The following is a 72,089-nucleotide window of genomic DNA, read 5'->3' as shown; positions in this document are numbered from 1 at the left end:
CTGCACTTCCCTTAGAATTCTACCTAAGCCTGCTCCATCTTCACCTAGGAGCCATTTATTTGTTTTTATATTAAGAATTTTATTACGGGCTTTGGTTTATATTCATTATGATTTACAAAGTCCTGCCATCTAGTGGCCAAATTAATAACACATCTCTGAACACGCCAATATTTGCCCAGGACTCAAATATCGGATCCTTGAAATGATTTTTTAAACAATGCCTAATGTAGGTGAAAACAAAGTCTTGGTGAGGTGCTGCCATTTCATCCGTCCTCGGTCTCTGCGCCTTTCGCAGAGCTTCCAGCAGCGCTATGTGGAGCCAGAGCATCCGGAGGTTCACAACCTCTGTGTTCTGTAGGAGCCACTATGAGGAGGGCCCTGGGAAGAATTTGCCATTTTCAGTGGAAAACAAGTGGTGGTTACTAGCTAAGATGTGTTTGTACTTTGGATCTGCATTTGCTACACCCTTCCTTATAGCAAGACACCAACTGCTTAAAACATAAGGATGTTTCAGTTCATCCATTTAACAGATATGAAGAGTATTTTAAGAGGTGCAGCCTCTGGAAATGGATCAAACTCGAACTCATATGGCATACTAGATATGTTTGTCAATAAACTTATGACATGAAGAAAAAAATTAAAAAGTGAACAATGCCTAATGTAGAGCCAATACTCAGAAATATTTAATGCAAAAGTGAAATGTAGTTCAACCAACAGTTTCAAGATATGGTATATGACATACAAAGAAATGAAAGAAAGCAGACATCCTACGATATTTATAGCTAAGCTCTATTGTCAGTGTGTTATAATCCAGTAGGGATCTCTCCAAAGAGAAATCTCAGAAGGGCCAAGTATGGTGAATTATTCTATGTACACTCATGATCTTCATCATCATGGTCATCATCATTATCATTACACAGACAAAAGGGGCCAACAATAGGCTTACCTTGAGAGAAGGGGAGAAATGGACTACAGCAGAGTTTCCCAAATTTGTCTGCATATTTATAATCACCTGGAGATCATTTAGATTCCAAAGCCCAGACCACATTGCATGCCAGTTAAATCACAATCCCTGGGAGTGGCCCAGGCATCAGTATTTTTGAAGCTCCCAGATTCAAATACACAGTCATGTATGGGGATCATGGGACTATGAGTATCTAGCATTTACATCCGTGCAATGATATCTTACGTGAGCAGTTTACAAGAGCATTTTGGCCTAGATTAACTCATCTAATCCTTGTGCATTAGGATTATAAGTAAGAATAATCCCTGTGCGATAAATAAAATAATTTCCCTGGTGGCTCCTAAATTTCCAGAAAGGTTGGGAAGTCATCTGGGAGCTACATTGGCGCAGCAAGCCTGCCCTCTTCCCTATATTATATGGTTGCTTGAGGTGACTGGGGTGGGGAAGCTGATCAAGAGTATGGGGGACTAAAGCCCCATTCCCCACACAGTGCCCCCACTGATTAATTACCTCTGCTTTCTAAAGGCAGAGACAGAGGCTCTCGTTTCCTTAAAGCGGCACAGCTGTGCACAGCAGAGGCCGCACTGCGCCCTCTGCTGGAGGATCTGAGTGGGCTCTTGGGTATGCAGTGGCAACAGCAGCGCCCTCCGCGTGTGCTTTCCACTCACAGAGCTGGGATCCATGCACTGCAATGCCCTTCATGCAAATTGAATGTAGACATATCCAAATTTTTCTAATATATTTCTATATAAAACGATTATTTACTTCGTGGAAGCCTTTTTTTTGAGGCAAGGGCTCACTCTGTCACCCAGGTGAAAGTACAGTGGCGCAATTACGGCTCATTGCAGCCTCTGTCCCTAGGCTCAAGAGATCCTCCCGCTTCATTTATTGATTTTTTGTAGAGACCCCATATCTACTATTTTTGTAGGTCCCATGTTACCCAGGCTGGTCTCGAGCTCCTGGGCTCAAGTGATCCACTTGCCTTGGCCTCCCAAAGTGTGGGGATTACAGGCGTGAGCCGCTGCGTCCAGCAAGGCTTCCTTTCTCTAAGAAAAGAATCACCATAGAATTTCTGAAGATAACCAACCCATTTTCTATATTTTACATTATTCCATTTAAAAATTCAATTCTATATTCATCTTCTTCAGCAATCGTTTTTGGGTCGAAGCTAAGCACACTGAAATACTTATCCAACCCATTGGTTTTACATTTTTATACTTGCCCATCCAGCAGACAATAAAACAGAAAGAGAAACTTTTCAAAACCCAAAGAGATGCCCCTCTCTCAGGGCTGCTGTGTACAGGTACACAGGTTGTGCACTGTACAACTTCAGGAGGCACACACCATGTGGACAGTAACGTGAATCATAGCCCTTCATTTATGCAACAAGGTGGGACTGCTCTGGTGCTAGGTGTGGCAGAAGAAATAGAGATGCCTACCTTCACTTGTGTTTCTAACATGAGTGCTGGTGACCCATCAGCTCTGTTGTGAAACACCCCACAGCCAAACCTAACGGTTATCACTTCAAAGCCAGTGCTGTTTCTCCTGGGATAGCTTTGTGCTGGTTCTAGGTCATTTTTCAAGTCATATAAAATTCATATCTTTCTTTTGTTTTTAAAAATACTTTGAGAACAGTTTTTAAAAAGATTTGTTTTTTAAAAAACTCATCCGTACTCAAGAGAACTTCATGTCTTGTACCCTAAACTTGAAAAAACTCAGCTAACAGAAAGAACGTCATGTTTGTGTTTACTCCATGACCCTTTATGAACCTTCAGTATCATACTTGCCTTTATTCTTCTGAGCAAATGCTGATTCTGCTTGTATTCACATTCATGTTTGACCTCTTCTGAAATATCTGACCAGTATTGTGTTTCAAATCGCCTTCAAAGTGTATTTACTTGCGAGTACAAGCCTCTCCTCAGCTGGGGATCACATGCAGCTCCTTGGGAGAGAAGGGGGTCTTGGTCCAGTTGGATTGCTTACCTTCATATAGAATAGAGAATTCATAAAAATGGATACGTGAGGAAGAGAGGTGCTAAACTCATCATGGCCGGTAGTCCTTACATTTCCTACTGCAACTAGCTCTTCAGCAAATGCTAAAAGCCATCTTTCAAAATCCTGAGTCTGGCCAGGTGCAGTGGCTCATACCTGTAACCCCAGCACTTTGGGAGGCTGAGACCGGCAGTTCAAAACCAACCTGACCAACATGGTGAAACCCTGTCTCTGCTAAAAATACCAAATAATAATAATAATAATTAAATTAAAAAAAAAAATCCCGAGTCTGTCTGTATCCCCCTACACCACCACCGCCACTGGGTATCACAGAGATTACTTTTTCCTTCTCTGCTTCTCTTGGCTGCCTAGAACATCGGCACTCTGGGGTTTCAAACGTTCACTTCTAACTTGGCGTTTGTTTCTTTTTTGAGACGGAGTTTCACTCTTGTTACCCAGGCTGGAGTGCAATGGCGTGATCTTGATTCACTGCAACGTCCGCCTCCTGGGTTCAAGCGATACTCCTGCCTCAACCTCCCAAGTAGCTGGGATTACAGGTGTGCACCGCCACGCCCGGCTAATTTTGTATTTTTAGTAGAGATGGGGTTTCTCCGTGTTGGTCAGGCTGATCGCAAACTCCTGACCTCAAGTGATCCACCCGCCTCAGCCTCCTAAAGTGCTGAGATTACAGGCGTGAGCCACCGTGCCTGGCCCTAACTTGACTTTCTAATGTAATTATTTTAAAGCCACCTGGTCTTTTTAATCTTGTGTTAGTATGTCCAGTTTGCTTGTTTCTGTGTTTTTTATCTTCAAGCTGGCCCAAATCCCTTTAGGAAGGGAAATAAAAAACACACAAATTGGAAAATATGTAGTTGCAACTCCAAGCCTTTGAAATCTGGTCAGGCCATGGGTGCTAGAGAAACCAGAGGCCGGGAAACCCCCGAATCCTGCTTCCTGCTCACGGCAACAGCAGGGGTGGCTGAAGCCAGAGAGACAGTTTTACTCTCCTATTTCTTATCACATAGGAATCACAGGACATAACACCATAGCAATCAGCAGGGGCACTGTGTGCAATAGTTCAGTTGACACGCTTGAAAGATCATACACACCTAAGTTCAAATCCCAGCTCTGCCACTTAGCAGCTATCGATCAACTTGCTTATTCTCTCTGCCCTTCAGTTTATTCATCTGTAACATGGGGATAGTAATTCATACTTTTTCAGCTTTTGTAACGATTAATTGAATTAATAAATGTGAATACTTAGCACAGTGCTTGGGGAATGAACAATATGGGTGCAAAACACATTAGAGCCAAATATGATAAGTATAGTTTTATAATTTTTTTCCCAGAAGAAAGCTGGATCATAATATATGACTGGCCAGTGGGAGGGAGAGCATCAGGATTGAAAGCTAATGCATACGGGGCTTAATACCTAGGTGATGGGTTGATAGGTGCAGCAAACCACTTTGGCACACATTTACTTATGTAACAAACCTGCACATTCTGCACATGTATCTCGGAACATAAAATAAAATAAAATAATACGTATATACATATATACACATATATATGAGACTGGCTATTTTATCATCTTTCTAAATAACAGGCACAATTCAAATTGCTCTCTTTTATTAAAAGGTTTGGGGTTATGGAAAGAAAATCTTGTAGAAAACACCTTATTTCTCTCTTCAAACTTTTTCCCAATTATTTTCTTTTGATTTTTATATATTTGAAATGTAATTGCCCTCAAACACTAACTTATTAATAGTTGAACATTTGATTTGCATACAGTCATCTTTCATTCAAAACTGCAAAATTGTTTTGGAAGTCTTTTTCCAAAAATAAAAATTACCAATACAGATTCTCAGCACACACTCAATAAACTGATCAAGAAGAAATATGTTCTTAAATTTCCTTCACTTTTAGAAAGACAAGTTCTCTGGAAGTTGCTCTGTTTCAAAAGGTTAAAATAGTAAGTTCTAGTTCTTTCCATTCTAGATGCTTTGCCATGAGACCGATACACTTCCCATACTTTAATTTTTCCAAAATATAGGAAAAATGCACAATAGGTTGGACGCTGTGGCACACACCTGTAATCCCAGCACTTCGGAAGGCCAAGGTGGGTGAATGGCTTTAAGCTCATGAGTTTGAGACCAGCCTGGGCAACATGGTGAAATCCCATCTCTACAAAAAAAAATACTAAAATTAGCCAGGTGTAGTGATGTGTGCCTGTGGTTCCAGCTACTCGGGAGTCTAAGGCTGGAGAATCACTTGAACCTGGGAGACAGAGGCTGCAGTGAGCTGAGGTCGTACCACCATACTCTAGCCTGGGTAATAGAGTGAGACCCTGTCTCAAAAAATAAAATAAGACGTTATTTTTTAAAAATGCACAATAAAAATTAGAATAATACCAAAACAATGATGATACAATAAAAACCTTTCTCCAGAAGAAAATGGAAATATAAACATATTTCTAAAATAAGTATCATTTGGGAGGTTAAGCTAAACCAGCAAATCTCAAGCCACATGTGGTTACAATTTATATGAAAAAGAAAATTTCCAACCAACAGCATCTGAAACATAAATCTAGAGTTAGACAATTCTACTGTTACTTGTTTTCTTAGGGCTGCATTATTCATTTTAAAATTGTAAATTTCTTTAATTTTCTAAAATACAAGGCAAGAAGCAGATACTTTGCCATGTGGAAGAGTACAAATCCTTTGACTACCTGGGTCTCTATCCCTGACCTCGACGCTGCCGGCCATGCTCTGTTGAGCCTAGTTCAGGATCAAGAGCTTCAGAATAGCCTCCATCTTAAGGCAACATTTATACAGACCTACTTGATATGCTCTTTGGTTTTTTCTCTTCAACAGTAAAAGCACATTCCCTCTCCAGGAGGATAATTACATTTCTCCAGCCCCATGCACGTCCTGATCTGCATTGTAGGCCCAGGTTAATTGGAGACAGGCAGCTATTTGCCCTCTAATTTAAATGAGTCCTAAGGCTGAGAGGCATATAAGCAAAATCAGACACCTAGAAGAGCCAACAGAACAAATGGAAAGGTGTGCTTAGGGCATGGTCTAACAGCAAACACAAGCACAGTCTTGAGGATAGGGCAATCGACGTTTGGCTTCCATGGGCAGAAAATAGAGACCACTGGGGCAGATGGCAGAGAGGAGAATGTTGCCCCAGGAAAAGGGGGCAGCCTCTACCCAGAGGCAGACAACTATGGCTACATGTGCAGGCAGGATCTATGTTGCCAGATCTTCTGGTTTTTCAAGAGATGTCAAAGATTTGGTGTTTATATGGAGTTTTCTATATTTTAAAAGTTAAGGCCGGGCGCCGTGGCTCAAGCCTGTAATCCCAGCGCTTTGGGAGGCCGAGACGGGTGGATCACTTGAGGTCAAGAGTTTGAAACCAGCCTGGCCAACGTAGTAAAATCCTGTCTCTACTAAAAATACAAAAAAAAAAAAAAAATTAGTCGGGTGTGGTGGTGTATGCCTGTAATCCTAGCTACTCAGGAGGCTGAGGCAGGATAATTGCTTGAACCTGGGGGGCAGAGGTTGCAGTGAGCCGAGATTGCGCCACTGCACTCCAGCCTGGGCGACAGAGCGAGACTCCGTCTCAAAAAAATGAAACAAAAACACACATTAAGCAAGTTCTCTGTGAACATCACTATAGTAAGTATAGTAAGTTTACAGTAACTAAAGAAGAATGCACAACTAGGTTCAGGCATGGAATTGGGGACAGAACAGCGGGGAGTAAAAATGCCAGAAAGAATAAGATACCTTAAGGCAATTGGTAAACCTATGTGAGCAAGTCAGAGGGTATAGAAGGGGAGGATTTAGGTGAAAATCTGAAAGAAAAGGAGAGCAAACTGTTACAAACCTGAATTTCATGTAGAGAGAGTAGACAATGACATTACTCATTTATTTTCTCTTTACTTAAATGTTGTTGTAAAATCAATCACAGTAAGGTTTCTTTACTCGTCTATGGTGTACTATTTTCCCAGCTGCTAATTTTAAATTAGCCTCCCTTCAGCTGAGGATCACAGTTAACAAAATACAAGGTATTTACAAGCAAAAGTTAAGCACAAATAAAGGTCTACATGAAAATGAAAGGGAGAGAACTCTAAACCACAATGATACATATACACATGTGGCCATTTAGTCTGTACAATTTGCCTATAGCAGAGCTTCCCAACCTTGGTGCTATTGGCATCTAGGGCTGAATCATCCTTTGTTGTGGGAACTGTTCTATCCATTGTAGGATGTCTTAGCAGCACCCTGACCTCTTCCCACTAAATGCCAGTAACATTCCCAAGCTGTGACAAACAGAAATGTCTCCAGACATTGTCACATGTCCCTTGGCAGACAAAATTGCCCCTTGGCTGGGAACCACTGGCCAAGAAGAGAAAAGTATAATTGTCTAAATCAGAGTATATTCCACAGGTATAACCCAGTACTGCCACTCAAGTTGTTAGAACTATCTGGTGGGACCATATGAAACTACTGAAAAACAGTAGTTTTTCAATAGTTTACAAAAAGTAGGTTAAAAATGGTTGAACATCAGTGATTTTATAAGTTTCAGCCTGAAATGTATATATTTCTATATGAATCAGTAAATAGTAAAATAGCAATTGTTACTAGTGGTACAACTTATAATTTGCATTATAATATGAACTTGTTAGTTTAAGGTAATTGCCATGTCACTGAATGTCATGATGACCAATGATGATATATGATCTTCTGGTAGCTGTGTGACTCAGAAAATTATAAAAATATTAAATATATTAACATACCAGCTAGGAAAATTGGCAGGAAAATGTTTTTTATTAATTTGTTGTTGGTTCATCAGAAACTGAAAGTAAATTCAGCACTGAAAATAGTATTGTTACTCTTAACATATATTCTCTGCTGATTAGATAAGATGTTACCTCTGACTGCATCAAAGGCGGGCCGTGGGACATGGCACAGGTCATGGGATATGGTCCTCTAACAGCTTCAAAGGTGGGTCATGGGACATGGGGGTGGTGCCAATGTAGGGGGCCTAGCGCTGGTATTCGGAAGGGGGCAACAGAGCAGGCTGGATCAGGGGACATTGGTGGCCCCATGGTTTGCAGAGCCATAGTTCTGGAGTCCATGCCATGTAGAAAGCTCTCATATCCAAAGGCTCAGCCAGCTGAGACCTGGGTACTCATCCTGTTGGCCCGTGAGCAGCAACAAATCCAAGAGCTGGCATTGGGGCCCTAATGACAGTCCATTTAAGGGGGACATCATTGGATGAGTTGGATTTGGCACCTTGCATCAAATCATGGCTCAGACAGAGGCATCATTCATCTGGTCATAGCTGTGTCAAACAAAACAGAGCAGCAACAATTTCTAAAAATCAAGAAACGATTTAGAAATTATTAGAATATTCGATGAGCAATATGTTACAACTTAGATTACTTGGTAAGCAGTTTTGGATTGGTATAGCTCAGTTTAGAGAATAAGAGGGAGGACGTTTATAATTTTATATGTGTATTGATTTTTATGTTAATTTTACTCCCATTCCAGTTGTAAATATATTTATTGTCACCCGTGGTCTATCATCAGATGTCTAGAAACCCACTGGTTCCCTAGGGACAGTTCTCCCTATCCCATAGAGAAGAGTGAGCAATTATCTTCTGTGTTTCAATATGAAAAATCAAACTTATAAACAGAAAACAGAGAGTTTGGATCCTTGCGCACCTCTTACTTGCTAGGTAACCTTGGATGCATCACTGTCCAGGAGCCTCAGTTTCCTTATCTGTACTAGTGGAACACTATCTGACAGGGTTATTGTGGGAATGAAAGGTGAATCTATGACAAGGAGCTTGGCACACAGTAGGGACTCATGTTCCCTTCTTGGGATCCCATCAATTGTTGAATAAACAAGCAACCTTTTTCTATATTAAACTGATACAATTTATATTTATTTGTATTTCACACAATATGGATGTTTATTAAATGTATCTCATTGGCTTCCTTTAAGGTATCTGGAAATGAGGGTCTAAATAGTAGAGAGAAGTGTGCTTGAACTTAAATTCCTGATGGTGGCTGGCACAGTCCTCTTATCTATGACGGAGTGACCTTGAAGGAATGCCAGGGAAGTTAATCATTTACTAAGTGTGGCTTTTTCCCCAAAGACACTTGAGCTGAGGCTTTTTCAAGCCTGAATAAGGTCACATAATTCTTCTTTTAAAAGATCAAGAAAATTATGTCATGCTTTTGAGAACGGATGTGTAGATAGTTGTTATGGTAAGTTGGCATTCATGGAAAAGAACTTTTTTTGGTTAAAAATCTATGGTCATCAATCAGATTCTTATATATGATAAGCCATCAGAAAGTACGTGCCAAACTCTTTCACCTCCTTTAGAGGTCTGTTTTCAAAGAAAAAAAATATGTTTTCAAAAATTATTCATTTTCTCTTTTTTAAAAAAAAAAACACTAGCTTTTGAAATAAACAGTTTTTTAAAAAAATAAACACCAAGAAAATATTGATTTCAACGTTTCTCTACTACCTTGGCTAAATTAATTAGGTAGAATAAGCAATTTGTATTTTTTTAGCTGACACCTCTGATCCCTGGGGAGCAAAAGATACTGAAGGTGGGAGAATAAAGAGAAACAATGTTCCCATGACAGTCCTAAAGACATGATGATGGTGGGAACAGAGAATGGAGGTAAAGATCTAAGTCAAGAATAAGAAGACTAAGAACACATATATGCAAACACTATTCTCTGGTTTACTACCAGTTTCTCGAAGGAAAAGTGCCTCAGTATTCTCAGGGAAGAGAAGAAAAAGGTTGAGATCATTCAGAATCCAGAGAACAAAAAAACCAATGGTAGAATTGAAAAAGTTAGCTCTGTGTGTGTGTGTGTGTGTGTGTGCATGTGTGTGTGTACCTTATTATACAATGAACAGAAAGGCATGCTTTGTTAGAGTTATTCCTTATTACTCTAAAAAGTTTCTGAGAGTCACTGAATACTAATTCCTTTCCATATCTGGGTTATTTATGAGAGTGACTTTGTCTGTACAACATAAAGAGAAGTGGGTGTTTAGGAAGATGCCAGATATTAATGAACTCTTGGTTGGTATCTGCATGGATCATGTTGATTTCTAATATAAGGAGAATCAGTTGGAGAATATTTCTAATTTTGAAGTTCTTGCTTGCATGCCTTCTTTATTTAAAAAAATTATGAGACTCTGCCAAGCAATATGCTAGATAAGGGATTGACAAACTACTTAAGGCCAAATCCCAGCAGCTTTGTTTCTATACAACTTTCAAGCGAATAATGGTTTTTACATTTTTGAATGGCTGGGGGAAAAAAACCAAAAGAATATTTCATGGCACATTAAGATTAAATGAAATTTAAATTTCATGTCTATAAACAAAGTTTTATTGGAACACACCACACCCGATCATTTACTTGGGCTACCATTGAAGACTTGTGTAGTTGTAACAAAGATCCTATAGCTGACCCACAAAGCTGCATGTATTTGTTGTCTGGCTAGCCCTGTGCTAGACTCTGAGGATAAAGCTATGACCAGGACTGATCCAGTCCCTGACCTAACGTTATTTATGTTCTAGTCACCAGTGGCAAAGATATTCAACATTCAATTAAAGGCAGCAAATTGATCATTACAGATGAAGATAAATACTATGAGGGCAATCAACAGACAGAGTAATGAGATCAAGAAAACTGAGCTGGGGGTTGGGGGAGGACAGAGAATTGTTGTGTAGAGGGAAGTTAAAGAAGTGACCTTTGTAAACTGAGACCAAAAGATTAAATGAACCAAGCCTGTGATAGAGAAGCCATCTTGAGCTTTCTGAGAGAGCAAGGTGCATGTGCAAAGTTCCCATGGCCAGACAGGTTCTGTGCATCTTAGAAAGGAGAGGAGAGAAGCTGAAGGTCAGTGGGGGAAGGTGATATGAACTCGGAGTGTTAAGCACGGCCAATTGATGAGTATTATGGGAGGCCATCTACAGGTTTTAAGGAGAGGAGTAATTCATTAGCTTTGATTTAAAAAAAAAAAAAAAGTCACACTGGGCACGTTGGCTCATGCTTGTAATCCCAGCACTTTGGGAGGCTGAGGCGGGTGGATCACCTGAGGTCAGGAGTTTGAGACAAGCCTGGATAACATGGCAAAACCCCGTCTCTACTAAAAATACAAAAATTAGCTGGACATGGTGGCAGGCACCTGTAATTCCAGCTACTTGGGAGGCTGAGGCAGGAGAATGGCTTCATTCCAGGAGGCGGAGGTTGCAGTGAGCCAAGATCGCACCACTGCACTCCAGCCTGGGTGACAGAGTGAGACTCCATCTCCAAGAAAATAAAAAAATAAAATAAAATAATAAAGATTTTAAAAAATCATTCTGATTGTGGTGTAGAAAGGGATTGGAGGGAGACAAAGATCTTTAGAAGAGAGCCCTCTTTGAGGGTTCAAGGAGGTTGATGCAGGGGCTGCCTGGTGGCCATGGCGATGGAGAGAAGGGCAGATTTGGCAAACAGAATCAACAGTCTTAGGATGAGAGGGTGGCGGGAAAGACAGAATCGAGGGTGATTCACACATTTTGCCTCTGATTAACTGAGTGGTTGGAGATGCCATGTACTCAGGGAAGAGCAGGCTGGACCAAGAGCATGAAGACTTCCCATTGGAGAAGAGCAGTGTTTTCTCTAAAGGTTCAAATACTCAATATTTAGACTTTGAAGGCCATGGAGTCTCTACCACAACCCCTCAACTCTGTCCTAGTCACACAAGAGCAGCCACAGACAATATGTAGATGAATGAATGTGTAAATATGTAAAACTCAATTTACAAGAATGGGTTATAGACAGGATTTGGCCCATGGGCCATAACTTGCCAACCCCTGTTGTAGAGTTGTATGTTCAAGTTGGACCTCAAGTGTGAGGTCTGAGCTGAAGATACAAACATGAAAGTCATCAAGATTAAGTCATGGGCCTGGATGACATGAAGGAGAGTTCGTAGAAAGAATAAAGACAAGAAAGCCCAGGGTCATGCTTGGAGGCATCCCAATATTTCTTGGCAAGGTGGGATAATCCTTATCAAGACTGTGTTACCGGGATTATTTAGAAGTAGAAAACATTATCACAAGGAAGGAGAAGGACTCTTTATACACTACGTTTATCTCTAATTGAAAGCCTTCTTCAACTGCTCACACTTACATGGGAGAGTGAAGTGGGGAGCAGGAGAGAGTAGTGGTAAAGAGCTGCTTGGCTCCACTATGTAGCTGTGTGGCCTTGGGCAAGTTATCTAACTTCTCTGTTTCTCAGTTTCTCTACCTGTGAAATGGGGATGAGAGTAATAAGACTGAACTCATAGGGTTGCTGCAAAGCCCTGCCATAGTAAGTGCTATATACGTGCACAATATTGTTGTTTCTTCTCTTAATTGCTACCTTATTCCAGAAAGGATTTGAGACAACTCGCTTTTATTGACCGTTGCTTAGTTTAGACACTCACACCGAAGTTAAGCTCAGCCTAATTTCAATTACTTCATGTACATCAGAATATTATCCCGCCTCCTCCCCCGCAATGCAAATCCTTTACCCCCTTTAAGAATCTTCCATGTCCATTATTACAAAACTTCCTTCCTCTTCCATCTGCATCCTGGGTGTGGATTCCTGTGCTTCTTATCTGGCCTTGACCCCTCCTCTGCTTGAATTACCTATGCAGTATCCAGCTATCTTAAGCTGACTGAAGGCACCAGATTTTTGATCTTATTTCTAGAAGTGACTGATACAACCTGTATGAAAGGGACATTCCCCTTGGCAGCATCAGATTACATGGAATTACCAAGAGAAATCAGTGTAATTACATCTTCACCTTGCCTCTGAAGAAAGCTTTAATGACCAATTTTCACAGAAAGAAGCTAGTTTAATATTCATCTTCACTGAATTCAAGCGAGTTTTGTTTTTGTTCAGGTTTTCATTTTGTTGAGTATCACTACGGACTCACTGATTTTTACATATTTGGTACATTTCAAGCAACTAAAGTCGCATTAATTTTTGATGTTCACACTGTCCTACCTTTAATCAATAGTAGCCACTTTTTAATTAATTAATTTTGCTTTTGAGAGACGGGAGTCTCACTATGTTGCCCAGGCTGACCTCAAACTCCTGGGCTCAAGTGATCCTTCTGTGTTAGCCTCCGAGTCACCAGGTTTATAGATATGCTACTATGTCTGGCAATAGTAATCATTTTAAACTGGCACCTTTATCCTTCTGACGTACTCCCCATCATCTTTGCTATATCTGAGACAAGATGTTCTGTTTCACTGCGTCCGTTCCTGATCCAGACCTTGAATTGGTCAAATCGCAAGAATACTTGGTTCCTTTCCATGGAAAACAGTGTTCAAAAACCAAACTTCTGTTTCTGGAAAGTGGTAATGAAAGGGAAGAAAATTTAACTTTTCTCTTGCTTCTCTAGTACAAACCTTATTTTAGGGTACTCAAGCAGCCCAGAAGACGAAAGGAAGCTCTTCTGTACTGAAGAATTCCGGCTAATATTGTACACAGCAAAGATTAATAGAATTAGAAAGTTTGCATTTTACAAGGCTAAAATGCAGGCTTATAATGGAGGCTTACAAGGCTGTCAGCACCTTAAACCAGTGATCTATCTCAGTATTATATCAAGACAACCTGACATGTTAGTATGTTAGATGTGATCATGGTCTTGGAATCATAAAGAAAAATGTCTTTATCTCTCTTTTTAAGAGCTTTATTGAGATTCAATTTATATACCATATAATCCACCCACTTAAAGTGTAAAATTCAATGACTTTTAGTATGTTCACAGAGTTGTGCATTCATCATAACAATTTTAAAACATTTTTATTACCACCCCAAAGAAATCCCACACCCTTTTGCTTTTAGCCCTGCCATCCCTCCATCTTCCCATCCCCCTAACTAACCCTAGGCAAACCCTGATTTACTTTCTGTATACAGATTTTCCTATTCTGAACATTTCATGTAAATGGAATCATGCACTCTATGGTCTTTTGTGTCTGTATTCTTCACTTAGCATAATGTTTTCAAAGCTTCTGTAGCACATATCAGAATTTCATTCTTTTTAAAAGCTAAATAATATTTCATTGTACAGATGACCACATTTCGTTTATCCACTCATCAGCTGATGGACATCTGGGTTGATTTCATCTTTCGGCTATTGCAAATAGTGCTGCTGATAACATTCATGTAAACTATTCATTTGAATGCCTGTTTTCAACTCTCTTGAGTATATACCTAAGAGTGGAATTCCCAGCTCATATGGTCACTCTGACCATTTGGAATTCCCATCAACAGTGTCTGAGGATTCCAATTTCTCCACATTTTCACCAACATTTGTCATCATTATCTGTCTTTTTTATCATAGCCAACATAGTGGGTATGAAGTGGCATCTCCTTGTGGTTTTCACTGGCATTTCTCTGATGGCTAATTATGATGACTTTTTTTTTTTTTTTTTTTTTTGGAGGCAGAGTCTCACTCTGTCTTCCAGGCTGGAGTGCAGTGGCGCAGTCCTGGCTCACTGCAAACTCCGCCTCATGGGTTCAAGCAATTGTCCTGCCTCAGCCTCCCAAGTAGCTGAGATTACAGATGCCTGCCACCATGGCCAGCTAATTTTTTATTTTTAGTAGAGACAAGGTTTCTCCATGTTGACCAGGCTTGTCTCAAACTCCTGACCTCAGGTGATCCACTCACCTTGGCCTCCCAAAGTGTTGGGATTTACAGGCGTGAGCCACGGCGCTGGCATCTTTTCAAGTGTCTATTAGCCATCTGGATATCTCTTTTGGAGAAATGTCTACCGGATCTTTTGCCCACATATTTTTCATTTTTTAAGAGATTAAATTTTTTAGAGCAGTTTTAAGTTCACAGTAAATTAAGTGAAAAGTACAGAGAACTCCCATATACTCTCGGCCCACACACATGCACAGCCTCTCCTACTAACTAAAATCAATGTAGGTATATTGACACGTCATTATCACCTAAAGTCCATAGTTTACATCAAGGTCCACTCTTGGTGTTGTACACTCTATGAGTTTTGACAGATATGTAATGACATGCATCCAACATAGTAGTATCATAGAGTAGTTTCACTGCCCTAAAAATTCTCTGTGCCCCACCAATTCATCCATCCTTCCCCTCTTGCCACTGACAACCACTGATCTTTTCACCATCTCTGCAGTTTTGCTTTTACTAGAATGTCATACAGGTGGAATACTACCGTCTGTAGCCTTTTCAGATTGGTTTATTTCACTTAGCAATATGCATTTAGGCTTCCTCCGTGTCTTTTTATGACATAATAGCTCATTTATTTATAGTGCTGAATAGCTTTCCATTGTCTGGATGTGTCACAGTTTATCTATTCACCTACTAAAGGACATCTTGGTTGCTCTGAAGTTTTAACAATTATGAATAAAGCTGCTATAAACATTCATGTGCAGTCTCCTTTGATCATTTTAAAATTTGGTTGTCTTTTTATTATTGAGTTGTGGTCATTTTTTATATATCCTAGATACAAGACCCTCATCAGATACATGATTTGCAAACATTTTCTCCCATTCTTTGGGTTGTCTTTCACTTTCTTTCTTTCTTTTTTTTTTTGTATGAGAAGGAGTCTTGCTCTGTCACCCAGGCTGGAGTGCAGTGGTGCAACCTCGGCTCATTGCAACCTCCGCCTCCTTGGTTCAAGTGATTCCCCTGCTTCAGCTTCCTGAGTAGCTGGGATTACAGGTGCGTGCTACCACGCCCGGCTAATTTCTTTTGTATTTTTAATAGAGACGGGGTTTCACCATGTTGGTCAGGCTGGTCTCAAACTCCTGATCTCGTGATCTGCCCACCTCAGCTTCCCAAAGTGCTGGGATTACACGCGGGAGCCACCATGCCTGGACCTCTTTCACTTTCTTGATGGTATCCTTTGAAGCATAAGTTTTTCATTTTGATGTCCAGTTTATATATTTTTGTTGGTGGTGCTTGTGCTTTTGATGTCATATTAAAGAAATATTTGCCTAATCCAAAGTCATGAAAATTCATACCTATGTTTTCTTTTAAGGATTCCATAGTTTTAGGCTGGGTGCGGTGGCTCATGCCTATAATCCCAGCACTTTGGGAGGCCAAGGAGGGTGGATTACTTGAGCATGAGAGTTTGAGACCAGCCTGGGCAATATTTTTGTATTTTTTATAGAGATGCCATTTCTACAAAAAATACAAAAATTAATTTGGTATGATGGCATGCACCTGTAGTCCCAGCTACTCGGGAGGCTGAGGCAAGAGGATCACTTGAGCCCCGGAGGTCGAGACTGCAGTGAGCCGTGATCACACCACTGCACTCCAGCCTGGGCAATAGAGTGAGATTCTGCTTAAAGAAAAGAAAAAAAAAAGAAAAAAAAGAAAAAGAGTTTTATAGTTTTAGCTCTTGCATTTAGGTCTTTGATGGATTTTAAATTAATGTTTGCATATGGTGATATGTCTTTATCTTTTTACAGATATATGCAGGCTAAATAATTTAGATGTGAATATATAACATCTGTAATTTACTTTAAAATACTTTAGATAAAAATAGATAAAGCAAACATGGGAAAATTTTGACAGCTACAAAATCTAGGTGGTGGGTATATGGGTGTTCATTATATTTTCATCTCTGTTTTTGAGTTTTTCTTTAAACAATAGAAGTAAAAGGTAAAGTTTTAGAAATAAAAATTGGAAAAAATACTTGATTATGAGTGAAAATGTTATTAATACAGAATTAAAGTTGAATCTATTTTAACTTATTTTTAAAGTAAATTGTTTGTAAATGTTAGCATTTCATAATAAGCTATAAATTATTTGCCACACCCCTAATAAAAACATACAAGAGAAAGGTTATGTCAGAGTGTCTTGGCATTGCTCTTAGGAACTAGTGTTCTAGAACTTCTTGTTCTAATACAGCAACTATCAGCCACATGTGACTGATGAGAACTTCAGATATGGCAAGTCCAAATTAAGATGTGCTCTAAGTGTAAAATCTATATTGGATTTTGAAGACTTGATACAAAAAATGCAAAAAAGCTCATTAATATGTTTTATGTTGATTACATGTTGGAATGATAATATTTTGGATATTGGGTTAAAGGTATTATTAAAATTACCTTCACTTGTTTTTTATATTCTTTTAAAATACAGCTACTAAAGTATAAATTACATATGTGGCTTGCATTATATTTCTTTAAAAAAAAGTTTAAAATTTTTTCATAGCAACATATAGGAAACAATCATTACATTTCTTTTGGACAGTACCATTCTAGAGAGAAAAGGACTGGGCTAGAAGATCCACATTCTAATTTCTTTGCTGCTTTCAACTAGCCATGTGAGTTTGGGCCATTTCTTCCATTTCTCAGCCCTAAAATAGTCAGGGATAAATTCACTCAGCAAATACTTAGACTTCTTACTATGTACAAAGAACTTGGCTAGATGACATAGGAAATAGAAGACGTGAAACAGTTCATAAATTCAAATCATTGTTTTACCATTAATCTCTATCCACGAGTCAATGAAGATAGAAATCAACAATGGAAAATATCTCATCATTTTTATTTTTTAAACTAACATTTCATCTTAAGATAATGTATATTTTATAAACGTCTGAGACCTGGATCACATATGCACAGAGTATATGTTCTTTTTCTCTTCTAAGTCTTGGGTCTTTGAACAAGTGTTCCTCTTTTCCAGAGGTTCTCCAACTTCAAATGTTGTTCAAGAAGTGCGCTGTGGTAGACAGTTGGTGGACAGTACTCTTGCCCTTTTGTTGTCCCATACCATGTTGACGGCTGGTCTTGGCCATGTAACTTGCTTTGGTCAATGAGACATTAGCAAGCAAGATAAAAGCAGAGGCTTGATAAGCACTTGCTCATTGAGACTTACCTTCTTGGAACACTCCTTGGAACCTTGCAGCCATGCTGTAAGGAAGCCCAAGCAACCACGAGGAAAGGCCCACATGGAGGAGAGAAGGGCCAGGGATTCATTCAGACTAGTGATTCTCAACCTGTGGTGATTTTGCCCCTTGTAGGACATTTGACAATGTCTGGGGACACTTTTGGTTGTCACAGTGGTGGACAGGTGCTACTGGCATCCAATGGGTAGAGGCAAGGGAGGTTGCTAAACATCCTGCAATGCACAGGACAGTCCCACAACAAAGAATTACCCAGCCTAAATATCAGTTGTGCTGAGGTTCAGAAACCTGCTCTAGACCAACGTTCTCCACAACCTGGCTCCTATGGATCAAGTATAAAAGCACTTGGGAGAGAAAGTGTTCACACTTAAATAAAATCATCTGTAGCTACTCATTTACAAGTGACAGCTTTCTGAACAGTCTGTGACTCATGATGATTTTTCAATGATTCCCATTATCATTCTCATCAACCCCAATGGCACATTTCACCTTGTTTACATTCAGCATTTAAGCAGAGCAACTCCTCAAACTATTGAACCAACAATCATTGTATTAGATGCCCCAACTGAGATACTGTTTCTCCTTGGTGCTATCAAGGCCGTGGTTTGTCACAATTCAATCCAAGCTTCCAAATCTGCAGCCATTTACTCACCCAAAGGCCAGGGGCTTTAACTTTTACTGTTTTATAGTCCATAAGCTTTGGTTCTGTGTTACCAAAGAACCACAGCGCCATCATGCTAAGAGGATGCCACTTTCCCTTTGAGAAGAGCATGTATATATTTAGAGGAATCGATTATTAGTCAGTTTTATTTATGAGAGAAATTTTAAGAATATAAAAATTATAGTAATTTGCTGATAGTAAATTTTATTAGAAGAGTTTAAATATAACTACATTAGCAGACTCACTCAATAAAAATTTTAAACATAGTGGTCAAGTATAAATCTCATTCTTATGGTAATTAACTGTGAAATACATAGATAATAAACCATTGCAGATAGGGGTTTTTGTTTGTTTTCTCATATAATAGGGCACATACGCATCTCTAGGCGGAATGAAAAAGGGCCAGAAATGTTGATAAAGTTGTTAGTTTAAATAACTTTTTGATAGGTTGGCAGATACAAAAGTTTACAAGAAACACTTGATGTGCAAAGTAATCTCCTTGCAAAGTACAAGGACCAGATGAAAAATCCCAATGATACGAATCACCCCAGCAATCTCCCAAATCCCATTATGAAGTCTGATTAGTGTAGGCTACAACCCAATTACAAGTGGGCTTTGCTGTTGATGGAGAGCCAGTTCTTGGCAAACATTAGTAAAACTAAGCCATTTATCTACCCGATTGAATCAGCCTTTGTTGAGGAGTGTGAAACTGTGACCAGCATCACCAACCAGCCCTCTATAGACAGGGACTGGCTTCCTTTCTCCTACACTTGGTTTGCGCCCTGAAGTTGGCTCTGGTACTGCATTGGCATCTTGAGAAAACCTTTTTGCTGGTTTCTAGCAGGAAAGAGGGGAAGGAGGCCCTGACTCCAGGGATGTGGAGGGACTGAGCTGGACTGTCTAGGGAGATCTGTGTTCCTGGGATCAGGCCCTTGAGCATCTGACAGGCAGAAGGTTGTGAAGTGGCCCAAGGACCATCACATCTACCGAAAAATGATGAATCTGGGGGACTTGGTTTGATCCAGTGAGCCATCAAGAGCAACACTTCCCCTCAGCCTGTGATGAGGACTCACATAGTGGCTGGATTTTTTAAGGACACATGGTGCAGGGGCAACTCTGTAGTTCAGGGGTCATCAAGTTTGAACTATGAAGGATCACATGGCCAATATTTACGTTTTGCAGACCAAGCAACAAAAGGGAAGATATTACGTAGGAACTTACATAACAAGAGAGAAAAAAAACCGTCACAATGTTTTTATTGATATAATCCAAAATACAATAATATTTGAATACAATTATTTGCAGGCCACATCTATTAATGAGAGAAAAGGAATTCTTTTGCCGGGGGGATATTTCTCTTCATTGGAGTTCAAAGGCGGTGTCTGCTATCATCCCGTAAAGTGCAAATGTTCATGTATGAAAACGATGCTTAGCTCTCTGGTACAAACACAGTGAGCTCTCGCGATCTGGCCCATAGGCTGTAGTTTGCAGACCCTTGCCATAGTTGAACACCAGTCGCCCACACTGGATTTGCGGTGTTCAGGGGTGGGAAGTCGCTCCGGGCTGCGAAGCACCTAGAGGGATCCCTCCAGCCCCCCGCCCCGTCCCGAACTCTCCCTCTGAGCCCAGCTATCCGCGGTTCATTAGCTGTCCCCGCGAGGCAGATCTGGAAGGTCAAGAATGAGGCTCCGAGCTCTCTCGCGGAGCAAGGACACCTTCGGGCTTCAGGACCACCCAGGGCGTCCAAAACTGCTGCCAGGGCTGTGCCCCCGCCCCCTGGCACTTTCCAGCTCCCCCTCCAAGGCCGCTCTTCCTCCCTCTGGGCCCCCTCCAGCTCCTCCTCTGGCTCCTCCCCCTCCGCTCCTCCCCTTCCCTACATCTAGCCGCCGCGCTTTCCCGCTCCCGCAGCAGCAGCCCCCCGCGTCGCTGTCGCTGTCGCCTCCGCCACCTCCTCTGCCGCCGCGCGCCCCTCGGAGTCCCGCGCCCCACCATGCCCAACATCGTGCTGTTCAGCGGCAGCTCGCATCAGGACCTGTCCCAGCGCGTGGCCGACCGTCTGGGCCTGGAGCTGGGCAAGGTGGTCACCAAGAAGTTCAGCAACCAGGAGACCAGGTGGGGGCCACGCCGGCGGCCGGGCTAGGGAGAGCGCTGGGCACGCGGCTGCGGGGCCGGGTTGGGGGCCGGCGCCTGCCCGGGCCACCTCCGCGGCCGCCGCGCTCCCCCTTCCGGGGCGGGACGGTGGCAATGCGGCCTCCGCGCCCCCGCGCCATCGCCTGCGAAGAAGCCGAGGCGGGGCGCCGCGCGTCCCGGTGCGCGTCCCGGCTGTACCCCCGGCGGCAGGGCCTCGGGTCCTGGGACCGCGGCGATCCCGCGGTCCGGAGCCGCTCTCGGCCTCCCAGCGGCGCCGCCCGGCCTGGCGTCCCCATCCCGGAAGGGAGACGTCTGGGCGGTCACAGACCGTCGGGGAGAGAGTGGGCGAAGCGGGCGGGAACCGCATCGGGTCAGCGCGCGGTGGAGGGACGTCCTGGGTTGGCTGGTCCCAGTTTCCGCGTCCCTGCAAAGCTGAACCTCAGACCAGTGCGTGCGACTAAAGGTTTCTCCCGTCCCCAACTCCGGTTGCACAGTGGGTTTACCTGGGGACGGTCTGAACGCTGCCTCCCCCGACCTGCCCCCAAGGGTTTGATCTAACGGGCGGAGGATCAGCGATTTTACAGCTTCCCAGTTGACTCTCCTGAGCAGCCAGAGCGCAGACCACTGCGTTATCCAGAGCGTGGAGTTGTGCCAAGGTTTGAAAGACTGTGAGAACCCCAGGGCGCACGTGCTGGGCTCCCCTCTGCTCCCACTACTCTTGCTGCTTCAAAGACGATGGACTTTCAGCTTCCTTCTTGTTCTGGGACTCTGCTGTGTACAGCAACAATGCTGTGATTCGACTGTAACTTACACCCATTTCTCAAGCCCAGGTCGCCTCTGCCTGTGGGTCAGGTGGTGGCCATCCTCGGAAGCTGACCTGGGGGACTCCTTTGTCCACCTGCCTGAGTCCACACAGCTCCTTGACTCGTTTCAAATTGGTCTCATTTTTCCCCCTTCTTCCTCCAATATCTAGTACCGTTAACTGTCCACAGTTACTGATAATTTTTATATCTTTGGCAAAGATCCAATTTAACCAGCATTTTCTAGAAATGGTGCTGGAACAGTTGGACACCCATATGCCCAAAAAATATGAAATTCCATCCATACTTTTCACTATTTGTAAAAATTAACTTTGAAGTGGATCACAGACCTAAAGGTAAAATCTAGAACTATAAAATTTCTAGGAGAAAATCTTGATGACTTAGGGTCAGACAAAAATTTCTTAATGAGGAGTTATGTTAATACTGATGGGAAAGGTACTATTTTTTGGCAAGTCGGCTTTTTAGGATATGTGAATCTTATGTGACTTCTTCCAGGTGGCAAATTCCAGTTATGGCTCCGATGATAATATAAGTGAAGAAACATTGTGATTGAGTGGCAGGTGGACTTTGGCTAAAGAATTCCACTCTGCAGTGTTTAATGCAGAAGTCTGAGAGGATGGTCTAGGGCTCTGGAGAAGGATAGAGCTAGGTTTGAGTGTTGCAATATTTTGCCAGTCTTGTTCAAGTTTCAGTCGCTTTAGGAACACAAGAAGAATAGTTTTTGTTCAGAAGGTGTCGTCATATAAGTAAAGGAGAAATTTCTTGATGAAGTAAATTTTGAAAGCAAGTATGTTGCCCTTCCATGTACTCAGTGCAGCACGATCTTTTGCTAAGGAGCATGGTTAATCTAGATCAGTTCACTGCTAAGTCAGTGTTGAGTTTCTCCTAAGAATACCGCATGTGCCCTTGGGCAAAACTCACTCAGACATTGAGGTATGATTGTTTATACATTTGGTTCAAATATAAAGCAGACTCACTTTTATTTCGTTTTTGGTGTTTTATAACCATCACTTGATAATTAGAAATCGTGGGGCCCTCAAAAACCACTCAGCATGAAGTTTGGGAATTGCCTATATAGCTACATTTTATGTTTTTAATATGTAGAATATAAAAGGTTCACTGCCTGATTTTTCTCTTTTCCATGAACTGTACAAGTACAGAGCTTAATTTTTATATACAGCCCTCTCTGGACTGGGTACTGTGCTAGGAATCCAGCTTTTAACTGTGTGATTGTAGAGAGGAGAAACTGAAGGGCAAAAGGAAGACAAAATTCTTTCAGTTCATTTAAGGGCCCCTTCTTGAATCTGTCACTGAACTAGGATCAGAAATCTGGTTTGCTATCTCCTGGCCATCAATCCTCCCATTTTGCATTTTTTATACGCTACTTAACTGAACATAGAGCCTTCTAATTTTACCTTCTCATCCCTATATCATTTCAGATATGCAGGGAGAGGTCTGCTCCAGCTTCACTATAGACCATGGAAATTCCATGGTGACATCTTAGGACAGCAGGTGTCTAGATGTCTCTGTTGTAACATTTTACCCTGGTCAGTTAACCTGCTGGCAGAATCTTAAGCTATACTGTGAGACTAGGTTATACAAAGTTATACGAGGTTATCGGTTACCATGTAATAAATAAAAAGTTTAATGGCTTAAAACAGTAATTGTTGATTTGGCTTACAAATCTGCAATTTGGGAAGGGCTCAGTGAAGAAAACTTGTTTTTGCCCCATATGGTCACAGCTGAGGTGGCTAACTGGGGCTGGAGGGTTCTTGAAGATGGCTCACATGACTGGTAAAAACTGGTAGCAAAAGTTGTTACTAGCTTTTGCCCAGGAGCTTGGTTAGGAACCTCAGCTCCTCTTCCTGTAGACCTCTCCATGGGGCTGCTTGAGCTTCCTTACAGCATGGAAGCTGGGTTCTAAGAGCGCATGTTCCAAAAGACAGGACGTTGAAGCCACCAGTCCATTAAGGACAGGGCTTGAAAGTTGGTGTATCGTAACTTCTGTCATATGCTGTTGGGCAAGTACAGAGCCCTCCCAGATTCAAGAGCAGGAGACTAGACCCTGCTCCTTGCTGGGAAAAGTGTTAAGAGTCTGTGGCTATCTTTTAGTTACCATGCCAGTTTATTGTTGAGTCAGTGATGCTTTTCAGCCTTTTTATTTGGGGGTCAATAAAGATCCTCTGGCGGAACAGCAAATAGATGCTGCCTTCTGGCCACAGTTTTTTGGTTTTTTTTGTTTTTTTTTTGTTTTTTTGTTTTTTTGTTTTTTTGTTTTTTTTTTTTTGAGACAGAGTCTCGCTCTGTCGCCCAGGCTGGAGTGCAGTGACCGAATCTCAGCTCCCTCCAAACTCCGCCTCCCGGGTTCACGCCATTCTCCTGGCTCAGCCTCCCGAGTAGCTGGGACTACAGGCGCCTGCCACCTCGCCCGGCTAGTTTTTTGTATTTTTTTAGTAGAGATGGGGTTTCACCTGTTAGCCAGGATGGTCTCGATCTCCTGACCTCGTGATCCACCCGTCTCCCAAAGTGCTGGGATTACAGGCTTGAGCCACCGCGCCTGGCCTCTGGCCACAGTTTTTTAAAAGACCTAGAATAAAGGTAGTCATGATCATCTTTTTGAGTAGAAGCAGGACTAGCTTTAGGGGAAAAGTTGCCATGGTGATGATATTCTCTGTCCTCCCCTGGACTGCTAGTCATATGAGAATTGAGGTTCCTGAGGAAAAACAGGCCAAAGAATCTAATCTTGTGGGATAAACGTCATAAGACCAGGAGTTGGCAAAGTTTTTCTGTAAAGGGCCAAATCGTAAATATTTTAGGCAGTGCTAGCACACGTAGTCTCTGTTGCTGCTGTATCTTACAGTTCTGTAAATCCCCTTGCCTCAGTAATGTCTGTCACAGGTTAGCAGGGCTGCATTCTCTTCTGAAGCTCTAAGGGAGAATCTGTTCCCGTGCCTTTTCCAGTTTCTAGAGGTAGCCCACATTCCTTCACTATTGGCCTCTTCCACCTTCAATGTCAGCAACAAAATGTTGCTCTGACCCTGCTTCTGCTGTCTCCCTCTTGCATTTTTAAGGGCCCTGTGATTACAATGGGCCAATTTAAATAATCCAGGATAATTTCCCCATGTTAAGGTCAGCTGGTGAGCAACCTGAATGCCATCTGCAAACTTATTTCCCCTTTGCCATATAAACTCACATATTCAAAGGATTAGGATGTAGACATCTTTAGGGGGCCATTATTCTGCCCACCATGCCATTCTTAACTCACAGGCCATAGAAAAATGGCCTGTGCGCTGTGTTTTGTCGACCTCCCAGCTATGGAATACTGTACTTGATTTCTGCTGTAGTTCATTTTGTGCTGCTATAACAGAATACCGGAGACTGGCTAATTTATAAACAAAAGAAATTTATTTCTCACAGGTCTGGAGGCTGGGAAGTCCAATATTGAGGGGCTGGCGTCTGGCAAAGGCATTCTTGCTGCATCATCCCATGGCAGAAGGGTGGAAGGGCAAGAGAGCACACTTGAGAGACAGCAAGAGAGGGCCAAACTTGCTAATATAATAAACCCATTCTCAAGATAATGAGCACACTGTAGCAATGATGACGTTAATCCATTTGTGAGGACAGAGCCCTCATGACCTGATCACCTCTTAAAGGTCTCACCTGTCAATACTCCTATACTGGGGATTAAGCTTTCAACACATGAACTTTAGGGAACACATTTAAACCACAGCAATTTCCAAATTAAGTTCATCTCATAGATGATGTAATAGTCACAAAGCAGTTAGATTTAGCTCCTTAGATCTTGAAATAGGAGGGAGCACATAGAACTCTTTCCGTCCCTCTCATCCTGTGAGGTTGGCATATTTTCATTCGTAGTAGAAGGCATGCAAGAAGATGTGTGAATGTTATCAAAACAATTTTTACAACATGTCAACTTGAAAAACTTTATTTTTATTTTCCTTTAAAATTTTTTTTAGAGACGGGGTCTTGCTTACATTGCCCAGGCTGGACTAGAACTCCTGGGCTCAAACAATCCCCTTGCCTCAGTCTTTCAAGTAGCTGGGACTATGGGCATGAGCCACCATGCCCAGCCTGTTTTTAAATTTTCATTAGGTGTAATTGGCTCTTTTTTTTTTTTTTTTTTTTTTTTTTCACACGGAGTTTCACTTTTGTTGCCCAGGCTGGAGTGTAATGGTGCCATCCCGGCTCACTGCAACCTCCGCCTCCTGGGTCAAGTGATTCTCCTGCCTCAGCCTCCTGAGTAGCTGGGATTACAGGCATGCACCACCACACTGGCTAATTTTGTATTTTTTAGTAGAGATGGGGTTTCTCCATGTTAGTCAGGCTGGTCTAGAACTCCAGACCTCAGGTAATCCGCCCACCTCAGCCTCTCAAAGTGCTGGGATTACAGGTGTGAACCACTGCGCCCGACCTTATTTGACTCTTTTAAGAAAACAATTGTATTGAGTATCTGATAGCAGGAGAAGGGAGAAGGATAATTATTCATGTTCCTCATTTGTAATTTTAAAATATTTCATTTTGGGATGAATACATTTATAGACAATTCTGCTGTAACGTGACATATGTATTCCTAAAAATTACCACGCTATGCAAAATCAGGCAATCCAAAACCACAGGGTGTATGAGAAAAATGGGGTTAGGGACATAACGTTCAAAAACTTCCTCAGTGACCCATTAAAAAATCATAGGAATGTTATACAGGTTGAGTATCCCTTATCAGAAATGCCTGGGACAACAAGTATTTCAGATTTTTAAATTTTTATTTTTATTTTTATTTTTTGCATTTTGGAATATTTCTATTGTACTCACTGGTTGGGCATTCCAAATCTCCAAAAATCCAAAATACAAAATGTTCCAATGGCCATTTCCTTTGAGCATGATGTCGACACTCAAAGTTTCAGATTTCAGAATTTTGGATTAGGGATCCTATCAAAATGATGAAACACTGACATGTATTACATGTTCAAAAAATATTGGTTGGGTGCATTGGCTCACGTCTGTAATCCCAGCACTTTGGGAGGCTGAGGTGGGCGGATTACTTGAGGTCAGGTGTTCGAAACCAGTCTGGCCAACATGGCAAAACCTGTCTCTACTAAAAATACAAAAATTAGCCAGGTGTAGTGGTGTGTGCCTGTAATCCCAGCTACTCGGGAGGCTGAGGCAGGAGAATCACTTAAATCCGGGAGGCAGAGGTTACAGTGAGCTGAGATGTCACCACTACACTCCAGCCTGGGCAACAAAGTGAGAAAAAAAAAAATTACATAAATACTACGACAGAGATGGGATTTTCCATTGAAAAATGCCTGAGGTTTAGGGTTCTCTGAAATGACGTGAAAAGTTGTGACACCAAATGTAAATGAGTGTGGCTCGTTGTCCTCGAGGTGTGTACATGGGTATGTTTGTGTATTTCTAAGTGGCTTCATTCAGTTGGGTACAGTGCAGTTTTCTGCAGTCTCGGGATAAGAGGTTGTGCATAAGAAAACACGAAATTCATGCTATGCTCAAATTGTTCCAAATAATATCAATCATTGAAAGAAATTTCCCTTTTCAAAACATAGCAGAGCTGACCATCGTCTTGGTTTGGACGAAGAGCTCTGCGAAGGACGTGCCTGAGCACACAGCACTATTTTCTGTTTCTTCTCACCAAAGGAATATACCAGGGATGAGCTGGCTCTCCCTCTCATGTTGGACATCCAGAATTCTGTACCTGGAAATACAGAAACTTCCAGACATGCAATTTTCAAAAACTTAGCTGCTATTTACTCTTTCTCCAGAAGCTATGTGAGGATGCCAACTAGCAAAACAAGGAAGTATATACCAAGAAAGAGGATACAGAAAATGGCAAATGGAGTGCAGGAGAGGGGGCAGGGAATCCCCGGATGGCAGCTGTGCACAGGCAGAGAGATAACCCAGGCCTGCCACCCCTGGGAGGGATGCCTGCAAGATGATGAAGTGCAGATGGGACTTGAGGCCTCTGACCTTGGGAGATTTTGATTGTTAGTGAAGGGTTTAGGGTGGAATCTGGATTCAGGATTCAGAAAACTTAGCAGATAAAAAGGAAAGAGAATGACCTCCAGGGAAAATAAAAAGAAAAGATGTGCATGAAAAGAAAATATAAACATTTGTTTAAGTTTATTGCATGGCAGAGCTCTGAGCAGCATTTGTGCAGTTAAAAACGTAGAGTCAATCTTTAATGTGAATACTGATCTATATTGGGATGATGGCGAGATGGGACGTTTGCATTGCAAGTGATGGAACTGAATGGAAATAGTTCAATCCTCATCTTCCATAGTGAGAAGTCAATACACTTTGCCGAAAATGAAAAATCAAGACACAGCAATACGCACATATTAGCTAGAATTGAAGGAAAATATCTAAAAACCCTATCAAGAGTTGAAATTGGTGGCCTCTGGGCACTTTCTCTGTTATAAGTCTTACAGAATGGTTTGAATTTTTTAAGCAATATGACTGTATAACTTTAATAAAAAACTAAAACTAAATATAGTATTTTGCAGAAAAGAGTTAACATAGCAAGCCTGAGACTTAGGCCTGTTTGCAAGGTTGGCCCTTGGCTGGCCTCTGGGAGCTTAGATTTTGCAAGGGTACCCACCATTTCCCCGTAAGAATGGCTCACTGCATAAACTCTTAAACAATTGATAAACAATGTGGTTCATGCTGAATGCCTGTGAGTCTGACATTTTGGTATGTGCTAGGCAGAGGGTGCTTATATGACCAGCCCACAATACAAACCCTGGGACTTGAGTCTCTAAGCAGCTTCCCTGGTAGAGAGCCCTTCACACGTGTTGTCACAGCTCACTACTGGGGCATTAAGCTCTACCTCTGACTCCCCTTGGGAAGGAGTCTCGGAAGCTTGCACCCTGTTTCCGCCATCTTCACCCCATGCACCTTTTCCCTTTGCTGAGTTTGCTCTGTGTCCTTTCCCTGCAATAAATCACAGCCATGAGTGTAACTATTAGGCTGAGTCCTATAAGTCATCCTGGTGATCATCAAACCTGGGGGTGGTCTCAGGGATGCCCGAGATGCAAATATGCTTCAATATTAACCGATGGCAGTTTTCTTTTCCTAGCGTGGAGATTGGTGAAAGTGTGAGAGGAGAAGATGTCTACATCATCCAGAGTGGCTGCGGGGAAATTAACGACAATCTGATGGAGCTCCTCATCATGATCAATGCCTGCAAGATCGCGTCATCATCCAGGGTGACTGCTGTGATCCCGTGTTTCCCATATGCCCGACAAGATAAAAAGGACAAGGTAGGAGAGGTGTGTCCTGCCCTAGAAACCTGTTCTGGGCCACTGTCAATGTTGTTTTTCCTCATTTATCCATTTGATTAGAATTATCTGGAAAATGTTGGCTTTTTCCTTTGATGATCAAGTAAATATGCTTCCTCATTTCGTTTGTTGAAGGTTTGGCTTTGAACCTACCCTGACGCTAATATTCAAATGAACAGGTAATGCATATTTTTGCAGGTATTAAAATACCATTATTGCCCTTGTTATAATGAAATTGTTGTATGTCTTTGTGCTGGTGGATAGAACTAAATACACACACACACACACACACACGCATAAAAGTACAAGTCAAACTGGAGCATATCTGAATCAGATCACTGGATTGTATCAATTTCAGGGTCCTGGCTGTGATACTGTGTTATAGTTTTACAGGAGGTTACCACAGGGAACTAGGTAAAAGGTTCACAGGATCTCTGCATTGTTTTATACAACTGCATGTCAATCTACAATTCCCCCAAAATAAAAAGTTTAATTAAAACAAAAAAACCCATGACCTCTTTTTAACCTTTTAAAAAGAATAGAAATAGTATCATTGAATTATGTTTTTCACAACATTAGCATCAGAGGAAGCTCTGTGAGTCTTTAGAAAAAAATGGAAGAAAATGTGATTGGTCTTTGCCTTTGAGAGCAACAGAGAAATCGAAGATTGAGAAGAACTTTGAAGGAGATTGTATTAGTTTTCTAGGGCTGTCATAAGAAATTACACAAACTGCATGGCTTAAAAGAGCAGAAATTTTTCCCTCACAGTTTCAGAGGCCCAGAAGTGTGAAATCAAGGAATGGACAGCGGCACGCTCCCTCTGAAGTCTGTAAGGGAGGATGCTTCCTCACTTCTTCTAACTTCTGGTGTCTCCTTGCATTCCTTGGCTGTGGCTACATCACTCTGGTCTCTGCCTCTCTCTTCACCTGGCCTCTTCCCTGTGTCTCTTCTCTGTTTCTTATAAGGACACTGTCATTGGATTTCAGGCCTAACCTAATCCAGAATGAACTCAACTTAATCTTTACATTGGTTATGTTTGCAGAGACCCTGTTTCCAAAATGAGGGCACATGCTGAAGTTGTGGGTGGACATGAGTTTTGGGGGGATATTGTTCGACCTACTACAGTGGTCAATTCCCAGCTGTTGTCCGTTCCATAATTTATGGATAGATAGATGTTCAGCCGGGCTCAGAGAATCCTGCCAGTTTGCAAGACACACTGCTGTTCTCTGATTTGGTAACTCAGTGCAAGAAAAGTTTTCCCCAATATGCTGCTTTTTATCTCCATAAGTCATTTCTGAAACAACACAGATTTCTGAAGCAGCACACAAGATCCCCTCATATTTGAAAAAAATCCCTTTATAAATTTGAATTCATATACCAAAGTCCCCCTGAATTTTAATCCCAGCCTCCTCAAGTCATGGTTTCCATTCCCTGACTTGAAGATGGCCAATGAGTTAATTTCTCACCTAAAATCTAATTAGAAGGGTCCACATCCTTTATCTGTAAATGGCTATATGGTCTCTGTTGCAACTACTCATCTCTGGTTGTACTTCAAAAAGAGCAATAGACAATATGTAAATGAATGGGTATGGTTGTGTTCCAATAAAACTTTATTTATGGACACTGAAATGTGAATTTCATATTATTTTCACATGCCTTGAAATATTATTTTGAATTTTTTTCAACCATTTAAACATGTGAAAGCCATTATTAGCTCACAAGCAGTACCAAAACAAGTGACTGGTGCCTGGTGGTAGCTGGATTTGGCCTATAGTCCATAGTTTGCCAACCACTGTATTAGACCACTGATAGATTTTGTGTGTGTGTGTGTGTGTGTGTGTGTGTGTGTGTGTGTGTGTTTATGATCTAAACTTGACCTTGGGCAGCCAAAATCTTAGGTCACATACACTGCTATGAAGCTATATCCTCCCACTAGCTATTTGTATAGCTCCTTTTATTTTAAACTTGATTCTAGAGTTTTACGTGTATCTTTAGCTGTTAAGTTGCAATTTTCTAATTTTGTCCCATTGGTATAATCTGTTGTCCTAGCTATTCTTCCCATCTGTATGTTTCCACAGGATTGTTTAGCATCTTTCTCCTTGTCCATGTCATAGAAGAGCTAGCTTTCTGCCATTATTTCTTCCTTCCTTGTGGTTTAGTAAATTCTCACATTGTAGCTGGTTTTTTGTTGTTTGTTTGTTTGTTTTTGAGACAGAGTCTCACTCTGTTGCCCAGGCTGAAGTGCAGTAGCACAATCTCAGCTCACTGCAACCTCCGCCTCCCAGGCTCAAGCGATCCTCCTGCCTCAACCTCCTGAGTAACTGGGACTACAGGTGTGCACCACCACGCCTGGCTAATTTTTGTATTTTTGGTAGAGATAGGGTTTCACCATGCTGGCCAGGCTAGTCTCAAACCCCTGACCTCAAGTGATCTGCCTGCCTTGGCCTCCCAAAGTGCTGGGATTACAGGCGTAAGCCAGCACACCCAGCCTGTAGCTGTATTTTTAATCAAGCTCTTTCATTCTCAATAGATTTCATATTTTGTATTTGGCCCTGAGATATTGAATATATTGTAACTTCTTTAGAAAATTACTCCTTTTATCATTATACATGCCCTCCTCCACTGTTAGGTGATTTGTAACCCCATGTTCCTCTTTAAGTGATAAAATATTGGAAGCTCTACATTTTTGTTAGCACATATCTGATTTGTGGTGACCTCTTTTTACAAAGTTGTATTTTCAAAATGTTTTCTTATTTGAGTTGGAAAAACTAGCACTGTTTTTTCGCCACTCCTTCTATTGTAGGAGGTGTGATGCAGTCCAACCTCCATACCCTAGTTGCGCGTAGCGCTCCCAACCACCGCTAACAAGAAGAGTCCTGTGGATTTCTGGAACTGCAGTGGCTGTAACTGTTGTTTTTTGTTTTGTTTGAGATGGAGTTTCGCTCTTGTTGCCCAGGCTGGAGTGCAATGGCGCCATCTTGGCTCACTGCAACCTCTGCCTCCCAGGTTTAAGGATTCTCCTGCCTCAGCCTCTCAAGTAGCTGGGAAGCATACGCCATGATGCCTGGCTAATTTTTTGTATTTTTAGTAGAGACGGGTTTCACCATGTGGGCCAGGCTGGTCTCGAACTCCTGGCCTCAAGTGATCTGCCCACCTCAGCCTCCCAAAGTGCTGGGATTACAGGCATGAGGCACCGTACCTAGCCGGCTTTAACCATTTTGTGGAACTGTGTTGTCTAACTAGCTAGTAGCAGTTTTCCTGATGTTAGACAGTTAAATGTGTTTTCCATTTTGGCCCGTTGTGAAAACATGTTTATTTTCTTTCTTCTACCCTTTCTTTAATCACTTTGCTGTAAGTGTGTTTCTTGGTAATAACATTGTAGCTGCTTTTAATTTTTTATCCCAGTCAGACAATTCCATGACTTTCTGAGCTTAACTGCGGATGGAAGAGAGGTCTTTCATCATCAACCACACATAAGCAGGGCCGCTGGTAACATTTGAGAGACAGTATGTGTAGTGGCTTAGGAAGTCGTGTGGTTTCTCGTTGGAGAACACAGCTAGGAAAGAAGTAATCACAGTGGGGTGTATTAGTTTCCTAGCACTGTTATAACAAATTACCACAAACTGGGTGACTTAAAACAACAGAAATATGTTCTCTTAAGTGCTAGAGGCCAGAAGTCCAACATCAAGGTGTTGGCCGAGGAATATTCCTTTTGGAGGCTTCAGGGGACGCTCCTCCTTCCTTGCCTCTTCCAGCTCCTGGTGACTGCCAGCCTTGAGGCCACATCACTCTAATCTCTGCTGGAATCTGCGCATGGCCTTGTCTTTTGTCTCCATCAGATCTCTCGCTCACTCTCACATTTTCAATTTTCTTTTTAGAGACAGAGTCTCACTTTGTCACCCAAGCTGAAGTGCAGTGGCACAATCTTAGCTCACTGCAGCCTCAAACTTCTGGGCTCAAGTGATCCTCCCACCACAGCCTCCCAAGTAACTGGGACTACAGGTGCACACCACCACACCTGGCTAATATTTTTTGCTTTTTGTAGAGGCGTGTCTCACTATGTTGCCCAGGCTGGTCTCGAATTCCTGGGCTCAAGAGATCCTCCTGCCTTGGCCTTCCAAAGTGTTAGGATTAAAAGCATGACCACCACACCTGGCGTCTCTCTTTAAAGGATACATGAGGTAGCATCTAGGGCTCACCTGAATAATCCAGGAGAATCTCGCCATCTCAGGATCCTCAATGTCATCACATCTGCAAAAACCTTCTTTCCAAATAAAGCTAACATTTACAGATTCCAGGGATTCGGCTCTGATATTTTTGGGGCCACCATTCAGCTCACTCCAGGAGGCCTTAAAGGAAGTCACTGATGTGTTAAGAGACAAATAGTTTAAGGACACTTTGGGCTTTGAGCTAGTACATATCATTTATCATCTAGGTCAGGATGCTTTCAAGATTGTAAAGGGAGCTCTATGGATAACTGTGCTAGGAAACAGGTGTCTGCTTAGACTGTCCTGGGCAAGTGACACAGGGCCACCCTCTCTATAGCCTCTGGACTGACCTTGGAGGTAGCCAAGGCACATAAGCTGTCCTGACACCGTTATTTCTGACGTGTCTGTGTAGTCAGTGTGACTCATATTATAGTGAGGAGACAATTTTGTTCTTTCCCCAAACTTCTGAAAGAGGAATTCTTAATTCTTAATTTTATCTATTATTTGAGGTGTGCCTTTGCTTTATTTGTTTGAGATGGAATCTTGCTCTGTCACCCATGCTGGAGTACAGTGGCACAGTCTTGGCTCACTGCAACCTCTGCCTCCAGGGTTAAAGCAATTCTCCTGCCTCAGCCTCCCAAGTAACTAGGATCATAGGTGTGCGCCACCACACCTGGCTAATTTTAGTATTTTTAGTAGAAATGGGGTTTCGCTATGTTGGCCAGGCTGGTCTCGAACTCCTGACTTCAAATGATCTGCTCACCTCGGCCTCCCAAAGTGCTGGTATTACAGGTGTGAGCCACCGCGCCTGGCCCACCTTTGCATTTTTTAAATGGCTGATAATACTTTTCCCAACTATTCCTTCCTTACCTTGGATCACATGGCTTGGCTTTGTACTGAGAAACTGTACTTCGGTGAGGGGAACAGGCATTTAGTAAGCACCTGAGAGAGATGGCCGGCGCCTGTTAGCATACTTCCTCTCTTAGAATCTCTTAGACAAGTGCTACTGTTAACCAGTACAGGTTAATGATGAGGAGACCAAGCATGATTGGGGTGGGGGTGAGGGGTAGGGGAAATGCACTTCTACCTTTTTGCTTCATTTAGGAAGGCATAAAGCCATGTGGTGTTAGATTGTGATGAGAAGCTGTGGCCTACACTTGATCTCTCATCCCAGAAAGAAAATTCTCCTGCACAGCCACAGGAGGAGCTCTGGGCAGCCCTCCCAGACTTTCTGTTGTGTTTCTTCCTTCCCTTAGGACTGTATTACCTATGACGTCTAATGACAATGAAATTCTGTGTAATTGCTCTACTTGGAATTCCTTGCAAAGAAGCCCAGAAAAAAACAATCTAGAAGCTTTTAACCAGATTCAAAGCTGGTTTTGTTTTTTTCTGTAAACCTTGTTGCTGCTTTTTAAGCAAGCCCTGCACATATGTAACATTTTATTTGGGGTTTTCTTTGCATGTACAAGACACCAGGGACAGATTCTGATGGCGAAGGAATGGTTTCATAAATTAGGACACATCCATACAATGTAATATTAACATAGAAAAATGATGATGATGTAATATTAATTGTAAAAGACACGGTGCCAAGTGGTCCGAGCTCTGGCATTGAGAACCAAGTAGGCTCAGATTTGAATTCCAGCACCATTATTTACTCAGTTTATCCTTTGTAAAAGTTACTTAAACTGTCTGTATCTTTAGTTTCCTTATCTGTAAATTAAGTACAGCACTAGCTACTATTTATGAAGTACCTACCATATCATAATACATGAGTGGGCAAGCTTTTTCTGAAAAGAGCTGAATGTCATTTTGGATGCCATTTTGGATGTCAATGTCAGTGGGCCACTGGGTCTATTGCAGCAGCTCCACTCTGCCATTCTAGTGTGAAAGCAGCCATTAGTCAATGCGTACATGAATGGGTATGGCTGTGTTCCAATAAAACTTTATGTGCACTGAAATCTGAACCTCATATAATCTTCAGATGTCACAAAATATTGTTCTGCTTTTGATTGTTTTTCAACCATTTAAAGACATAAAAACCATTCTTAACTCACAGGTTATGCAAAAACAGGCCGTGGGCTAAGTTTGGCCCGTGGATTCTAATTTGCCAGTCCCTGCTATAGAACACACTCAATAACTGCTGGTTCCCTTCCCTGGCAAAAACAGTAGGTTGGGCTGGGCACGGTGGCTCACACATGTAATCCCAGCACTTTGGGAGGCCGAGGTGGGCAGATCACCCCAGGTCAGGAGTTCGAGAACAGCCTGGTCAACATGGTGAAACCCCATTTCTACTAAAAATGCAAAAATTAGCCAGGCATGGTGGCATGTACCTGTAATCTCAGCTACTCAGGAGGCTGGGGCAGGAGAATTGCTTGAACCCAGGAGGCAGAGGTTGTAGTGCAGTGAGCTGAGATCTCACCACTGCACTCCAGCCTGAGTGACAGAGCAAGACTCCATCTCAAAAGGAAAAAGAAAAAAAAGTAGATTGTGGGCAAGGCTGGGAATAATGACTTCTGAGGCGGGTAAAGGACTTGTAGTTTAGGGATTTCTTTTTTCTTTTTTCAAAATCATTTTCAAGATCATGTTCTCTTTTCAATAAAATTTTCTTTTGTTTCCTTTTTTGTACCAGAGAAATTGAGAACACTTTTTCCTGATGTGAATTTCTACAGTCTTGTAATTTTTTTAAAAGCCCGTCAAATTTACACTTTTCGAAAGGCGATATTTGATGCATTGAATAACATCTGGAATAGCCTGGGACTCTGTCATGATTGGGCTGACTTGCAAAACATTTGACTTTTATGCATTTTTCACTAGGGGAACTGAATGTTTTACTTTTGGCTACTGTACCTTGACTCTACCTTTGTTTCAATGCTGTACTTTTCTTTGTATAGGCTAGCAAGTCAGTTAACTAGTAAATCATTTTTCCCGCAAGATTCAATTGGGTATGAGCCGAACTCTGAGACACAGAACAAAAACCAAACTTGTAAACAAGGTGCGAAGAAGAAAATCAGAAAGTGTGAATTTAGAAATTACCCTGTGGTTTGGATCCCAGAAGTTAAGAAACACTGGATGCCACTGAGGATTCTTTTTGCTGGCGCCTTAGTCTGTGCTGCTGTAACAAAATACCACACACTGGGTAATTTATAAAGAACAGAAATATTCTTTGGTGCCGGGCGTGGTGGCTCACGCCTGTAATCCCGGCACTTTGGGAGGCCGAGGCGGGCGGATCACCTGAGGTCGGGAGTTGGAGACCAGCCTGACCAACGTGGAGAAGCCCCATCTGTACTAAAAGTACAAAATTAGCCGGGCGTGGTGGCGCATGCCTGTAATCCCAGCCACTCAGGAGGCTGAGGCAGGAGAATTGCTTGAACCTGGGAGGTGGAGGTTGCGGTGAGCTGAGATCATGACCATTGCACTCCAGCCTGGGCAACAAGAGTGAAAAAAAAAAGAAATACTCTTCGAACGTGTGTCCTGGGAGGGGGGGGAAAAGGACAAAAATGTATTTTCTCATAGTCCTGGAGACTGGAAGACCAAGACCAAGCATTTGTTGGAAAAGGTTTGTTGTCTCTTAGGTATTTATTATAAATCATTTGGTGTCTGTTACGGGCTGCGTCCTCCAGAGGGAAGAATGCTGTGTCCTTACATGACAGAAGACGGAAGGGCAAGTTTGCAAAATGCTGCCTGAAGCCTCCCTTAGAAGGACCTTAATCCTGCTCTCAAGGGAGCAGCCCTCAGGGCCGAATCACCTTTTAAAGGCCACACCTCTTAATCCTGTCACATTGGCAACACCTGAATTTTGGAGGGGACCATTCAACCCCTAGTAACTGATTCGACAATTGTAGGAGAAGCACAAAATTGATTAGCGTTGGAAATCAGGTTCTATTACAAAGCGGTTGTAACAACTGATTTGCTTTTTTTATTATCCTGGAACTTTGTTACACTAAATAATTCTCACAATTAGTGAGGCTAATGAGTAAGCCTTGGACATTTAGTGTTAATCTGTTAGTAAATATTTATTGAAGAACTATCAAATGCAGAGTGTGGAACTGTGTTCTGCGGATGATGTGAAAATCTCCAAAACCAATTGTTTGCCCTTGAGGGATGTATTCTAATTGTGAACTATGACATTTGTACATATAATATATCCGAACATCTGTCTTTCAGCGGGTATCACAAGGCAGTCCCAAATGGTAGGGCCAAATGCTTACCAATTCTGTGCCCCCTTAGAAAGGAGAGATGATTCCTGGAGTTCTGCCTTAAAATTGGGAGATTTGAACCAGACCTGGAGGATCAAACACATTGGCTCGGCAGAGGCAGTGGAATAGGGACAAGGCAGTCATGTGGGTATAATGGCCAGACTTCAAGTGTTTTCTAGGGGAGGAAGAGCAACCCCAAGGCCGACTTCAGGGAGGCTTCCTGAAGCAGAGGTGTAGGAAAGGAGCTGTTCCTAGGAGGCTGCAGCCAGACTAGCCGGAGAACTTGAGAGAATAAAGCTGAGAAAATTTGATTTTATCCCAAACGTCAAATGTAGTACAGGGGAGTTAAATGATGAAAACATGAGTTATGATCTCTAATTAGTGGAGAAGATTGAAAAAATAAAAAAAAAAAAGAAAAAAATATATATATATATTTTTGAGACGGAGTCTCACTTTGTCGCCCAGCCTGGAGTGCAATGGCGCAATCTCGGCTCACTGCAACCTCCGCCTCCCGGGTTCAAGCGATTCTCCTGCCTCAGCCTCCCGAGTAGCTGGGACTACAGGCATGCGTCACCACACCTGGCTAATTTTTTGTGTTTTTAGTGGAGACGGGGTTTCACTGTGTTAGCCAGGATGGTCTAGATCTTCTGACCTTGTGACCCACCTGCCTCAGCCTCCCAAAGTGCTGGGATTACAGGCATGAGCCACCGTACCCCATATATACCTATTTTTAATGATAGAATACATATTTCTTTTTAAAAAGTGCTATATTCGGGAAAACACAAATAATCTGTTAACATTTTTTATGTGATTCCTTCCTGCATGTGTTTTTACATGAATATACTGTGTGTGTGTGTGTGTGTGTGTGTGTGTAACAAAGATCATTTGAATGAAATCTTTTTTTAAGCTTTTCTTTTGTGTGGCTGATATATAGAAATACTGTTGTTTACAACAAAATGCTGAACGCCACCTAGGTCTAATCATGTGTCTGTATAATCTCTTGAATTTCTTCAATGTGGGCAGTTGTATTGTCCATAATTTGTGATGTGGAAACCAAAGCTATAGAGAAGTTAGGTAATTTTACAAAGAATGTAATGTCAGTAAATGACACTAAGTATGAAATTAAATAGTAACTATTATCAGTCCCCTCACAGTATTCATTCTTTGACCTTGTTTTTTTCCATTGTAATAGTGTTAGCATCCAACTGTTGGCACATGAATTCCTCTTTAATAGCTGGACTTCTTTTAGCCTCTGGCTGTGTGAGGGTCTCTTGGCCTCAGTGATCTCACATGTGCCACTCGGTCCTTCTAGAACACTATTCTCCTTGCCTTTGCTAAACTTGCCTTAAAAACGATTTCCTCAGAGGGACCACTAATGATGATCTTGTTTAAACTTTATGTCCTTCCTACTACTGTCATCTCACTCTCTCGGTACCTTTTATTTCTACACACTTACCATGATTTCAGTTATACATATTGTGACATTACATGTACATGTGTTTAACTGTCTGCTTCTTTTATACTTGTTCTCTATACCCAGCGTCAAGCACTTAGTTTTACAGTGGTATATGTAAATAGTAAATGTTTGCTGAATAAGATGGAACGAATGTATCTTTTGCTATTACAACATGTATAATTTTCTTTTTGATGCTTCGTTGATTGCATCTATCTTTCTCATGTACGTCCTAGTGGGAGGAATCTAACAGTATCCATCTTTTCCTGTTATAAAATTAATGTTCTTATTTTTAGAGTCGTGCCCCAATTTCTGCAAAACTTGTGGCCAATATGCTGTCGGTGGCCGGGGCGGATCACATCATCACCATGGACCTGCATGCCTCTCAGATACAGGTATCCGTGTTTTCCTTTTGCAAATGGTTAAATCAAGTCTGTTAAATTAAATAATCTCAGAAGAGGTAACATTACTTGTGTTTGAGTTTATATATGGCTACTCTCTTGGATTTTTGTCTTTACTAAACTTGGAAATATAATTTGATATTAGTACTTCCAGTCTGTATCAGCACCTTGCCCCCCAATCAGTTTTGGAGGAGTGGGGATGGCTTTTTGGTAGTAAGCTCTATATAGTTCCATATCAGCTTATGGAAAATAATTAGAACGGCGGAGTCATAATATACATTTTTTAACTTCTTCATAACTTATGTTCTTTGTCTCTAAAACAGGCCAAATTATACCGTGCCACTTTGTGTTATATAATGAACGTGAAGTATTTGATTTATAATAAATACCTAAGAGACAACAAACCTTTTCCCTCACCGTCCTGCATAGCCATTCTATTCCTCAGAATATAGGCCATCATAAGACAATAGAATATGTCCCATAAGACAGATTGGACTGAAATATGCCCCTATAACATATCTATCTTTTGATTTAGTTCCGTTTAAAATTAACAATAGGGAGTCTGTTATAAAAGCTTCTTTTGAACAAAAAATGCAAATGTTATGTAATGAAAGCAATTATTGTTTAAAAAATAAAGGAAGAAACAAAACAAAATAAAACCCTGCAACATGACACTCACTTCTCCCTTTAGGGATTCTTTGATATTCCTGTGGATAATTTGTATGCGGAGCCCGCAGTCCTGCAGTGGATTCGGGAAAACATTGCCGAGTGGAAGAACTGTATCATTGTTTCACCTGACGCAGGGGGAGCCAAAAGGTATCATGCAGGCTACACCTTGCAGATTTCTCCATCTGCTGATTGGTTTTTCCTTTTGCCATGTATTAGATAAGGAAGCATGCTGTAAATAACTTAAAACTTTGTTTTGCTGATGAGCAAGTAAGTAGACCACAGGCTTCACTTCCAAAGCAGAAACCCATCATCTTTGTTAATATTTCATCATTCAGGAAAGAAGAAAATATACACAGAGACACACATACACAATAGGTATATATTGGTTTCTTTGTTTTCAGCAAAGGGTAGATGTGTTTGAGGTTTTTTTAAGTTACTGTTTTCTGATTATAAAAGTAATGAGCCTAATTGGAAAATAAGCCTTTTAATTAACAGCACTTGGAAATGGTAGCCAAAATAGAACAAAATTTTTAAAAGAAATCTCTGTACATAGAATACCAAGAAAGGGAAATATCTGAGACCAAGAAATAAAGCAGAGGCTGAAAGCCATGGCCAGGTGGCTGGGGCATCAGATCCAGGAAGAGTCTGGTGGCTTGGGTTTTAATGCTCACGTGGAAACCCCCATAAAGAAGGGAGCTAAAGCCAGGCACGGTGATGTATGCCTGTAATCCTAGCACCTTGGAAGGCCGAGGTGGGAGACTCACTTGAGCCCAGGTGCTCCAGGCTGCAGTGAGCTATGATCACACCACTGCACTCCAGCCTGGGTAACAGAGTGAGACCCTGACTCTAAAAAAAAAAAAAAGAAGAAGAGAAGAGGGCTGAAAGCCAGATTTCTAGCCAAAAGCCAGGGGAAAGCCCATCTTTACCTCGGCCTTTGGATTAGGGGAGGAAATAGTCACCTATGAGAAGTCAAACCACGAACCTGTGAGCCTGTGCTACATTCAGATGTGGAGTGGAAGACACACGGAAATGTGCTCCAGGCTGCAGAGCCTCTGCAGAGGGAGAATTTCACAATCCTAGCTGCTCGGTGAGTGCTCCCTGCTCAACCTGACCCGATGCTTGATCCAAAGTTAGAAAACCAAGAGAACACAGTCCACGCAGACCCAGCACGTGCAGACAACAGGGCAGCAGGCAGCCAATCCTTGGGGATAAGAGAACAATTACTGGACTATCAAATAAGTAAGTTTAAAAGGAAACTGAGGTGAAGGAGAGTTAACAACCTGGTAGTAACAGTATGGCAGTGATGACGCACCTAGTGGTGTGAGAACGTGGTACTGAGTAGCACATCTCAAGGGCTTGGCAAAGATACTCCGGGTGTTAACAAGCAATCAGGGTACAGGGTGTTCACAATCAAGGATGAGCACAATAAGAGAATGCTGCAAACTGACGCTTGGTGACCCAAGGACCTTGTAGAGCTTTGCAGATGCTGTCTGGGAAGAAAAAAGTTTGCAAGGGGAGTTTTATTGTGTAGGTAGAGACCTCTATAAGGGGGAGGTAGGAGAGCCTTCTACCCACCCCCCAGTCCAGTGAGGAAGCAAGGAAGCTCTAACTGTGAACTAATAGAGGTGTGATTAGTGACGTGTGATTAGTGACAAGTGATCAGCCTTCGGAATGTCTGACATCAAAAGCCTGTCCCTCATTTGGCACCCTCATCTGCCTGCAACCCAGCTGAGGACCTAGGATCAAACGCAAAAGCTTAGAAGTAGCCCAGAAAGTTGTCTTCACACTCTTGCAGGGAAACACAGGCCCTGATTCTTAGAAGAGCCTTGTTCATTCTGCTCAAAGCTGCCTTCCAACAGCTGCTTGGGTTTCCAGCACAGAAGAGAAGGAACAGACCATGCAGCTGGAGATCAGCCTCTGTCAGCAGCAGGAAGTGGCTGTGGCCAGGAAGGAGACACAAATATATTAAAAAACGGGAGCAGAAAGTTAGCTTGCAAAGACCCTAGATGGGCGGTCATGGGGTGGAGAGCAGCGCTGTGTCACTTAGCCTATTACTGTACGGTGTGTAATGTTCACAAAATGGCCCTTGGCCAGGAATCAAGGTTGAATTACGCTGAGTGTCCTCTGCAAAAGATTGTGAGCAACATTTTGGAGTCATATCTACTAGAAATGCTTGCAGTTGACTTGGAAAGTTCTGCAAGTCACATGGAATCTGCGTTCAATGAGGCAAATGCACTGGCCCGATGGAAGGTTAGAGGCAAAGAAGCCAGCCAAAGGGGTACAGGAGTGAGCGTCAGATGTAACTGGGTTATAACAGCTTTGTTACAGTGTAATTCAAATACGTACAATGTACAATTGGCCGGGCGTGGTGACTCACACCTGTAACCCCAGCACTTTGGGAGGCCAAGGCTGGTGGATCACTTGAGGTCAGGAGTTCAAGACCATCCTGGCCAACAGGGTGAAACCCTGTCTCTGCTGAAAATGCCAAAATTAGCTGGGCTTGGTGGTGCACGCCTGTAATTCCAGCTATTCAGGAGGCTGAGGCAGGAGAATCACTTGAACCTGGGAGGTGGAGGTTGCAGTGAGCTGAGATCATGCCATTGCACTCCAGCCTGGGTGACAGGGCGAGAGTTCATTTCAAAAAAGAAAAAGAAAAAACCAAAAAACCCCAAATATGTACAATTTACCCATTTAAAGTGTCCAGTTCAGCAGTGTTTTGCATATTCAGAGATTTGTGCAACAGTCACTGTCTAATTCCAGAACATTTTTATCACCCCAAAAAGAAACCCTGTACCCATTAGCAGTCACTCTTCATTTACTTCCCCCAACCTTATTCCTGGCAGCCAGGAATCTACTTTCTATCTTTCTGGGGTTATCTTTTGGAGGCTTTGTATATCAACTGGTAGTATAGGAGGTGGCCTTCTGTCTGGCAGATATCTTTGTAAACCAGAAAATATTATTTTGGCAGCTACTCAGCCCAAAGAATAGTAGATTCCACAAATTTGTTTGACCATCTTTCTTTCCTCCCCCAACCTTGTTTTTATATACATAGTCTAAGAATATAATACATGCTCTTAGCAGAAATTCAGACAGTACAAAAATGTCCCGTCCCCGTTCTTTAAATGCCACTGTTATTTCCAGTGTCAGAATTGTGTTATTTAAGCATATATCTGCCTATTTATTTCACACAAATGGCAATGTGATGTACACAGTTCTTCATTGTGCTTTTCTAAAAAACTCGCTTGCTGTATCTTAACAATGATTCCATAGCTGTGTTGTACAGCTGTGCAATATTCCCTTGTGTGCTTGTACCACAGCTCCTATGAGTCAGGCCCCCTCTTACCCATTTGTAGGTGCCGTTGTTTGCACTCTTAAATGCAGTTCTGAAGCAATATCGTTGCTTTGACATTTTGTACACATGTGCAAGTAGGATACGTTCCTAGAAGTGGAACTGCCGAATCAAAAGGCTTGAGCCATTTTAGGTTTGATGGGCAGTGCCAAAATATGGTCTTTTCCAAAAGATATACCAGTTGACGTTCCATCAGGTATGGATGCCGGTAACTTTCTACACAGCCTTGCTCACACAGTGGGTTATCAGGCAGTTTACTTCCAGGTCAGGTAGGTGATCTATGGCATCCTCTTCCTGTGAGCTCAGGTTGCTGTGGGTGAGGGTAGTGCCCTTACCAGGGCATGTTGATTTGCCATGAGAGGGGTCTCTATTCAGATCTTTTGCCTATTGTTCTCTTGGCTGGGACCTTTCTTGTGGCTTGTCTATAGTTTTGCATAGACAAGAGATCACAGCTGTTTCTCATGTGTGTTGCAAATATTTCTCCAAGTTTTTTCATTTCTTCTCCTTTTTTGTATTTTTATTCTCTGCAGGACTTTTAAAACCTTCTTATGTAGTCATGTTTATTTTTTCTTCGCATTATGGCTTCTGAGTTTATGTAGGAGTCATCCTTCTCTTAAAATTTGTCTTCCCCCATGATTTTGTATATTTTTTTCTTTTTTAATGTCCCAAGTTTACTTCCATCTGAAATTTATTTTGGAATAAAGAATGAAATAAGAATCCAGCCCCCCCACCCTACTGTCTAGTTTTTCCAAAACTATTTATTAAATAATCCACCTCTGTTGATTTGAAATGGCATCTTTCATCATATACAGACTTCCCCATTTCAAATAGATAGCTATTTGCCAACTCCTACTTTTAAAAAATGCAGAATAAAGTAAACAGTGTAAATGGCTGGGGTTGAGATGCTGTTTTGTTTTGTTCAGACCTCCTTTCAAGCAATCTACACTCAACCACCCCTGCTCCTTCTGCCAGGAAAATCAAGCTTTTTAGGGACATACATTTCAGATTTTTTTGTCACCTCCTTTCTCTTTTCCAAGTGTTTCCGCAACACATCATTGTCATCCTCATGTTCTAGCCCCCAACTGACAGTCTCCTCAGAACAGCCTTGCAGGTAATACATGACACATGCAGTTGACATTATCTGTGGCTTCTTTGCTTGATGCAAAAAAGTCACATTTAGCAAAGGAAAATACTGTACATTTCTGTCTGACCAATTGGAGTTTGTTGCTTTAGAAAAAGCTTTGAAGGTTGACTCATTACAGACAAAATTGAATGTTGCCACAGGAGGTCACTCTTGGGTAGGCTTTGTAGCTTGGTTGGGTTACCCATGGAAAACAAATTAAACCTAAGAAATCTGCCTACCACTGCTGAGATAGCAAGTGTCAACCTAAAAGTGGTATGGGAAGAGGGTAAAACTGGATAACTCAGGTTTAACTTTTTTTTCTGATTATATAATCTTTGGAGATGTTCTATAGGAAATTTGGGAAGTAGAAAGAAGAAAATCTTAATGACTTTATATCTCGACTAGTAGTACCACTATGAATAATTTGGTGTACTATGTATCTGTCTCTCCTGGGGGAGCTGATATGGCACACGCACCCACAGAGAAAAGATTGTAAATATGTGCCCAGAAGAAATCCAAAACTGTATGAATATAATTTTCATTCTGCCTTTTTCTGCCTAAGATTTCAGTGTGGTACGTTGTGTCAACATCATTTGTTAGGAGTATGTATTAGGTCTCCAAGATATACAAGGAAAAGAAGAGTTATCTATAGCTTTTTCAGGAAATCATAGTGTTCTAACAACCCAGGAAGCTATTTGCAGGGGTATGTATTTTCCCTTATCTTCTTCTTCTGACATTACCATTGGATACCTTTAAGTGGCTAGGGCTCCCCACTCAAGTGAGATGTCTGTGTCCCCCACTGCCAAGAACCACAGAGCTCACCTTCCTTCCCAGTCCGACTTCCATGACTACCCTGCTGTTTGCTTGTAAGCAGGCTCATGAGAACAGGCACCACCTGGCAGAGGGATGAAAACAGGTTCTGCTTCAACTTCTCCGGTATAGAACTTCTGCCACAAAGGGCGGTGCTTCCCAGTGCTGGGCTGTGGATTGGTATCCTGCCATGCCCAAATCTGCCTAGTCTTTACCAAATAAGCAGGCGGTAATATATGTGGACATTTTGTGCAAGGTGTTCATGTGTCTTGGGAAAACCTGTCTCATGTTCCCAGAAAGTAGCTTTCCTTACCTGAAGTTTAAGTGGCTTTTATGACATTGGCATGTAGATAGTAGAACTGTGCGTGTTTTTTTGTTTGTTTGTTTGTTTGTTTGTTTGTTTGTTTTCTGAGATAGAGTCTCGCTCAGTCACCCAAGCTGGAGTGCAGTGGCGCGATCTTGGCTCACTGCAACCTACACCCCCTGGGATCAAGCGATTCTCCCGCCTCAGCTTCCCGAGTAGCTGGGGTTACAGGCACCCACCATCATGCCTGGCTACGTTTTGTATTTTTGTAGAGGTGGAGTTTCACCATGTTGGCCAGGCTCATCTTGAACTCCTAACCTCAGATGATCTGCCCACCTGGGCCTCCCAAAGTGCTGGGATTACAGCCATGAGCAACCGTGCCCGGCTGAACTGTATGTGTTTTAAGGTGATTATGGAGCAAAATTTTTGTTAGCCTTTAAATTAACTTTTTTAAAATGAAATCTTTAAGTAAGGAAACTGTTGACAGCTAGACGAGTTTACAAACAAAGGGTATCTGCTAGGGCTACTGTGGTTTTAGTTGCATCCTGAAGGATGAGTGTTTTAAGAGTAGGATGAGTGTTTTAAGGGTAGAAGCATGGACCTCAACGTAGTAATGCTTCCCTTTGCTTCAAGGACGTTGATGTCTTATTCTCTTATCTCACAGTCTCTGTGTTTAACTGGAAAGTTTGGTTCCTTTTCTTTTATGATAACTGACATGTTCGGATTTATGACCACCACCTTACTATGTGCTATTTTTGTTTTGGAGACAGAGTCTTGCTCTGTCACCCAGGCTGGAGTGCAGTGGCGCCATCACAGCTCGCTGCAGCCCCAATCTCCCAGGCTCAAGTAATCCTCCCACCTTAGCCTCCCAAACAGCTGGAACTAGAGGCACATGCCACCATGCCTGGCTAATTTTTGTATTTTTTGTAGAGGCGGGGTTTTACTATGTTGCCCAGACTTGTCTCCAACTCCTGGGCTCAAGCGATCTGCCTGCCTCAGCCTCCCAAAGTGCTGGGATTACAGGTGTGAGCCACCGTGCTTAGCTATTATATGCTTTAGTTTTTCCTTCTCCACAAAGTAGACATTATTATTATTTTGGTTTTGTACAATCAACGTTTGTTTAGATTTGTCCACAGATTGATCAATATCTTTGCTCACCTTTCTCCGCCCCTGCCCCCCACCACATCTCAATGTATCTGTGGTCATTTTCCTTTTGCTTAAGTTGCATTCTTTAGGTGGTTATATGTTAGAAATAAATTCTCAGGTTGTATAGTTTGGCTGGAACTATCTTTATTTTGCCCTCCTTCTGGAAAGGCAGTTTTGCTGAGTATAGAGTCCTAGCCTGACAGCTATTTTCTCATATCACATTGAAGATATGACTCCATAACTTCTGGCTTCCATTGGGGAAGTTGAGGACTTGGCCATCCTTTCTAGGTGACTCGTCTTTATTCTTTGTCTCTTTTAAACTTTCTTGGTCTTCTATAGTTTTGTTAAGATTGTTTGGGAATTCATTTGCTGGGTTTATTGGATCCTCAGATCCCTATAAACCCAACAAATCATCAGGAAACAGTTGTCAGAAGACATCATTGGTCCTGTGTTTCCTACAGAAATAAGAAACAATAAATATTGCACTGAATGTTTGTGGTTTGGAGTCCCTGAATGATAAAGAAGGAACACATCTGCAAAAAGTTGCGTAGGGTTTTTTTATGCAGAATTTTGTCAGAAGACAGTGGTGCTGTATGTTTTTCTTTGAGTGCAAATGTACATTGCTAAGATTTTTTTTAAGATGGCATGTGCTTTGAAAAGAGGATATTGCATTTTTAAGAGTTTAAAAATCTTTTGAGTGAGAAATATAAAAACATCGTATTTTCACCTCTTTAGATGAAATGAAAGATGTTTCTCATTAAAACAAAAAAAAGGAAGGCCGGGCGTGGTGGCTCACGCCTGTAATCCCAGCACTTTGGGAGGCCAAGGCGGGCGGATCACGAGGTCAGGAGATCGAGACCATCCTGGCTAACAAGGTGAAACCCCGTCTCTACTAAAAATGCAAAAAATTAGCCGGGCGTGGCAGCGGGCGCCCATAGTCCCAGCTACTTGGGAGGCTGAGGCAGGAGAATGGCGTGAACCCGGGAGGTAGAACCTGCAGTGAGCCGAGATCGCGCCACTGCACTCCAGCCTGGGCGACTGAGCGAGACTCCGACTCAAAAAAGGAAAAAAAAAAATGAGGAAATATTAGCCGAATAAGTTATACAGAGTTACTATATGACCCAGCAATTCCACTCTGAGGTATATTCCCCAAAGACTTGAAGACAGGGACTCAAACAGATATTTATACACCAGTGTTCATAGCGGCAGTATTCAGTATAGCCAAAAGGTGGAACCAACCTGAGTGGCCACCAACAGATGAATGGATGAACACAATGCGCTGTATCCACCCAATGGAATGTTATTCAGACTTAAAGAGGGATGACGTACTGATCTATGCAGCAATGTGGATGAACTATGAATAGTTTATGCTAATTGAAAGAGGTCAGACACAAAAGTGCACGTATTTTATGATTCCATTTATACAAAAAGTTCAGAATAGGTAAATCCATAGAGACAAAAAATAGATTCATGTTTGGCAGGGCCTGGGGGGAGGGGAGGATAGGGAGTGCCTGCTTAAGGGATGTGGGGTTTCCTTTTGGTGTCATGAAATGTTCTGAAACTAGATAGAGGTAATACTTGTGCAATATTGTGAATGTACTTGATGCCGTTGAATTAATACACTTTAAAATGGTTCCAAGGATAAATTCCATGTTATGTATATTTTACCACAGTTGAAAAGAAACACTGGCTGGGTGCAGTGGCTCACGCCTGTAATCCCAGCACTTTGGGAAGCTGAGGCGGGCGGATCACCTGAGGTCGGGAGTTCAAGACCAGCCTGACCAACATGGAGAAATCCCATCTCTACTAAAAATACAAAATTAGCCGGGTGTGGTGGTGTACGCCTGTGATCCCAGCTACTCGGGAGGCTGAGGCAGGAGAATTGCTTGAACCCAGGAGGCAGAGGTTGCGGTGACCTGAGATTGTGCCATTGCACTCCAGCCTGGGCAACCAGAGTGAAACTCCGTCTCAAAAAAAAAAAAAGAAAGAAGAAGAAGAAAAAAGAAAAGAAACACTGGTTGTGTTGTGAAAGTCCTCAGAAATGGGGAGGGGAGCCTGGAGCACCTACCCTCCCTCCCACTGCCCTCTCAGCCCCAGAGACTGCCCCTTCTGTCCTTCATCAGAGCACGCGAGGAGCTCCATTCCTGGTTGCCATCTGAGGATGACACAACGAGTAGGACTAGGACTTTAAAACTAGTGTATAGAGGTTTTATCCTCCATGTACTGCATCTTAAGTTGGGCTATGTGTGTATTGGTCCCCAGAGCATTTTTTCAGCTAAATTGCATAATGACTGTTATTTTAAAAACTGGAATAGGAAAAATCTTAATGTTACATTATGCCTGTGGCATTGTCTTAAAATCAGTTTCACCATTTAAGTCCACTATTCACAGGAAAATCTGAAATGCCTCAGGCTCACCAACAAGCGAGGCCTGCCCACTTTCTCTTCCTGTTGGCAGCTCAACTCCTCCTGAGCCAGTGATTTTTTTTTTAAAGAGATGGGATCTTGCTATGTTGTCCAGGCTGGATTTGAACTCAGGCTGAAGCCATCCTTCCACCTGAGATTCCTGAGTAGCTGGGCCTACAGGCACAATGCCATGCCTGGCACCATTGATGTCTGAGCATTTGCCTTAGATGAGCAGAGGAGCTGGACTCACAGTGTAGAGTCTCCTTAAACCTTGAATGCAATAAAGCCCATCCTGACTAGCCTACGTATTAGATGGCTGCGTTAACCAGGACTTTTGTCCCCACTATCTGTGCCACAAACTGGGCAAATAGTTCCTAAATAACTTGCTTTAAGTTGTGCCTGTCATGGTTAAAATGCTACCCACAAATACTAACAAATTGAATATCAAATTCTTATCCAGTAGTTTTATCCAGTGGCCAGACCCAGCCACCCCAATTGCAAGGTCTGCCATTAGCACATTTCTCCCTGTGGATTGCTAAGTGCCTGCCCCAGACCATGCCTGGGCTGATCAAGAGAGGCCTGATTCTTGCATCGTCTTGAGTGTAGTTGCCTGCTACGTTCCTAAAATACTACTTTAAAGAAGAGATCTCGAGTTGACTGTATGAACATGTTCATTTGTGCCTTTGCCAGGGTCACGTCAATTGCAGACAGGTTGAATGTGGAATTTGCTTTGATCCACAAAGAGAGGAAGAAGGCGAATGAAGTGGACCGGATGGTCCTGGTGGGCGACGTGAAGGACCGCGTGGCCATCCTCGTGGATGACATGGCTGACACATGCGGCACCATCTGCCATGCCGCGGACAAGTACGCAGGGCGGTGGGGAAAGCGTTAGGACTTCTCACTAGGAAAGGGAAACACATCAGCTTTTAGAAATTGGGCTCTATTCTCCTGATTATTGCTGGTCTTGGCAGTGGAGTTTTAGACCAAAGGAGATTCTGGGCCCTTTTATCTTTATACTTCTTTCTCCGGTAGAAAAGAAAGCATGGGCCTTTTCGTTTTCCAGGGTGACCTTGTAGTGTACTTGAAAAAGGGTCAAAGAAGGTGCTTCCCTTTGCCCTGAGCACAAAAGGAAAGATGGTTTTTCGGGCTTCTTCAGTCCCTTGCTTCCTTCCATTTGGCTTTCGTGCCCGCCTTCTCGGCCACATGGGTGTCTGAAGGATTTGTAGACCTGCTGTCCAGTATGGAAACCCCCAGCCACACATGGCCGTGGAGCTCTTGGAATATGGCCAGTCTGACTTGAGATGTGCTGAGAGTGTAAAAAGGCCACTAGGTTTGGAGACTTAATATGAATCAATGAGTATAAATATCTCATATACATATATGTTTTTATATTGATTACACATCAAAACAATGATGTTTTGGCTATATTGGTTTAAACTGGTGGCTCTCAAGCAGGAGTGATTTTGCCCCCTGGGAGACATGTGGCAATGTCTAGAGACATTTTTTGTTGTCACGGCTGAGGGGTAGGGTGTTGTTAGTGGGTACAGGCCAGGGATGCTGTTGAATTTTCTCATAATGCATAGGACAGCCCCCATGACAAAGAATTATCCTGGCTCAAGTGCCAAGCTTGATAGTCCCCGATTTAATGAAATACAAAGTGTTTTGCTCATGCTTGAATGATCCTATCTTAGGTTAATAAATGTGAGTAAAATTTGTTGCATTTTTCTTTTACGGAGCACACTTTTTGCTTTTACCATTCATACTAGGGGAGAGTATTCCAAGAATATTTACATACCCTTAATTTTTATCTTCTGCTGTTCTACAGGCTGCTGTCAGCTGGAGCCACCAAAGTGTATGCTATCCTTACCCATGGGATCTTCTCTGGACCAGCTATTTCCAGAATAAATAATGCCGCCTTTGAGGCTGTTGTCGTCACAAACACAATTCCGCAAGAGGACAAAATGAAACACTGCACCAAGATTCAGGTAGTGTCTACACCGCAGGCAGCCAAGCAGCCAGGCACCTACTTTAGATCCCTAAAAATAGCATCATGTCTTCTGTGTGTGTGGCTCCTTGCTAAGGCACATGCTTGGCAGAGGCGGCAGCTTCTCATGATGGCAGAATATAAATCATATTAGATCCCTGAAAAAGGCTGGGACCAGCAGAGGTCAACGTTCACTATTTAGAAATAGAGAGTGAATAAAATCACAATAGAAAAATGGTCAGAAACGGGCTGTGCTAAAGCTAAACTTAGAATTATCATATGACCCAATAATTCCACCCCTAGATATATGCCCCCCAAATTTGGAAACATATTCAAACAGAAACTTGTACAGACACGTTCATAGCAGCACTATTCACAGTAACCAAAAGGCAGAACCACCCAATGGCCATCAACAGACAAACAGACGGCCAAAGTGTGGTCTATCGCTACCATGGAATATTATTCAGCCTTTAAAGGGAAAGAAATCCTGACGCATGCTACAGCATGGATGAACCTTGAAAACATCATGCTAAGTGAAAAAAAGCCAGATGCAAAAGGAGGAATATTGTGTTTCTGCTTCTAGGAGGTACCTGAAATTGGAAAATTCACAGAGACAAAGTAGAATGGTGGCTACCAGGGTCTGGGGGTAAGGGGGGCGGTGGGGAGTTATCTATCGTTTAATGACTATATAGTTTTTGTTTGGGACGATAAAAACAGTTTGGAAATAAATAATGGTGATAGTTACACACATTAGGAATGTAATTAATGCCAATAAATTATATACTTAAAAATGGTTAAAATGGCAAATTTGATGTTATATATGTAAATTTTAAACTGATAAGAACAGACACTATACTTGATCATAGATAGATAGATAGATAGATACATACATACATACATACATACATACATAGATAGATACACATTCACACAATAAAAAATATGGGGGTAGGAGCAGCAGGCTGAGCGGAGGATCTTCAGAGCTTTGCTCCTTCCTTTCCCTGCTGATTAGATGCCCATGGGCCAACAGAGAGCTGATAATCATATAGATAGCAATTGGCCTGAAATAAGTCAAAGGGTTTGAGCCCCATTTTGCCTCTATGTCTCTGTGAACCTTGGCAAGTCATTTTTTTTTTTTTTTTTTTTTTTTTTTTTTGGGGCGGAGTCTCGCTCTGTCGCCCAGGCTGGAGTGCAGTGGCCAGATCTCAGCTCACTGAAAGCTCCGCCTCCCGGGTTTACGCCAGTCTCCTGCCTCAGCCTCCTGAGTAGCTGGGACTACAGGCGCCACCACCTCGCCCGGCTAGTTTTTTGTATTTTTTAGTAGAGACGGGGTTTCACCGTGTTAGCCAGGATGGTCTCGATCTCCTGACCTCGTGATCCACCCGTCTCGGCCTCCCAAAGTGCTGGGATTACAGGCTTGAGCCACCACGCCCAGCCATGGCAAGTCATTTCATTGCTCCAAAGCCTCATCTCCCATCAGCAGAGCATGGAGGTGCATCACAGTGATCTGCTTCATGATTTCTGATTCCTTAGAGAGAAAAGCAGTTTGCTTGACACAAAGCAGTAAGTCTGAAAATGGTCAGAATAGCGATGTCATATATTTTCATGCCTGATTAGCAGTAGTTTAGGATGGGAGTTGGCACACTATGGCTCACAAGTGAAATCCAGCCTGTCATCTGATTCTGCAAATTTTTATCAGAGCACAACCATGCCCATTCATATATGTATTGCCCGTGGCTGCTTTCACGCTACAATGGGGAAGTTGAGTATTTGTGACAGAGACCCTCCAGCTTCCAAAGCCAAAAATGTTAACTATTTGGTCCTCTATAGTTTGCTGATCCCTGAGTTAGAAGATCACAGTTGTGCTTTTAAATGACGCAGTCAGCGCCTTTTCAGAAACAGAAAGAAAAACCTTCCATATAATGATGAAAGTTAATTTAAAATAACAAATGCCCCTGGAAAAGGGTGTCTCTGGTTAACAGTATCCCTGAAAAGCCTTCTGTCTCTGCACTGAAAAATCTCCCTTCCAAGATCCCATATGGGTCTGGTTCAACGGGTTGTAATTTGAAGACATACCCCAAAGCTGTCTGGCCTCTCAAAAGTGTGGGAAGTTTTCATAGCAACACATCATGTATGCTACAGAAATTGTTTCTCAGCTTTCCAGCTTTCCAGTTTTTAAAGAACTCTAACTAAGATGTCCTGCTTCCCTTCTCCCTTTGTTTTTCTCGTTGGCATTTAGGTCATTGACATTTCCATGATCTTGGCCGAAGCAATCCGAAGGACACACAATGGGGAATCCGTGTCCTACCTGTTCAGCCATGTCCCGCTATAAATCCAGAATGGGAAGTGCCCAGCAAGCCTACTCTGACTTCTGACTTGTTTTTGTTTTCTGGATGTTTAGCTGTAGGTACTCAGCAATGATAGGTTAATCACTGGCAAAAGCATCAGATCTTTGTATATGCTAAGATTTATTGTTTCCCCTTCTAAAGCTCAAGATCATTTCTTTCCAGTTTTTGGGGAAATGGTGGTGGTTATTTGGTCTTTAAGTGAACTGTCTTAAATGAGAAACATTTTTGTCATTTTGACTTTTAACGGGTACAGGTGATCTCTTCCTTTGTTCTTTCAATACTTTGAGGCGACAACTTTCAAGTATATAATTTCATTGTGGAAGTCATAGTTTATATATTTCGAGGTTGCCAAAGGTGACTTCAGATTAAAACCTTCTGTGTAAATATATATGATAATGCCTATGGACATTTGGGTAAAACCCTGTATAGAATTAATTAGCCTTTTACTTTGGAGTGAACCTTGGAAAATTTATAATTATCATACCATGGATTTTGAATTTTTCTTTTTTTTTTGATAACTCAGTTTCATATAAACCATTTTGGTTATTGTGCTTAATTTGGACCAAATTTTATTTAGCTTAATATGGACACTGACACATTTTGGGGGGTATACATCAGACATATCAGAGCAGTGTAGTTCTGGATCATTTTTTAAATTACCTCTTCTAAAACATAACTGTCACTTACCTGAAATGCTGCATCCTAAAATTCCAAAATTATATTGAGCGCCAATTGACCTTTAAAGGTAATCATTTCAGCTAACATTAAATTTAAAGCCTAAGAATGTATAGAGCTAGTTTTAAAATAATGATCTCAGATTTTTAAAAAGGATATAGGAACCTGCATTGTCATTCTCTAAGAACTGATGGTTTCTATCATTATTTAGCCCCACCTTTGTATTTTAAAGTCCTTCAGAATACTTTTATGAACCAATGAGACTGGACTTAGCCACACACAATGGAAATTCAGACCTTGACTATTTGGTGTTTCCAGTTCACAAAGGTGATGAAGACTGTCTTGGGAGCAACTTAATCCCAGAAGTTGTACATTTCTTGCTGCTCCTGGCATGGAAACTTAAGTGAGACCACCAAATACATTGGTCCTGTCCAATTCTACTGAATGGGGGTGGACTTGGCACTTACCTGGCCAAAAACAGGAGCCAGAGAAATATGAATATACCAAAGTTGTTTAGCCTCCAACTTAAATTACGTTAGTCAACTTATAGATATTCATATGATCGCTTTTCTTTTTAGATACTACATCAACTAGATTCAGGAATATATCATTTGCAGTGCTTGTATTGGTTTAAAATATAAGATTTTAAGATCCTCTAACATTGTACTAAAAAATTTCAATAAAATTATTCTGACTGCTTTCATAGTTTGTATTATCATTGTGGAGTAATATTTTTTGACGGAGTGATGTGTTGCAGTACCTGAAAATGTTTGCTACTTTACAATTATAGTCCAGCGTACAAAATTACAGAAAAGCCAGAAGTTAATTGATGTCAGCTGTTTTCCATTTTGAAGGTATTTCTTCCTGAAGAACTTACTAGCAATCTCCTTTCCCCCAAAGCATAACAGCTGTGTCACATAAGGTGTCCAAGTTGTTAATTCCACATGTTTCCTATAAAATTAAAGATGGTACAGTGCGTTCACACATCAGAGTAGTGATGTTCAATATCCATCTATTGGAGCAAACCAAGCTTAAATGTAGGCTGCATAAAACTTGTTCTTATTCATTGATTTCAGAAGCACCGAGAAGAATTCCTGTCCCCATAGAACAGCCTGTTCAGTGATACTTCAAACTACTCTCGTGAGTGCAAAGTAAAGCCATAATTACGTGCTCCTGGTGAAGCTCAGCTGTAAAGTATGTGTAACACTAAGAATGGCAACATGTTGTCTTAAAGTCACAGTGAAATATGAAGAATTATAGCCAGGTCCATCTGAGAAAAAAGGTGATCACAGTGTGTATGAGAGAACATGATAGAATGTACTAGAAAGGAGGAAGGAAGTGAAGGAGAAGTGAAAGCCAAAGACACTTCATCAGCTTTACAATTGCACTTAATAATGATGTCACACCTCTTCAGGGATGTTTCTTTTCCTATGGCAAGTCCTGTCTAATTCGCTGGCTGAACTACAGGGGACAGGGAAGTGGTAAAGGGAAAGATGGAGTACTAAGGCATGCAGAGGTTGGAATCACGCTGGGGAGACCAGGAAGGGCTCGGTGATCACCATTAGATGGTTTATGTCAGAATTTTCCAGAACCCTATGGTGTGTTCCAGTGTGGACTGGCGCAGGACAGCAGAGGGTGCTTGGTACATGATGTGTTTGAGCAAAGATGTCCCAGGGAAGAAGAGAGTTAGAAGCTGAAACACACTCAGCTATCCTGTATCTAAATTGCGTGAAATCAACAAGGTTCCTCCTTCTCACTATCAATATTTATCTTCCTGATTTAGCTCCCTGTGCCCCAGGAACACATCCCTCCACCTTTTTTCTGACCCTGCTTTCCAAGATCACATCCTGGGTGGTTTCCTTTATTGCAGTGTTTGAGCTCTATTTCCTATTCTGAAAGCATAATGCCCAGGAACACAGACTTCACCACTTACCAGAGCTTTAAAACCAACAGCAACAACGACCTTGGGTTGGTTACTTAACCCCTATGCCTCAGTGTCCTTACATGTGAGATGGGGATAATAAATGAGTGTGAAGTTTAGAATGGCTTGGTTTGTACATTAACTTCAGTTTTTAGAGAGAGTCTCCTGAACCACCCCTAGAAAGAATGTAAGGTATGAAGAGGCAAGATTTTCATGCGTTTTCTAGGTGTTAAGCCTAGAGGGGAACACGATGCCCTCCTGCCATTTTAGAAGGGCTACATTGTCTTGGCATGTGACTGCCTCAGTGAAGGGTAGCATTTAGATGACAAATAGTTGCATGTTAAAAACAAAAAAACTTGATTATGCTTAAAGTAGTGGTTCTACCAGCATGTCCGGTGGCAGCTGGTTTTGCCCACCACATTAAAATTTTTTTTGCCCCAGGGCCAGCACTACCAAGTAGAATATGCATATGCTTTTAAGGCTGTTAACCAGGGTGGCCTAACACCAGTAACTGCCAGAGGAAAAGACTGCTGTAATTATCATACAGAAGAAATACCTGACAAATTACCGCGTTCCAGCACAGTGACTCACTTATTCAAAATAACTGAAAACACTGGCTGTCACTGTGATGACCAGAATGACAGCTAATAGCAGATCTCAGGTACAGAGGGCACGCTATGGGGCAGCTAACTGGAAATACAAGTATGGCTGAGATTCCTGTGGACATTCTGCGGAGAAGAATTGCTGATACTGCTCAGAATGCTACAATGAGGTCCCCTGGCTGTTGTATGACTTTCATTGGTATAGATGAAGAACAAGGCCCTCAGGTGTGAAAGTGTGAGCCTCCAGGTTACCGCTGTGATTTAAAGCCACTGCAGCAGGAGTTAAACAAACTGAGTCAACCAGCTTCCTTGAAAAAAAAAGTGAAAAAGAAATTTGATTGGACATTTGAACAGACAGTGGAAACTGCAATTACATGCCTGTCTACTGTTTTATCAATTGATTTCAAACCTTCAGAAATAGAAGTTGGAGTAGTGATGGTTGAAAATCCTAAATTCGCGATTCATACAGAAGCAGAGATTGACGCGCTCACATTGTTGTTAGTTTACCAAATCCATGATGCCACTTACCTGTGTGTTTGGTAACATCAAACCATTATGGAGGTCCCTGGACTAAAAAAGGAGCCTCTCCCACTCCTCCTACCACTGAAGTGGTTAAGACACTATAAATAAAAACAATGCTTTTGGAATCCCAGCATTTTGGGAGGCCAAGGCAGGTGCATCACCTGAGGTCAGGAGTTCGAGACCAGCCTGGCCAACATAGTGAAACCCCAGTCTATTAAAAATCCAAAAATTAGCCAGGCATAGTGGCGCATGCCTGTAATCCCAGCCACTTGGGAGGCTAAGGCACGAGAATCACTTCAACTCGGGAGGCAGAGGTTGTGGTGAGCCATGATTGTGCCACTGCACTCCAGCCTGGGCAACAGAGCGAGACTGTCTCAAACAACAACAACAACTTTCAGCTGGGTGCTGTGGCGCATTCTTGTAATCCCAGCCACCCAGAAGGCTGAGGCAGTAGAATTGCTTGAGCCCAGGAATTTGAGACTGGCCTGGGCAACATAGAGAAACCCCATCTCTTAAAAACAACAGCAATACTTCCAGTGGGCAGTAGCAACAACAGATAGGAATGAATGCCATGTGGTTATAGAGATAGTAATCAATTGAGGTCATTTACAACAATCTGATTTCGTTGTAGCCCTCATTCACCATCCATCCCATCATAAATACAACCAAAAGTGGTGCCCAATATAAATGGGAAGAACAGTCTTCAGTATCCTAACAGATGAGTTCTGTGGCTAAAAGAAAAGCCAGCTAAATGAATTTTACATTTTAAGAGAGTGATAAAAAAAGAGAATAAGAAAGTGAAAAACATAATGCAGTAGAAAATGCCCTAAATTGGGAGTGTGGTGATCTAGATTCTGGTTCCTGATATGCTGCTAGCAAGCTGGGTGACCTTGGGAAAAATGTGTACGCCACTCTGAGTATGAGCATCTTTCTGCAAAAATTAGAGGAAAGATGATTGCAGAAGTCCCCAGCAGTTTTAATAGGCGATGCCATTTATTCTAGATGTAGTTGGAATAGCACTAACTGAAGGCACAGATGGTTGCTCTCCATCGGGTAACCAACTTGTTTTGGTTTGCCTGGGACTTTTCTCAATTTAGCCCTGAAAGACCTATATCTTAGGAAACCCCTCAGTCCTGGGCAAACCAGGACATTTGGTCTCCTGCTCCCTCTTCTAAGGTGGATAGTTCTGCATCCCCAGCACCACCTTGGTAAGAAATCCCACGAGCATGGCTTTGACCTTGTGCTGGTTGCAAAAACAAAAAAGCAGGTTATATGATGAGCCCAACAATGTACAGGGGACCTGTGGCATCACAGGTCTTTTAAAATCTGTTCAATTAACTATAGAAGCTCAAGAGCTGTAGTCACAAAATCAGAGAGGAAAAGCAGGGGCACCTTTAGAAAATACCTTCAAGCCTGGCTTGATCACCAGTCCTTTGGCACAGCTACCTTTAACACCATAAGTGGTCTTCAGAGACCCCAGGAAACAGTCCAGACAGAAGGCAGAGTGCTCTGAAGGGTACCTATGTACGTTGTCCTTCCACACATTAAGAGATTCTTAACATTTGTGAGGGCATGGCCATCTGTGTCTGAGGATGTATGATTCTCTGATTTTCCCTACACAAGGAGTGCTAAATCTAGTATTTTCTTGCATGGAAACTAAGACTGACCATGAATTACGGACACATTTTAAGAACTAAAACTGAACATGTCACTCTTTAAAGTCATCCTAATGATTATTTCTGGGCATATTTTAATATACATTTACCATAGGATGAGCTCAGTATGTGCCATTGACGTTTACTCACCAAAGGAACCAAGGAGCGACCCTAAATTTCTTTTCTTTTTCTTCCTTTCTTCCCCTCTTTCCTTTCCTTCCTTCCTTCCTTCCTTCCTTCCTTCCTTCCTTCCTTCCTTCCTCTCTCTCTCTCTCTCTTTCTCTCTCTTTCCTTTTTTTTTTGAGACAGAGGGTCTCACTATATTGCTCAGGCTGGTCTTGAACTCATAGCATCAAGCAATCCTCCTGCCTCAGCCTCCAAATAGCTGGAACTACAGGTGTGCACCACCATGTCCGGTGCAACCCTAAATTCCTTTAAGCCTCAGAAAACTCTGTATTTAGGACCAAGGCTATGGAACAGTCTTCTCAAGATTCAAAAGAAAGATAGGCAGAGATCCCTCTCCACAGCAATGGTGGTCTGACCTTGCATTAATTTCTGCACCTGAATGCATTCATAGCATTCAAAGGGCAATTCTTTCTTGAACACTGACCAAGGCTCATTCCTTGTCCTACAATAGTCAGGTTCCTCTGAATCCTCTCCTTGACCAGGCCTATCTTGGGCTTCCCTCTCTGTCATTGTGGAATTTAGTTTGAGCAAGAATCCTGTGAAGTCAGTTTATCGAACAAACTCCCGCCCTTTGTATCTGACCACCCTCGATATCTTATCACCCAGGCTTGCCTTTAGCAAGAATTCTGTTTGAGTTGATCTAGCAAGAATCCCTCCTACCCCTGACGTTTCCTTAGTGGTTTTCCATCCACTGCCCCCAACCCTGTTCGTTGCTTACAAATCCCCACTTGTCCTTGTAGGAGTCAGAGCTGAGATTAATCTCTCTCCCCCACTGTAAGAACCCATTGCAGTCCGTGGTCCCTAAACCTATCACAAAGACCCCCTTGAATGAAGTCTTCCTTAGTGTCTTCAATGAATGTGATGAATAACTTTCTTTTTTAACAATACAAAATTCATAGAAAAAGTCCTTGAATTAAAAAGCACTCTGGGGAAAACCAGTTGGCACAAGAGTGATTTTGGAACAGTCAATAATCCTCCACTGATGTGCATTGGAGCAGCCATAAACACACTTTCAACCCTTGCATTTTGGAGAAGTTTCATTACATGTACGTAAATTAGGAACTTTAATACATCAGAGAAATACCACTTGCTTCTCTGTATTTTGACTCATGTGAACATCTTGGCTTAGACATATGTCAAAAGGAAAATTCATATTTTTAGTCCTTCCACAGACAAAATGAAGGAGTTGATCTTGTTTCTTTCATTCATTCATTCATTCATTCATTCACTCAACAGTTCCTTATGAAGCCTTTATTAGTATACCATAGTGTTAGGATGTGGCTGTCATATAAGTACGAGATAAATAAAAGACATGAATAAGGCTTACGTGAATCTAGCCTTCAGAGTTGACACAGGTCTTTTTTTTTTTTTTTTTTTTGAAACGGAGTTTCGCTCTTGTTGCCCAGGCTGGAGTGCAATGGCACAATCTTGGCTCACGGCAACCTCTGCCTCCCAGGTTCAAGCAAGTCTCCTGCCTCAGCCTCCCAAGTAGCTGGGATTACAGGCATGTGCCACCACGCCAGGCTAATTTTGTATTTTTAGTAGAAATGGGGTTTCTCCATGTTGGTCAGGCTGGTCTGGAACTCCCAACCTCAGGTGATCCACATGCCTCATCCTCCCAAAGTGCTGGGGTTACAGGCGTGAGCCGCCACGCCAGGTGACACAGGTAGTTTTATGCACAATCATTTGATGTCAGCAACATAGAAGTATGATGGCACCATGCTGTAGGCAGGATAATTTATTTGGAGTGTGTGAAACAGTGGGGTGACCAGGAAAAGGCTAGGAATGTGGCCTGCTGGGTTCAATTCTCAGCAGTGATTCCAACACTTTTTCCCCCTCCCCAGATTTTCTGGTATATCAGGCTTTGTTCTTTTAGTATTTGTGTTGGTGTGTTCCTACTCTTTTGGTATTTAAAAAAACTGGAAATCAGAATCATTTATATTTTGAGCCTACAAAGACAGCTATATTCAACATTAAAATGCAAAAAGAACAAAGGTACACTTGTTTAAAAAGTATGTGACCCCATATCTTCCAGATTAAAAACTTCCTGCAAGATACTCCATTGTCTGCAAAGCCAATTCTGGTATATTTCTACTGTTGAGGATTTTTTTCCTACATTTATTAGTTTCTCACGTTTCTCTTGTATTTTCCTGAGAGCCAATTTTATCCACAATAAACTTCCCAAAGTCCTTGATGGAGGCATTTCAGAATGGGGACGGGGTGGGGGAAGGTGAGACAGATGTGAAGAACTGGAGGAGGGTGTTGGGGGTGGAGAGATGGGAGGGAGGTTGGACAAACTAGCCCAAGCACCAGCCTTTCCCAGGGGCCAGACACTCCCCAGGGACGGATTCCCTGCTTTCACCTCCCAGCATGTTTCAAGGTTGTTCAGCCTCAGCCCACTTGCCATTTGGGGCTGGCTCATTCTTTCCTGGGGGAGCTGTCCTGTGCATCGTAGGATGCTGAGCAGCATCTCTGACCTCCACCCACTAAATGCCAATAGCAGCCCCCATCCCACATTTGTGACAACCGAAAGATGTGTCCAGACCTTGCCAATGTTCCTTGGGGGCAGAATCACCCCTGCTTGACAACCTAATTTATTTTAACCAAGACTTTCTTCCTCCATCTTCTTTCCTGAAGACTCAGGTCAGAGTTACAGAGGAGACTCATCCTGGCCTCTGGCCCAATCACAACTAAAAAAGCATTTTAGCACAAAGTGGATAAGACAACGGCAATCATACCTCACTTTAAAAAATTCAATGCTAGCATTTTGGTACAAAATGAGGTTTACACCAAAATAATCCCATTATCCTTGCTTTTTTGTTTTTTGGGTCTTTTTTTGTTGTTTGTTTTGTTTCATTTCTTTTTTTTTTTTTTTCAGAGACAAGGTCTCGCTCTGTTGCCCAGGCTTGAGTGCAGTGGTGTGTGCAGCACCATGCTTCGCTAATTTTTAAATATTTTTGTAGAGACAGAGTCTCGCTATGTTGACTAGGTTGGTCTTGAACTCCTGGCCTCAAGTGATCCTCCTGCCTTAGTCTCCCAAAGCACTTGGGATTACAGGTGTGAGGCATGGCACCCAGCCACATTATCCTTTTGATACAGGGCTACAAGCACTGATTCCTATATCTGCCATGACCTGGGCACAAGATTTTGAATCCTCCACTAAATTATTCCCTCAATTTCCTCTAAGAACAATTCAGCCTTAGAATAAGTCACAAGGATTTTGGTTTTTTTAAATCAAGAAATTAATATACTAGGCCTGGTATGATGGCTCATACCTGTAATCCCAGCACTTTGGGAGGCCGAGGCAGGAGGATTGCTTGAGCTCAGAAGTTTGAGACCAGCCTGACTAACATGGTGAAAAGGATTTCTACAAAAAATACAAAAATTAGCCAGGCATGGTGGCGCAGGCCTCTGGTCCCAGCTACTTGGGGGTTTTGGGGGTAGCATCGTTTGAGCCCAGGAGGTGGATGTTGCAGTGAGCCAAGATCGCGCCACTGCACTCCAGCCTGGATGAGAGTGAGACCCTGTCTCCAATTAAAAAAAAAAAAAAAAAGGGAAGAAATTAATATACTAACAGTAACCTTGAAGGAGATGATCGAAGTGTAGCCTAATTTTAACAGTGACCTCAAGAGAGCACTTTTTTTTTTTTTTTTTTTTTTTTTTTGATGCAGTCTCGCTCTTTTCACCCCGCCTGGGGTGCAGTAGCACAATCTGGCTCACTGCAACCTCTGTTTCCCGGGTTCAAGTGATTCTCCTGTCTCAGCCTCCAGAGTAGCTGGGATTACAGGTGCCCACCACCATGCCCAGCTAATTTTTTTTGTACTTTTGTAGAGATGGGGTTTCACCATATTGTCCAGGTTGGTGTCGAACTCCTGACCACAGATAATCTGCTGTCTTGGCCTCCCAAAGTGCTGGGATTACGGATGTGAGCCACCTTGCCCAGTCAAGAGAGCAGATCTTTTGATGAGCCATGCAGGTTTTTGGGTTACCTGGCCCTTCGGTTATTTTTCATCCTGCTATGAGAAGCCAGAATGAAGAAGAAGCAATATATCCAAGGTAATTTAACATTTAACTCATATATATATATACTTTAAGTTCTGGGACACATGTGCAGAACGTGCAAGTTTGTTACATAGGTATACACCTGCCATGGTGGTTTGCTGCACCCATCACCCTGTCACCTACATTAGGTATTTCTCCTAATGCTATCCCTCCCCTAGCCCCTCACACCCCGACAGGCCCCAGTGTGTGATGTTCCTCTCCCTGTGTCCATGTGTTCTCATTGTTCAACTCCCACTTATGAGTGAGAACATGCAGTGTTCGGCTTTCTGTTCCTGTGTTAGTTTGCTGAGAATGATGGTTTTCAGCTTCATCCATGTCCCTGAAAGGACATGAACTCATCCTTTTTTATGGCTGCATAGTATTCTATGGTATATATATGCCACATTTTCTTTATCCAGTCTATCATTGATAGTCATTTGGGTTGGTTCCAAGTCTTTGCTATTGTGAATAGTGCAGCAATAAACATATGTGTGCATGTGTCTTTATAGTAGACTGATTTATAATCCTTTGGGTATATACCCAGTAATGGGATTGCTGGGTCAAATGGTATTTCTGGTTCTAGATCCTTGAGGAATTGCCACGCTGTCTTCCTCAATGGTTGAACTAATTTACACTCCCACCAACAGTGTAAAAGTGTTCCTATTTCTCCGCATCCTCTCCAGCATCGGTTGTTTCCTGATTTTTTAATGATCACCATTCTAACTGGTATGAAATGGTATCTCATTGTGGTTTAATTTGCATTTCTCTAACGACCAGTGATGATGAGCTTTTTTTAATATGTTTGTTGGCCACATAAATGTCTTCTTTTGAGAAGTCTCTGTTCATATCCTTTGCCCACTTTTTGATGGGTTTTTTTTTTCTTGTAAATTTGTTTAAGTTTGTTGTAGATTCTGGATAATAGCCCTTTGTCAGATGGATAGATTGCAAAAATTTTCTCCCGTTCTGTAGGTTGCCTGTTCACTCTGATGATAGTTTCTTTTGTTGTGCAGAAGCTCTTTAGTTTAATTAGATCATTTGTCAATTTTGGCTTTTGTTGCCATTGCTTTTGGTGTTGTAGTCATGAAGTCTTTGCCCATGCCTATGTCCTGAATTGTTGGGAGCAAGCCCCCCAAAATCTGGCCATATGCTGGCCCCAAAACTTGCCATAAATAAAATCTCTGCAGCACTGTAACATGTCCATAATGGCCCTAATGCCCAAGCTGGAAGGTTGTGGGTTTACGGGAATGAGGGCAAGGAACATCTGGCCTGCTCAGGGCGGAAAACCGCTTAAAGGCATTCTTAAGCCACAAACAAAAGCATGAGCGATCTGTGTCTTAAGGGTGTGTTCTTGCTGCAATTAATTTGGCCCATCTCTTCGTTTCCCATAAGGGATACTTTTAGTTAATTTAATATCTGTAGAAACAATGTTAATTACTGGTTTGCTGTTAGTAAATATGTGGGTAAATCTGTGTTTGGGGCTCTAAGCTCTGAAGGCTGTGAGACCCCTGATTCCCCACTTCACACCTCTGTATTTCTGTGTGTGTGTCTTTAATTCCTCTAGCGCCACAGGGTTAGGGTCTCCCCGACCAAGCTGGTCTTGGCACTGAATGGTACTGCCTAGGTTTTCTTCTAGGATTTTTGTGGTTTTAGGTCTTACAGTTAAGTCTTTCATCCATCTCGAGTTCATTTTTGTATAAGTTGTAAGGAAGGGTTACAGTTTCAGTCTTCTGCATGCAGCTAGCCAGTGTTCCCAACACCATTTATTACATAGAGAATCCTTTCCGCATTGCTTGTTTTTGTCTGGTTCGTCAAAGATCAGATGGTTGTAGATGTGTGGCAGTATTTCTGAGACCTCTGTTCTGTTCCATTGGTCTGTATATCTGTTTTGGTACCAGTACCATGCTGTTTTGGTTACTGTAGCCTTGTAATAAAGTTTGAAGTCAGGTAGCGTGATGCCTCCAGCTTTGTTCTTTTTGCGTAGGATTTACTTGGCTATATGGTGTATTTTTTGGTTCCATATGAAATTTCAAGTAGTTTTTTTTCTAATTCTGAGAAGAAAGTAAATGGTAGCTTGATGGGGATTTATTGAATCTATAAATTACTTTGGGAAATATGACCATTTTCAGGATATTATTTTTTCCCATCCATGAGCATGGAATCTTTTTCCATTTGTTTGTGTCCTATTTCCTTGAGCAGTGGTTCATAGTTCTCCTTGAAAAGGTCCTTCACATCCCTTTAAGTTGGATTCCTAGGTATTTTATTCTCTTTGTAGCAATTGTGAATGGGAGTTCATTCATGATTTGGCTCTCTGTTTGTCTATTATTGGTGTATAGGAATACTTGTGATTTTTGCACATTGATTTTGCATCCTGAGATTTTGCTGAAGTTGCTTATCAGCTTAAGGAGATTGTGGGCTGAGACAATGGGGTTTTCTAAATATACAATCATGTCATCTGCAAACAGACAATTTGACTTCCTCTTTTCCTATTTGAATACCCTCTATTTCTTTCTCTTACCTGATTGCCCTGGCCAGAACTTCCAATACTATGTTGAACAGGAGTGGTGAGAGAGGGCATACTTATCTTATGCTGGTTTTCGAAGGGAGTGCTTCCAGCTTTTGCCCATTCAGTATGATATTGGCTACGGGTTTGTCATAAATAGCTCTTATTATTTTGAGATATGTTCCATCAGTACCTAGTTTATTGAGAGTTTTTAGTATGAAAGGGTGTTGAATTTTACTGAAGGCCTTTTCTGCATGTATTGAGATAATCATGTGGTTTTTGTCATTGGTTCTGTTTATGTGATAGATTACGTTTATTGATTTGCATTTGTTGAACCAGCCTTGCAGCCCAGAGATGAAGCTGACTTGATTGTGGTGGATAAGCTTTTTGATGTGCTGCTGGATTTGGTTTGCCAATATTTTATTAAGGATTTTCTCATTGATGTTCATCAGGGATATTGGCCCGAAATTTTCTTTCTTTGTTGTGTTTCTGCCAGGTTTTTGTATCAGGACGATGCTGGCCTCATAAAATGAGTTAGGAAGAAGTTCCTCTTTTTTTATTGTTTGGAATACTTTCAGAAGGAATGGTACCAGTTCCTCTTTGTACCTCCGGTAGAATTCAGCTGTGAATATGTCTGGTCCTGTGCTTTTTTTGGTTGGTAGACTATTAATTACTGCCTCAATTTCAGAACTTGTTATTGATCTACTCAAGGATTTGACTTTTTCCTGGTTTAGTCTTGGGAGGGTGTATGTGTCCAGGAATTTATCCATTTCTTGTAGATTTTCTAGTTTATTTGCGCAGAGCTGTTTTTAGTATTCTCTGATAGTAGTCTGTATTTCTGTGGGATCAGTGGTAATATCCCCTTTATCATTTTGTATTGTGTCTATTTGATTCTTCTCTCTTCTCTTCTTTGTTAGTCTGGTTAGTGGTCTATCTATTTTGTTAATCTTTTCAAAAAACCACCTCCTGGACTCACCGATTTTTTGAAGGGTTTTTTGTGCCTCTATCTTTTTTAGTTCGGCTCTGTTTTTAGTTATTTCTTGTCTTCTGCTAGCTTTTGAATTTGTTTGCTCTTGCTTCTCTAGTTCTTTTAATTGTGATGTTAGGGTGTCGATTTCAGGTATTTCCCCACTTTCTTTTGAGAACAAAGACATTTAGTGCTATAACTTTCCCTCTAAACACTACTTTAGCTGTATCCCAGAGATTCTGGTATGCTGTCTTTGTTCTCATTGGTTTCAAATAACTTATTTATTTCTGCCTTAATTTCATTATTTATCCACTAGTCATTCAGGAGCAGGTTGCTGGAGTTTGCTAGAGGTCCACTCTAGACCCTGTTTGCCTGGGTATTACCAGTGAAGGCTACAGAATAGCAAAGATTACTGCCTTTTCCTTCCTCTGGAAGCTTCATCCCAGAGGGGCACCCACTAGATGCCAGTTGGAGCTCTCCTGTATGAGGTGTCTGTTGACCCCTGCTGGGAGGTGTCTCCTAGTCAGGAGGCACAAGGGTCAGGGACCCAGTTGAGTTGGCAGTCTGTCCCTTAGCAAAGCTCAAGCACTATGCTGGGAGATACACTGCTCTCTTCAGAGTTGGCAGGCAGGAACATTAAAGTCCGCTGAAGCTGTGCCCACAGCCACCGCTTCCCCCAGGTGCTCTATCCCAGGGAGATGGGAGTTTGATCTATAAGCCCCTGACTGGGGCTGCTGCTTTTCTTTTAGATGTGCCCTTCCTCCTCCAGAGAGGAGGAATCTGGAGAGGCATTCTGGCTACAGTGGCTTTGCCAAGCTGCAGTGGGCTCTGCCCAGTTCAAACCTCCCGGCAGCTTTGTTTACACTGTGAGGGGAAAACCACCTACTCAAGCCTCAGTAATGACAGACACCTCTCCCCCTACCAAGCCCGAGCATCCCAGGTTGACTTCAGACTGCTATGCTGGCAGCAAGAATTTCAAGCCAGTGGATCTTAGCTTGCTGGGCTCTGTGGGGTTGGGATCTACTGAGCTAGACCACTTGACTTCCTGGCTTCAGCCCCCTTTCCAGGGGAGTGAATGGTTCCATCTCGCTGGTGTTCCAGGAGCCACTGGGGTATGAAAAAAACAAAACAAAAAAACTGCAGTTAGCTCGGTGTCTGCCCAAATGGCCGACCAGTTTTGTGCTTGAAACCCAGGGTCCTGGTCATGTAGGCACCCAAGGGAATCTCCTGGTCTGTGGGTTGCAAAGACTGTGGGAAAAGCATAGTATCTGGGCTGGAATGCACCATTCCTCACAGCACAGTCCCTCAAGGCCTCCCTTAGCTAGGGGAGGGGGTTCTCCGACCCCTTGCACTTCCCAGGTGAGATGACACCCCACCCTGCTTCTGCTCACCCTACGTGGGCTGCACCTACTATCTAACCAGTCCCGGTGAGATGAGACGGGTACCTCAGTTGGAAATGCAGAAATCCCCCGCCTTCTGTGTTGATCTTTCTGGGAGCTGCAGACCAGAGCTGTTCCTATTTGGCCATCTTCCCAGCCACCTGGTAATTTAACTCTTATGGGCCAAAACGGCAAAAGTCATCTGTGGTCAAATCACAGAGCCCATTACATCTGTCAAAGGTCATGGAATTGATAAGATTTTGGAGTTAGATGGAACGTTCATGACTGAATGATACCTGTCTTATTTTACAGATGAGGAAACTAAGGCTCAAAGAGACTAAGTAACTGGCTTAGTAAGGTTACACAGTTCCCTAGAGGAAAAGCTGGGGTTAGAAAATGGGGCTTTTCAGCCAGGCGTGGTGGCTCCCAACTGTAATCCCGGCACTTTGGGAAGTTGAGGTGGGTAGATCACTTGAGGTTAGGAGTTCGAGACCAGCCTGGTCAACATGGTAAAACCCTGTCTCTACTAAAAATACAAAAATTAGCTGGGCACAGTGGCAAACACCTGTAATTCCAGCTACTCAGGAGGCTGAGGCAGGAGAATCACTTGAACCGGAGAGGTAGAGAGGAACCGGAGAGGTAGAGATTGCAGTGTGCTGAGATAGAGCCACTGCACTCTAGCCTGGGTGAGAGAGAGAGAGAGAGACCCTGTCTCAAAACAAACAAACAAATCAACAACAACAACAACAAAAAGAAAATGGAGCTTTTCTGTTCTTTAAGCAGAGATGTTTGCATTAACCCAGGCAACTTTAATGATTCTAATCACAAGTGCATAACAGTGAAGGAGCTTATCATTAAACCTCAGGGTAGTGAGGAAAAGCCAAAAATATGGTATGGTAACTTCTATCAGAACCTGAATACTTGTTTCCACTGATTTGGTTGTCCTTTGCCTTTCTCCAAAAACAAGGTCTTCATTTCACTCACTGCATTTGCCTAGTCCTATTTCAGGTCGTTACGCTAACATGAGAACCAAAATAACAACACTGTATACTGGAGATTTTTAAAATAATGGTGATCTGTAAGGCAGTGGTTCTCAAAGTGAGGCCCTGGACTAGCAGCATCTGCATCACCAAAAATCTTAGAAAGTTGAAAACCACCCTAATAGGTAAGTCCACGCTAGGTGCTAATGTAATGGTCCCTGTCTGTTGCGTAAGGAAAGATCACTTCCTTCTCTGATAAAAATGGCTCTGGTTCTGGTAAGTTATACTCGGATTTAATTATATTTCATGGCAAATCTTGTAAATCAGCTGAAAAGTTATGCCAACTTGGTGGACATTGGCAGAGAATACAAGCTTCTGACTTACCTCAAGGTTTGAATGTAGTTTCTGATATTTGTACTCACTTAACCAACAACTATAATTGCCGGGCACTGTTGTGGTTGCTTGGGATATTTCAGTTGTTACTAACGCTTTGGTTTTATGGAAAGACAAAGACAATGCTGGTCTTCTAGCAGCACAAAGCATAAGGTAATGTTCCTATATTATTCATATTCCATTGGCAAAAATGCAGTTATTATCAAAAAATATTGAAATTGAAAGTACTTAAGTCATTTGTAATAAGGGATTCAACAAACACCCAATATCTAAGCAATTTCCAATGATTTCAGTAATATGAGAATTGCCTTTAAAAAATAATGTTTTAGGGCCAAGTGCAGTGACTCACGCCTGTAATTCCAGCACTTTGGGAGTCAGAGGCAGGACGATCGCTTGAGTCTAAGAGTTCAACACCTGCCTAGGCAATGTGGTGAGACCCTGTCTCTACAAAAAATTTGAAAATTAGCTGGGCATGGTGGTGCATGCCTGTGGTCCCAGCTCCTCGGGAGGCTGACATTGGAGGATTGCTTGAGCCTAGAAGATCAAGGCTGCAGTGAGCCATGATCACACCACTGCACTTCAGCCTGGGTGACAGAGTGAGACCTTGTCTCAAACAAACAAACAAAACAAATAGAGAATAAAAAGTTTAGAAACAGACACAACCGGCTCTAGGAAAACAACTCAACTGTTGAGAGCAATAAGACATATGTACTGATAGCCTATCAACTTGAGACATTAATAAGAAATCGACCAACTTTTTTTTTTTTTTTCAACAGAAGGTAAGGAGAATGCAGGTTAACCAGTCAGAATTTCAGGTCAGTTCAGTCAAGAGAGTTTGGACTACGCCTGTTGGTCTCAAAGTTGGTTATCAATTGGAATCACATGGGCATCCTTGAAAATTCCAAATACTCAGGCAACACCCAAGAGTAGTTAAATCAGAACCTTTGGTGTCAATACAGTACTCAGGAACTTTGTAATGATCCCATTCCAATGTGCAGCCGAGATTGAGAAGCTCCAGTGTAAGGTCATGGACCATGAAGCTTTCAAGTTCTGCCACCTGCTCTCAACATTTATGTGTATCAGCTTTGGGAAACTATGTGTAGATGGTATGAAGAATGGCGGAAAGTATATAAAGGAACAAAGCACCACCATTAATTCCACAAATCAGTACAAGTCAGTAGCTACAGTTTGGAGAATTTAAAACATTTTCCTCTTTAGTAAGAATTCCTACAAAGTAATGCCCATTTAAAATCCTGATCTATTTCAATTGCTTGCCAGAAAGGTTGTATCCATTTGCACTCTCACCCAAAGTCCCTAAATCCTGGCAAACACTGTGAATTGATCATCTTTTTCCTTTTTTCCAATCTGATAATTTAACAGTACTGGGGTATTGTTTTATTTGCATTTCTGTAAGAACTTTATTTTATTGACTACAAATATTTTACTTTCCAGGATCTATAAAGCAATATAGCAATATAAATAATATTGTATAAACATACTCAAACCTCGTTAACCTATCACCTATTATTGCAATACTATTTTTAGATTTTTTCTTCAATTGCAAAAATACTTTATTACTGATTAAAAATAGTATATATGCACTGACACAATTTTGATAAATGCAAAGACAAGTAATGAAAATAATCAGCAATAACAATGGCTAAAAGTGGAATATACATACAAACAAATACTTGTTTTAAAACTTTTTTGGTTTACTCTTAGCATAGTACCTTTTTCCATGTCATGTAATATTCTAATATGTGACTTTTGGAGGCTGCATAGTATTCTAAAGTAATATATTTTAAATCCAATATTCTTCAAAAAAATCTGAAACAACAGATCTTGGCTTAAATATGAAATTTTTAACATTTCTGTTGTATATACTACAAGTGGTGGATTGTTACTTTGGTGGTTCCTGATGAACCATAACTCCCGGTATTCACACTCCTGTGGAGTATCCTTCCATATGAACTTCGGGCTCGGCCAATAAATAGGACATTAGCAAGAATGATGTAAGCAAACACTTGATAAGTGCTGGCACATTGGAGCTTATCTCTCTTGAAATGCTTACTCTCAGGATCAAACCACCATGAAAAGAAACCCAAGCTAGCCACGTGGGGAAGAAAAGAGGAAAAGATCACGCACTCTCAACCTTCCCCACTGGGGAACTAGACATGTGAACAAAGCCATCTGATTGCAACCTCACAGGAGACCCCAACTGAAACTAACCAAAGAACAGCCCAGCAGAGCCCCAGTCAACCACAGAATCATGAACAAATAAAATGGTTGCTGTTTTAAGCAGGTACGTTTTGGGATGGTTTGTTACACAGCAAGAGATAAGCAAAATGTGACAGCATCTAATAGGAATACCTGCTTTAAATATGAAAAAGAAATCCTTAGGATCATAAACTCAAGAAGAATTTTTTGTTTTTATCTAGTCAGATTGCTGAGGTCCTGGCTGTTTAGATGACTTACGGAAAGAACTTGGGCAGTAGAGTCAAGATATGAATAGTAACACAGTTTTATTACTAGAGATTTGACTTCGTTGAGCATCAGCTTTCTTGTGGGCAAGTTAGTTTTTAACAATAGATCCCTTGCAGGTGTTTTATTTTTAAGCATTATGAATGATGGCGCCTCGAGTTCCATAACAAGATGAAGGCATATGCAGGTGTGAGTTAACGTTTTCATTGGCTGGCCATGTACGTTGAATCCCAAACAAGTGAAGGTCTTCAGTAAACCTCACCACTCACGAATCTACTTATGGGTCTCAGATGGTGAGCTAGATTGTCAGTAACACCCACCTCAGGAAAACTGCTTCTGAGTTTACAAGACAGCAGGCGGAACCGTTCAAAGACCAATGTATGCATAAATAGTCTTTCCTCTTTTTCACCAGGTCAGCTACTCGATTATTTGCATTGGGGGCCTTTTTTCAAGGCATCTGACCTTTTGGACTCATCTGGTGAAATCTAGTATGTACTTAGGACCAGCCTTCAACACAAAGGAAGGTTTTTGTTACATTCGTT

General features: G+C 42.0%; 2 protein-coding genes and 1 pseudogene across 3 annotated transcripts; all 3 read left to right on the top strand.

Moving 5' to 3' along the window:
* Positions 1-236: 236 nt before the first annotated feature.
* Positions 237-637, top strand: LOC111531689 (cytochrome c oxidase subunit 7C, mitochondrial-like). The gene has a single exon (XM_023199037.1). It carries the CDS (start codon positions 312-314, stop codon positions 501-503), a length of 192 nt encoding a protein of 63 aa, XP_023054805.1. The 5' UTR covers positions 237-311; the 3' UTR covers positions 504-637.
* A 19,801-nt stretch (positions 638-20,438) lies between these two features.
* On the top strand, positions 20,439-54,625 carry PRPS2 (phosphoribosyl pyrophosphate synthetase 2). Of its 2 annotated transcripts, none has more exons than XM_023198955.1 (7): positions 20,439-20,697; positions 28,645-28,828; positions 39,003-39,101; positions 39,799-39,923; positions 49,604-49,777; positions 50,739-50,898; positions 53,137-54,625. In XM_023198955.1, exons 1-7 carry the CDS (start codon positions 20,576-20,578, stop codon positions 53,227-53,229), a joined length of 957 nt encoding a protein of 318 aa, XP_023054723.1. In that variant the 5' UTR covers positions 20,439-20,575; the 3' UTR covers positions 53,230-54,625. The 2 variants fall into 2 exon arrangements, with proteins under 2 accessions (XP_023054723.1, XP_023054722.1); XM_023198954.1 differs by having other exon boundaries at positions 28,645-28,837.
* Positions 54,626-56,203: 1,578 nt separating this feature from the next.
* LOC111531691 lies at positions 56,204-56,986 on the top strand (annotated as a pseudogene).
* The last annotated feature ends 15,103 nt before the right edge of the window (positions 56,987-72,089 follow it).

The sequence above is a fragment of the Piliocolobus tephrosceles genome, chromosome Y (assembly GCF_002776525.5).
Source record: "Piliocolobus tephrosceles isolate RC106 chromosome Y, ASM277652v3, whole genome shotgun sequence".
Classification (NCBI taxonomy): domain Eukaryota; kingdom Metazoa; phylum Chordata; class Mammalia; order Primates; family Cercopithecidae; genus Piliocolobus; species Piliocolobus tephrosceles.
The sequence above is the reverse complement of the archived record's forward strand: the minus strand, read 5'-3'. Positions and strand labels throughout refer to the sequence as shown.

Excerpts from the sequence above, each read along its gene's own strand:
- LOC111531689 (XM_023199037.1), top strand. The coding sequence starts at position 312 with ATGTGGAGCCAGAGCATCCGGAGGTTCACAACCTCTGTGTTCTGTAGG.
- PRPS2 (XM_023198954.1), top strand. The coding sequence starts at position 20,576 with ATGCCCAACATCGTGCTGTTCAGCGGCAGCTCGCATCAGGACCTGTCC. Across the intron at positions 39,102-39,798 it reads TGCATGCCTCTCAGATACAG|GGATTCTTTGATATTCCTGT; the intron begins GTATCCGTGTTT and ends TTCTCCCTTTAG. Across the intron at positions 50,899-53,136 it reads AACACTGCACCAAGATTCAG|GTCATTGACATTTCCATGAT; the intron begins GTAGTGTCTACA and ends GTTGGCATTTAG.